Raw genomic sequence first — 69991 nt, forward strand, 5'->3', positions numbered from 1 at the left:
AGTGGAGAACAGCGGCGCCCTGCACTGGAGAGCCATGAAAGCGCTGCAAGGACCGGCCGTGGAGGAGTTTGTGAGGAAACACACGCTGCTGCAGAGTGGCCGCCCATGACGTGATCGGCCAACCAGCCGCGCCAGCCTCATCAGCCCATGACGTGACCGGCCAGCCGCATCAGCCAGTGACGTGACCGGTCAGCTGCACCAGCCCGTGACGTGATCGGCCAACCAGCCGCGCCAGCCTGTGACGTGATCGGTCAGCTGCACCAGCCCGTGACGTGATCGGCCAACCAGCCGCGCCAGCCTGTGACGTGACCGGTCAGCTGCATCAGCCCGACGTGATCGGTCAGCTGCACCAGCCCGTGACGTGACCGGCCAGCTGCACCAGCCCGTGACGTGACCGGCCAGCTGCATCAGCCCGTGACGTGACCGGTCAGCTGCACCAGCCCGTGACGTGATCGGCCAACCAGCCCGTGACGTGACCGGTCAGCTGCATCAGCCCGTGACGTGACCGGTCAGCTGCACCAGCCCGTGACGTGATCGGCCAACCAGCCGCACCAGCCTGGAACGTGACCGGTCAGCTGCACCAGCCCGTGACGTGATCGGCCAACCAGCCGCACCAGCCCGTGACGTGACCGGTCAGCTGCACCAGCCCGTGACGTGACCGGCCAGCTGCATCAGCCCGTGACGTGACCGGCCAGCTGCATCAGCCCGTGACGTGACCGGCCAGCTGCATCAGCCCGTGACGTGACCGGCCAGCAGCATCAGCCCGTGACGTGACCGGCCAGCTGCATCAGCCCGTGACGTGACCAGCCAACCAGCCCGCCACCCACCCATGACCAGCCGCTTAACCGCCACCATCAGTGAGCGGTGGTCAACAGCCTGTCTCCACCGCAGACTGAGGGTGAATCCTCTGCTAGAGCAGCCGGTGGGACGGGCTGAGAGCCGCTGCTTGCTGTCAGTGAACAGAGCGTTCACATATTGCTATAAGACATTTTAATGGACTTCAAAAAATAAAGATCCTGCATAGACTCTGCCGCTTATGTACAGATTTATAGTATTGCAGTAACTGTAGAAAATGTTGGCCCCCGCGCCCCCCACAAGCCTGATCCTCAGTGTGTCCATACAGTGATTAGAAGTATCGGTGGATCACTCAAAAATCCATTGCTAACCAAGTGTGTCCAGAGGTGTGAGGTTGGGCGGTGGGATCAGATCAGTGAGGATCCGTGGAATCACATACATTCCTGGACACGTAGAAACCCCTCCAATGTGTGTGTGGGGGGTTAGTGAGGATGGCGGCCGGACCACCATGTGAAGAAACCTCATGGACACTTGACAATCTGAGTGTCAGGAGGAGGCTGCTCCGCCACGGTCCACACAATATACCGGTATCTTGGCTGTGCATATGTGGCAGGGCGTGCCGATACCCAGAATGGCGGTATATACAGTCAGGTCCAGAAATCTTTGTTCAGTGATGAATCGTTGTGATTTCAGCTCTGCAGGCCACTAATTTGCGTTTGAAGTGGAGACGTTCAGGGTTGAACAGAAATCTGTGAAACGTTTAGGAATTACAGACATTTTTGTACAAATCCTCATTTCAGGGGCTTGGAGTGAACTAGACAAATTCACTTTCTCAAATAAAATGTCTGTTTGATAATCCTTTCTAGAGAATCCTTTTCATTAATGACGACCTGATGTCTGGAGGCCATGTATGTCACCATCACTGGTCTCCTCCGGTGTGAGGCTTTACAGCAATGATGGCCTGATGTCTGGAGGCCATGGACGTCACCATCGCTGGTCTCCGGTGTGAGGCTTTGCAGCAATGACGGCCTGATGTCTGGAGGCCATGGATGTCGCCATCGCTGGTCTCCTCCGTTGTGAGGCTTTGTATAATGACGACCTGATGTTTGGAGGCCATGGACGTCACCATCACTGGTCTCCTCCGGTGTGAGGCTTTGTATAATGACGACCTGATGTCTGGAGGCCGTGGACGTCACCATCGCTGGTCTCCTCCGGTGTGAGGCTTTGTATAATGACGGCCTGATGTCTGGAGGCCATGGACGTCACCATCACTGGTCTCCTCCGGTGTGAGGCTTTGTATAATGACGGCCTGATGTCTGGAGGCCATGGACGTCACCATCGCTGGTCTCCTCCGGTGTGAGGCTTTGTATAATGACGACCTGATGTCTGGAGGCCGTGGACGTCACCATCGCTGGTCTCCTCCGGTGTGAGGCTTTGTATAATGACGGCCTGATGTCTGGAGGCCGTGGACGTCACCATCGCTGGTCTCCTCCGGTGTGAGGCTTTGTATAATGACGGCCTGATGTCTGGAGGCCATGGACGTCACCATCACTGGTCTCCTCCGGTGTGATGCTTTGTATAATGACGACCTGATGTCTGGAGGCCGTGGATGTCGCCATCGCTGGTCTCCTCCGTTGTGAGGCTTTCTATAATGACGACCTGATGTCTGGAGGCTATGGACGTCACCATCACTGGTCTCCTCCGGTGTGAGGCTTTCTATAATGACGACCTGATGTCTGGAGGCTATGGACGTCACCATCACTGGTCTCCTCCGGTGTGAGGCTTTGTATAATGACGACCTGATGTCTGGAGGCCATGGATGTCGCCATCGCTGGTCTCCTCCGGTGTGATGCTTTGTATAATGACGACCTGATGTCTGGAGGCCGTGGACGTCACCATCGCTGGTCTCCTCCGGTGTGAGGCTTTGTATAATGACGACCTGATGTTTGGAGGCCATGGACGTCACCATCGCTGGTCTCCTCCGGTGTGAGGCTTTGTATAATGACGACCTGATGTCTGGAGGCCGTGGACGTCACCATCGCTGGTCTCCTCCGGTGTGAGGCTTTGTATAATGACGGCCTGATGTCTGGAGGCCATGGACGTCACCATCACTGGTCTCCTCCGGTGTGATGCTTTGTATAATGACAGCCTGATGTCTGGAGGCCGTGGACGTCACCATCGCTGGTCTCCTCCGGTGTGAGGCTTTGTATAATGACGACCTGATGTCTGGAGGCCGTGGACGTCACCATCACTGGTCTCCTCCGGTGTGAGGCTTTGTATAATGACGACCTGATGTCTGGAGGCCGTGGACGTCACCATCGCTGGTCTCCTCCGGTGTGAGGCTTTGTATAATGACGACCTGATGTCTGGAGGCCGTGGACGTCACCATCACTGGTCTCCTCCGGTGTGAGGCTTTGTATAATGACGACCTGATGTCTGGAGGCCGTGGACGTCACCATCGCTGGTCTCCTCCGGTGTGAGGCTTTGTATAATGACGGCCTGATGTCTGGAGGCCATGGACGTCACCATCACTGGTCTCCTCCGGTGTGAGGCTTTGCAGCAATGATAGCTGAAGTCTGGAGACCATGGACGTCACCATCCACCAGTGAGAATCTGGAATTGCTTGCCTGAGGAGGTGGTGATGGCGAACTCAGTCGAGGGGCTCAAGAGAGGCCTGGATGTCTTCCTGGAGCAGAACAATATTGTATCATACAATTATTAGGTTCTGTAGAAGGACGTAGATCTGGGGATTTATTATGATGGAATATAGGCTGAACTGGATGGACAAATGTCTTTTTTCGGCCTTACTAACTATGTTACTATGTTACCATCGCTGGTCTCCTCCGGTGTGAGGCTTTGTATAATGACAGCCTGATGTCTGGAGGCCATGGCCGTCACCATCGCTGGTCTCCTCCGTTGTGAGGCTTTGCAGCAATGATAGCTGAAGTCTGGAGACCATGGACGTCATCATCGCTGGTCTCCTCCGGTGTTAGGCTTTGTATAATGACAGCCTGATGTCTGGAGGCCATGGACGTCACCATCGCTGGTCTCCAGTGTGAGGCTTTGCAGCAATGATGGCCTGATGTCTGGAGGCCATGGACGGCACCATCGCTGGTCTCCGGTGTAAGGCTTTGCAGCAATAATGGCCTGATGTCTGCAGGCCATGGATGGCACCATCGCTGGGGTCCGGTGTAAGGCTTTGCAGCAATGATGGCTGGAGGCCATGGATGGCACCATCGCTGGTCTCCTCCGGTGTGAGGCTTTGCAGCAATGATGGCCTGATGTCTGCAGGCCATGGATGGCACCATCGCTGGGGTCCGGTGTGAGGCTTTGCAGCAATGATGGCTGGAGGCCATGGATGGCACCATCGCTGGTCTCCTCCGGTGTGAGGCTTTGCAGCAATGATGGCCTGAAGTCTTGAGGCAGTGGATGGCACCATCGCTGGGGTCCGGTGTGAGGCTTTGCAGCAATGACAGCCTGATGTCTGGAGGCCGTGGACGTCACCATCGCTGGTCTCCTCCGGTGTGAGGCTTTGTATAATGACAGCCTGATGTCTGGAGGCCATGGATGGCACAATCGCTGATCTCCGGTGTGCGGTTTTGCTGCCTTTCCTGCAGTTACTTCAGTTCCATCTTGTTTGCGGCTCTTTCTGCCTTCAGCCGGTGAAATGGGGCTCGATAAGATCTGGTGATGACTCGGCCACTGCAGAATATTCCACTTCTTTGCTTTCGCAGGATGTTTTGGGTCAATGTCTCTGTCCTGTGAAGCGTCATCCAATCATCTTTGCTGCATTTGGTGGATCTGAGCAGAAAGTCTCGCCCTGTACCAGGATTAATCCGTCCGCTTCTGTTCAGTCACATCAGCAATAACCACTAGTAGTAGTGACCCATTGCCATTGGCCACCATGCATGCTCACACCATCCCATCGCCTCCACCATGTGTTATGCAGGATGTGACGCGGATTCAGTGCTGCTCCGAGCCTTCTGCAGACGGTCTTCTTCCCATCATTCTGGTATGGGTTGATCTTAGTTTTGCTTTTCCAGATCCGGGTGGCTTCTTTAGATGTTTTTTTGGCAAAGTCTAATCTGGCCAGTTTTCTGGCTGATTAATGTTTGCACCTTGTGGTGACCCCTCTGTATCTGCTCTCATGAAGTCTTTGCTTTCTTGTAGACTTCGGGAATGTGCCCACGCAACATTTTGGACACAGTGTATTTTCACTGCATTCTACATTACAAACAGTGGATGGATTTGTAGAAATCCTGCGCCCACGAGCTTCTCTTTCCCACAGTGTGGAATTATGAGCTGCGGTACCTCAATTTCTGTAGTGATGACGCTAGTCTATGCTGGGCAGGAAGTCATTAAATGCGGTGACTGTACCTAAACAAGTGCAGCAAAAATACACTGCATCCAGAATGCTATTATTCGTGATCGGGAGCCTATGGGCTTGGATACTGAGATCCGGGTTTTCTGGAGAGTGGTCTTTACTTGGGGGGGGGGAGGGATTCTGAATTTATTCACCATTGATGTCTTCTAGGCCATTCTAAGCACCAATGTGTGTCAAACAGAAATCAGTCCCAGGAGCGCTGAAGGAAACTCAGACAACATATGTCGTTTGCCACAACGCGTTTCAACGGTAAACACCGTCTTCTTCAGGAGAAACTCCCACCTGAAGAAGACTGTGTTTACCGTTGAAACGCGTTGTGGCAAACGACATATGTTGTCTGAGTTTCCTTCAGCGCTCCTGGGACTGATTTCTGTTTGACACACATTCTTATCCTCCTTTGGAGGTATTCAGCTGGAGCTGCGGTGGTGCTCGACAACTCCCTTTCATCTCCCCTTCCCTGGGTCAATTCCTCTGCGCTCCCCTCTGACTGCTTTCACTTATCTTGATTCTAAGTACCAAAGCTCACTAGGGAGCTTTTTTTTATTTTTTTGCAAAATGTACAAACTGTTGCATTGGTTGCTCTTAATATTTTTGCTCTATAATGGATTTCTTCAGCCTAATGATGTTTTGTTTCTCCACCATTGAGAGCTCCTTTGTCCGCATGTTGTAGGTTCACAGCAACAGCTTCCAAATGCCGCTCTGGAATCTGCTGCAGTGTAGATGCCTGCTTAATTGATGATGGAATAATGAGCTTCTGAGAATTGTGCAATTACTTTTGGTCCCTTGCAAAAGTGACAGCTCCATATTACAGAGCTATAATTTCTAAACCCATTCTCCAGTCAGGATGTGAAACCCCTCAGATTAAGTCCATGGTCACAATGTCAGTATTTGCAGCCACAACCAGGAATGGAACAATCAGCGAAAAAGTAGAATAGAAACACGTCAACATTTCTGGTTTTGGCTGCAAAAACTGATAGTGTGGCCTAAAGCTGCTCACAGTACTGGATCTGGAATATGTCACCGTCCACAGATTTCTGGGCCTAACTGTATAAGCCAGGGGCATCCAATACCACACATGGCGTATACACATGTGCACCTATATGCTGATATTAAACATTACATGATCAGTACAGGTGACCGTTTTTCAAATATTGGGGAGCTTATCCTCTGTATATATGGAGTTAGACCCCCTCACACAGTCACCGGACACAGCTGTGCTACACAAACGTTTAATAGATGGATATGCATGATGTTCACCGGCGCTGGTTCGGTCTCGTCAGGTTTTTTAACTGGAAAAAGAGAAAAAAATATTCAGTGATCTGCCTGTTATAGGATGGAAGCAAAAAATACTTATCACCTCTCTCTAGAGCACCGCCCTCCCCACCCCCAAATCCATCATCCTCCTCTTCTGACCAGTAAAACGTAGCCACAACCATGGCTTCTGAGTGGACCTGGTTCTGGATACTCACAGTGACTGCGGCGCCCATCAGCCCCTGTATCACAGCCTCTCCAGTGCTGGTCACCTACAACAGAAAATAACATGTGTGAGCTTGGCGCAGCAGAAGACGATGGGCGAGCGAGAGCTAATCCCGGCAGAGGACAAAGTGAGAGCGAGAGCTAATCCCGGCAGAGGACAAAGTGAGAGCGAGAGCTAATCCCGGCAGAGGACAAAGTGAGAGCGAGAGCTAATCCCGGCAGAGGACAAAGTGAGAGCGAGAGCTAATCCCGGCAGAGGACAAAGTGAGAGCGAGAGCTAATCCCGGCAGAGGACAAAGTGAGAGCGAGAGCTAATCCCGGCAGAGGACAAAGTGAGAGCGAGAGCTAATCCCGGCAGAGGACAAAGTGAGAGCGAGAGCTAATCCCGGCAGAGGACAAAGTGAGAGCGAGAGCTAATCCCGGCAGAGGACAAAGTGAGAGCGAGAGCTAATCCCGGCAGAGGACAAAGTGAGAGCGAGAGCTAATCCCGGCAGAGGACAAAGTGAGAGCGAGAGCTAATCCCGGCAGAGGACAAAGTGAGAGCGAGAGCTAATCCCGGCAGAGGACAAAGTGAGAGCGAGAGCTAATCCCGGCAGAGGACAAAGTGAGAGCGAGAGCTAATCCCGGCAGAGGACAAAGCGAGAGCGAGAGCTAATCCCGGCAGAGGACAAAGCGAGAGCGAGAGCTAATCCCGGCAGAGGACAAAGCGAGAGCGAGAGCTAATCCCGGCAGAGGACAAAGCGAGAGCGAGAGCTAATCCCGGCAGAGGACAAAGCGAGAGCGAGAGCTAATCCCGGCAGAGGACAAAGCGAGAGCGAGAGCTAATCCCGGCAGAGGACAAAGCGAGAGCGAGAGCTAATCCCGGCAGAGGACAAAGCGAGAGCGAGAGCTAATCCCGGCAGAGGACAAAGTGAGAGCGAGAGCTAATCCCGGCAGAGGACAAAGTGAGAGCGAGAGCTAATCCCGGCAGAGGACAAAGTGAGAGCGAGAGCTAATCCCGGCAGAGGACAAAGTGAGAGCGAGAGCTAATCCCGGCAGAGGACAAAGTGAGAGCGAGAGCTAATCCCGGCAGAGGACAAAGTGAGAGCGAGAGCTAATCCCGGCAGAGGACAAAGTGAGAGCGAGAGCTAATCCCGGCAGAGGACAAAGTGAGAGCGAGAGCTAATCCCGGCAGAGGACAAAGTGAGAGCGAGAGCTAATCCCGGCAGAGGACAAAGTGAGAGCGAGAGCTAATCCCGGCAGAGGACAAAGTGAGAGCGAGAGCTAATCCCGGCAGAGGACAAAGTGAGAGCGAGAGCTAATCCCGGCAGAGGACAAAGTGAGAGCGAGAGCTAATCCCGGCAGAGGACAAAGTGAGAGCGAGAGCTAATCCCGGCAGAGGACAAAGTGAGAGCGAGAGCTAATCCCGGCAGAGGACAAAGTGAGAGCGAGAGCTAATCCCGGCAGAGGACAAAGTGAGAGCGAGAGCTAATCCCGGCAGAGGACAAAGTGAGAGCGAGAGCTAATCCCGGCAGAGGACAAAGCGAGAGCGAGAGCTAATCCCGGCAGAGGACAAAGCGAGAGCGAGAGCTAATCCCGGCAGAGGACAAAGCGAGAGCGAGAGCTAATCCCGGCAGAGGACAAAGCGAGAGCGAGAGCTAATCCCGGCAGAGGACAAAGCGAGAGCGAGAGCTAATCCCGGCAGAGGACAAAGCGAGAGCGAGAGCTAATCCCGGCAGAGGACAAAGTGAGAGCGAGAGCTAATCCCGGCAGAGGACAAAGTGAGAGCGAGAGCTAATCCCGGCAGAGGACGCAGCAGAGGACGATGTGAAAGCGCGCCTCTGGCTCAGGAGGCACAGCAGAAAATGATGTGAGAGCTGAAGTTCACTGCAGCAGAGGACAATGTTACAGCATGGCACCGACTCGGGAAGCAGCAGAGGACGATGCGCGCCGTTGGGTCAATGGACACAGCAGAGGAAGATGAGAAGGCAGGAGTTCTGCCCTGGCTCAGGATGCAACAGAGAAAGATGTGAGAGCGGGAGTGCAGCACTGGCTCAGCGGTTGCAGCAGAGGACGGTGTGAGCGCACTGCTTGCTCAGGGGACACAGCACAGGATGATGTGAGAGCTTGCCTACAATTTGGGGGACACAGCAGAGGATGATGTGCAAGCCGGAAATTGCCAAAGGCTCAGGGGAACATGAGAGTGTTGGAGTTCACCACAGGCTCAGCAGCCGCAGTGGTCGGGTCAGTACCTGGGTGACCGAATCTGCCATGGTCATGGCCTCAGAGATCCGGTTTTGCAGAAAGTTCCAGGTGTCCTCATAGTCCAGCGACTTGTCCTGCATCATGACCAGCTCCGTGGTGTTATAAATCCCGGCCAGAACCGCCCGCCGCGTGTACCAGCTCACCTGTGGGAACAATGAGCATGACGTGGGAGAAGGACCAACCAGAGGCAGCCCTCAACCCCATATCCAAACAGGACCACCGAGACAAAGCCCTCGCCCCATTCCTGTGAACACCCTAATGCCTCATCCCCACCCCCATACAGGACCACTCAGCGGCAGCCATGGTCATCACTGTACTCGCAGGACCACTCAAAACGCCTCATCCCCAACATGAGACCAACTAGATTCAGCCCTCGCCCCACCCACATATATGACCACCCAGACACAGCCATCACCCCAATCCCTATACTCGCAGGACTGAGAGGCAGCCCCCACCCCCTTACAGGACCACCCAGATACAGCTCTCACCTCCATCCCCATACTAACAAGACCACGCACATAGCAAAGGGCACTCACGTCTGTAGACTGGTCACTAGCATAGTGCCAAATGTCGTCTACCATCGTCGTCAGGAGTGTCAGACCAGAGGGAAGATTGTGCGGTAAAAGGAGAATCCCCATCGCCTAAAAAAGAGACACTCATCAGTAGGGGGCGCTACACTTGCTGCTAGGTATTCATACACAGCAGTGATATGACCACTCTCCAGATACCAGTTATATTATACAGCAGTGATATCACTGTTCACAAGGAGGATACCTTTATCATCCCCACCACTCACTCCAATTTGTCATGAACTGGGGTTGTTTGGTTGCCCCTGGTTCTTTCTGAAGGGGGATTTATCTATACCGCATTTCTGGTTTGAAACTTGTAGCTCTCTGGCGCCCCCCTTACCCTCAGGTCAGACTAGGTACTGCACCAAGGGTAACTAGTTGCCAGAAAGGCTGCCTTACTATGTACTGGCTAATGGGCACACTGCAGCTAGGGCGATATAAGTACTCCCACTCAGGCGGGAACAATAATTATCAACGCCGCCGGTCGCTACGAAAACCTCCCAAATGCACGCACACAACAAATCTGCTGCCACCAGCTCCGATTTCTTAATTATAAATAGGTCCGGAGCCAACCCAGATTAGTAGCGTAATTCACTTCAGAGAACATGACAGTTCGTTATAGAGCAAGGAGAGACAAGTTAGTAATTTTATATATTTTACTCCAAAACGGTAGGCAGTGTTTACAGAAGTATGAAAAGATATTATAAAAAAAGTATCGTATGTACAGTACAATTACAAATAAAATGGGATTAAAGTTGTAAAACACTTGCATAGCATTCAGATCATTTCATCTCATGGCTGTCCATGTGCTCAGGGGACACACAAAGATGCATTACACCCCTGTCTCGCAGCTAGACCCTCGACAAAGACACTCAAGACTGCTGTCTCACTTATCTCCCAGCCTAAAACTTTTCACTTTTTGCATTCACCCATGGGTGCGGCTGTTCTTCCTATTGTTACTTTGGACCAAGTCCTGTTCAGCATGCCCCAACCCACCCTGCTGAGTGCGCACCTTCTCCATTCCCTGCACTGTACAGTGGTTGTGATGCCTGTCATGGATCCCTTCTCCGTGGTGTCACTAATTCGTCACGTGCCCGCTCTCACACGTGACTTGGGGTTGTGCCTGCAAGGGTTAATCTCCCCACTCAGAGTCCAGCATTCAACCTCTGTCATATGCTGTAATGGGAGCATAAATCACACACTGACCCAGGCCACACACCCGCTCATACACGCTGCCACCACTCACCGAATACACGGGCGATGAGTCCCGGAAATATTACTACTACTGTCTGCCAATCATAAGGCTCACACACTTTAGGATATGGATTATTTAAAACATATGAGGTTCAACTGTTAAAGTTTTAGGCTGCCGTCACACTATCAGTATTTGGTCAGTATTTTACATCAGTATTTCTCAGCCAAAACCAGGAGTGGGTGATAAATGCAGCAGTGGTGCATATGTTTCTATTATACTTTTCCTCTATTTGTTCCACTCCTTTTTTTGGCTACAAATACTGATGTAAAATACTGACCAAATACTGATCGTGTGACGGCAGCCTTATGCTTTAATACAAAAAGGTTTAGTGCTTACAGTAAAGAAAAAGGTATAAAAATATGGTAATAAAGACATACAATTTATGCAAAACACTATAAAATAAACAGGAGAAAACTTACACAAATAGCTAAGGCTACTTTTACACTAGCGTCGTACTCAGCCCGTCGCAGTGCGTTGGGCCGACGTACCGACGCATACTGTGGAAGTGCCGCACAACGGGGCAGCGGATGCATTTTTCCAACGCATCCGCTGCCCCATTCTGAGCTGTGGGGAGGAGGGGGCGGAGTTCCGGCAGCGCATGCGCAGTCGGAAATGGCAGACACAACACACCAAAAAACATTACATGCAACGTTTTTTGGTGTCGACGGTCGGCCACAACACGACGGTTGCGACGTGTGGCAAAGCGTCGCCAATGTTAGTCTATGGGGAAAAAACACATCCTGCAAGCAATTTTGCAGGATGCGTTTTTTCTCCAAAACGACGCACTGCCTTACTTGTAGTCTGCTTCTGGTCCCTGAGGGTAGGATGAATATAGACTGGATCACATCAGCTTCCCAGGCTGCCCCCGCATGTGAACAATTTTGAATGTATACAAGCCAAATTTATAGTCACCCTGGAGGTCAGATTTCTAGACCAGCCCATCAAGTTGATATTCTAATTGCTTGTTATTGATTAGACCACGGCCGCGCCCCCTATGAATATATAATTTTTTTCTCTGAGATTCTTTGTGTAAAGCTTCCCACAGATAGTGTCAGGCTGTAATTGACATCTCTCTTCAAAGAGCTAGGAGGTGTCAAATGTTCCCTTTTTTCTTGGTTCCCAGCACAACCCCCCTGGTGAGATTGGAGACAGAAGTCTGCTGTCTCAGGAAAATATATTAACACCTGGGTGAGACCTGCAGCTTTCAGGACAGATGTTCAATTATTACTAGTCACACAATAAACCTATACATGGTTCACTGCACACATTTTTATACATATTTCACTACAATGCCGCTCTGCACTGTACAGGGGTTGTTATGCCGTCGCTCTGCACTGTACAGGGGTTGTTATGCCGTCGCTCTGCACTGTACAGGGGTTGTTATGCCACCGCTCTGTGCTGTACAGGGGTTGTGATGCCGCAGCTCTGCACTGTACAGGGGTTGTGATGCCGACGCTCTGCGCTGTACAGGGGTTGTGATGCTGCCGCTCTGCGCTGTACAGGGGTTGTAATGCTGATGCCGCTCCGCGCTGTACAGGGGTTGTGATGCCGCCGCTCTGCGCTGTACAGGGGTTGTGATGCCGCCACTCTGCACTGTACAGGGGTTGTCATGCCGACACTGCTCCGCACTGTACCGGGGATGTGATGCCGCGCTCCGCACTGTACCGGGGATGTGATGTCGCGCTCCGCACTGTACAGGGGTTGTGATGCCGCGCTCCGCACTGTACAGGGGTTGTGATGCCGACACTGCTCCGCACTGTACATGGGTTGTGATGCCGCCGTTCTGCACTGTACAGGGGTTGTGATGCTGCCGCTCTGCGCTGTACAGGGGTTGTGATGCCGATGCCGCTCCGCGCTGTACAGGGGTTGTGATGCCGCCGCTCTGCACTGTACAGGGGTTGTCATGCCGACACTGCTCCGCACTGTACCGGGGATGTGATGCCGCGCTCCGCACTGTACCGGGGATGTGATGCCGCGCTCCGCACTGTACAGGGGTTGTGATGCCGACGCTCCGCACTGTACAGGGGTTGTGATTCCGCGCTCCGCACTGTACAGGGGTTGTGATGCCGATGCTGCTCCGCACTGTACCGGGGATGTGATGCCGCACTCCGCACTGTACCGGGGATGTGATGCCGACGCTGCTCCGCACTGTACCGGGGATGTGATGCCGCGCTCCGCACTGTACAGGGGTTGTGATGCCGACGCTCCGCACTGTACAGGGGTTGTGATTCCGCGCTCCGCACTGTACAGGGGTTGTGATGCCGATGCTGCTCCGCACTGTACCGGGGATGTGATGCCGCGCTCCGCACTGTGGGGGATGTGATGCCGACGCTGCTCCGCACTGTACCGGGGATGTGATGCCGCGCTCCGCACTGTACCGGGGATGTGATGCCGACGCTGCTCCGCATTGTACCGGGGATGTGATGCCGACGCTCCGCACTGTACAGGGGTTGTGATTCCGCGCTCCGCACTGTACAGGGGTTGTGATGCCAATGCCGCTCCATGCTGTACAGGGGTTGTGATGCTGCCGCTCCACGCTGTACAGGGGTTGTGATGCTGCCGCTTCGCACTGTACAGGGGTTGTAATGCCGCGCTCCGCACTGTACAGGGGTTGTGATTCCGCGCTCCGCACTGTACAGGGGTTGTGATGCCGACGCTGCTCTGCACTGTAATGGGGATGTGATGCCGCGCTCCACGCTGTACAGGGGTTGTGATGCCGACTCTGCACTGTAATGGGGATGTGATGCCGCGCTCCACGCTGTACAGGGGTTGTGATGCCAACGCTGCTCTGCACTGTAATGGGGATGTGATGCCGCGCTCCGCACTGTACAGGGGTTGTGATTCCGCGCTCCGCACTGTACAGGGGTTGTGATTCCGCGCTCCGCACTGTACAGGGGTTGTGATGCCGCGCTCCGCACTGTACAGGGGTTGTGATTCCGCGCTCCGCACTGTACAGGGGTTGTGATGCCAATGCCGCTCCACGCTGTACAGGGGTTGTGATGCCACCGCTTCGCACTGTACAGGGGTTGTAATGCCGCGCTCCGCACTGTACAGGGGTTGTGATGTTGCTGTTACCTGTGGCCAGCGCTCGATGTAGGGGATGACCATCCTCAGCCGAGTCTCCACTGCGTCTCTCAGGAACTGCTCTGTTGGCTTCTTCCTGAAACACAGGCGGTAACACCATACAATGTGAACCATGTGCTGAGTTTCTCCCCTCACTCCTCGTGCCCCATACTCACTCCGTGCTGCCCAGTTGGACCAGTTTGTGCTCCTGCTCCAGCAGCTCAGTCAGGTTCTTATTACACACAGATATGAAGTGCAAGACGAGCTCGGCGCCGCCGCCATTGGGGAAGATTCCTGCTGCAGCAGCAGACAGATCCAGGGACTGTGGAGAAAGGGGAGAGGTGACATGTCGCTGGCCCTGTGGGCCCTAGGACTGACCGCACTGCTTACCTTTGCCCCCTCAGCGATGGCCTCCGCGCTCCAGCCGTACTCGGGTACAAAGGTGAGAGCGGCGGAGAGGATGCGCTGCTGCAGCTGCTCCTCACTCTCGTAGTCCTCTGACTCTTCTCCTCCCTGGTCAGTAAACCTGCAGCCACAGCTGTGATCAGAGTGGGCCCTCAGGACCACAGGCACCGTGAGGGGCCCCATCATACCTGGGCGGTGTAGTGTTTGGTTCCCCGGCCACCTCTGATGGGAAAGAAAATGGTGGAGAGGATTTCTCTTCTCTGGACCTCAGGGCCGAAGTCGCCCACAGGGCCCGGGCACAGCGCCCCACCGGGCGAGTCAGGCCTGGAAGATAGAAAGAGCCCACAGTGGGAGAAGGGTCAGGACAAGGGCAGCCATCACCTCCAGGGGTCACATCTCCCAGCCGATGACAGGGGCAAGGGATGAATAATAACTCCACAGCCCCCGAAACTGGGGACAGCCAATCAGGCCGCAACTAGGAGCGGCCACTCACCTCACAACCCCCGCAACTAGGGACGGCCAATCACCTCACAACCCCCGCAACTAGGGACGGCCAATCACCTCACAACCCCCGCAACTAGGGACGGACAATCACCTCACAGCCCCCGCAACTAGGGACGGCCAATCACCCCACAGCCCCCGCAACTAGGGACGGCCAATCACGTCACAACCCCCGCAACTAGGGACGGCCAATCACCTCACAGCCCCAGCAACTAGGGACGGCCAATCACCTCACAACCCCCGCAACTAGGGACGGCCAATCACCTCACAGCCCCCGCAACTAGGGACGGACAATCACCTCACAGCCCCCGCAACTAGGGACGGACAATCACCTCACAGCCCCCGCAACTAGGGACGGACAATCACCTCACAGCCCCCGCAACTAGGGACGGACAATCACCTCACAACCCCAGCAACTAGGGACGGACAATCACCTCACAGCCCCCACAAGTAGGGACGGACAATCACCTCACAACCCCAGCAACTAGGGACGGCCAATCACCTCACAGCCCCCGCAACTAGGGACGGCCAATCACCTCACAGCCCCAGCAACTAGGGACGGCCAATCACCTCACAGCCCCCGCAACTAGGGACGGACAATCACCTCACAGCCCCCGCAACTAGGGACGGACAATCACCTCACAGCCCCCGCAACTAGGGACGGCCAATCACCTCACAACCCCCGCAACTAGGGACGGCCAATCACCTCACAGCCCCCACAACTAGGGACGGCCAATCACCTCACAGCCCCAGCAACTAGGGACGGCCAATCACCTCACAGCCCCAGCAACTAGGGACGGCCAATCACCTCACAGCACCCGCAACTAGGGACGGCCAATCACCTCACAGCCCCCGCAACTAGGGACGGCCAATCACCTCACAGCCCCAGCAACTAGGGACGGCCAATCACCTCACAGCCCCAGCAACTAGGGACGGACAATCACCCCACAGCCCCAGCAACTAGGGACGGACAATCACCTCACAGCCCCCGCAACTAGGGACGGCCAATCACCTCACAACCCCCGCAACTAGGGACGGCCAATCACCTCACAGCCCCAGCAACTAGGGACGGACAATCACCTCACAACCCCCGCAACTAGGGACGGCCAATCACCTCACAGCCCCCACAACTAGGGACGGCCAATCACCTCACAGCCCCAGCAACTAGGGACGGCCAATCACCTCACAGCCCCAGCAACTAGGGACGGACAATCACCTCACAGCCCCCACAACTAGGGACGGCCAATCACCCCACAGCACCCGCAACTAGGGACGGCCAATCACCTCACAACCCCCGCAACTAGGGACGGCCAATCACCTCACAGCCCCAGCAACTAGGGACGGACAATCACCTCACAACCCCCGCAACTAGGGACGGCCAATCACCTCACAGCCCCCACAACTAGGGACGGCCAATCACCTCACAGCCCCAGCAACTAGGGACGGCCAATCACCTCACAGCCCCAGCAACTAGGGACGGACAATCACCTCACAGCCCCCACAACTAGGGACGGCCAATCACCCCACAGCACCCGCAACTAGGGACGGCCAATCACCTCACAGCCCCCACAACTAGGGACGGCCAATCACCTCACAACCCCCGCAACTAGGGACGGCCAATCACCCCACAGCCCCCGCAACTAGGGACGGCCAATCACCTCACAACCCCCGCAACTAGGGACGGCCAATCACCCCACAGCCCCAGCAACTAGGGACGGACAATCACCTCACAGCCCCCACAACTAGGGACGGCCAATCACCCCACAGCCCCCGCAACTAGGGACGGCCAATCACCTCACAACCCCCGCAACTAGGGACGGCCAATCACCCCACAGCCCCAGCAACTAGGGACGGACAATCACCTCACAGCCCCCACAACTAGGGACGGCCAATCACCTCACAGCCCCCACAACTAGGGACGGACAATCACCTCACAGCCCCCGCAACTAGGGACGGCCAATCACCTCACAGCCCCCGCAACTAGGGACGGCCAATCACCTCACAACCCCCGCAACTAGGGACGGCCAATCACCTCACAGCCCCCACAACTAGGGACGGACAATCACCTCACAGCCCCCGCAACTAGGGACGGCCAATCACCTCACAGCCCCCACAACTAGGGACGGACAATCACCTCACAGCCCCCGCAACTAGGGACGGCCAATCACCTCACAACCCCCGCAACTAGGGACGGCCAATCACCTCACAGCCCCCACAACTAGGGAAGGACAATCACCTCACAGCCCCCGCAACTAGGGACGGCCAATCACCTCACAGCCCCCACAACTAGGGACGGACAATCACCTCACAGCCCCCGCAACTAGGGACGGCCAATCACCTCACAGCCCCCGCAACTAGGGACGGCCAATCACCTCACAACCCCCGCAACTAGGGACGGCCAATCACCTCACAACCCCCGCAACTAGGGACGGCCAATCACCTCACAACCCCCGCAACTAGGGACGGCCAATCACCTCACAACCCCCGCAACTAGGGACGGACAATCACCTCACAGCCCCCGCAACTAGGGACGGACAATCACCTCACAACCCCCGCAACTAGGGACGGCCAATCACCTCACAGCCCCCGCAACTAGGGACGGCCAATCACCTCACAACCCCCGCAACTAGGGACGGCCAATCACCTCACAGCCCCCGCAACTAGGGACGGACAATCACCTCACAGCCCCCGCAACTAGGGACGGACAATCACCTCACAGCCCCCGCAACTAGGGACGGCCAATCACCCCAAACCCCCGCAACTAGGGACGGACAATCACCTCACAGCCCCCGCAACTAGGGACGGACAATCACCTCACAGCCCCCGCAACTAGGGACGGACAATCACCTCACAGCCCCCGCAACTAGGGACGGACAATCACCTCACAACCCCCGCAACTAGGGACGGCCAATCACCCCACAGCCCCCGCAACTAGGGACGGACAATCACCTCACAACCCCAGCAACTAGGGACGGACAATCACCTCACAGCCCCCGCAACTAGGGACGGCCAATCACCTCACAACCCCCGCAACTAGGGACGGACAATCACCTCACAGCCCCCGCAACTAGGGACGGACAATCACCTCACAGCCCCCGCAACTAGGGACGGACAATCACCTCACAGCCCCCGCAACTAGGGACGGCCAATCACCTCACAGCCCCCGCAACTAGGGACGGCCAATCACCTCACAGCCCCCGCAACTAGGGAAGGACAATCACCTCACAGCCCCCGCAACTAGGGACGGCCAATCACCTCACAGCCCCCGCAACTAGGGACGGACAATCACCTCACAGCCCCCGCAACTAGGGACGGCCAATCACCTCACAGCCCCAGCAACTAGGGACGGACAATCACCCCACAGCCCCAGCAACTAGGGACGGACAATCACCTCACAGCCCCCACAACTAGGGACGGCCAATCACCTCACAGCCCCCACAACTAGGGACGGCCAATCACCTCACAGCCCCCCCAACTAGGGACGGCCAATCACCTCACAGCCCCCCCAACTAGGGACGGCCAATCACCTCACAGCCCCCGCAACTAGGGACGGCCAATCACCTCACAGCCCCCGCAACTAGGGACGGCCAATCACCTCACAACCCCCGCAACTAGGGACGGCCAATCACCTCACAGCCCCCGCAACTAGGGACGGACAATCACCTCACAGCCCCCGCAACTAGGGACGGCCAATCACCTCACAGCCCCCGCAACTAGGGACGGACAATCACCTCACAGCCCCCGCAACTAGGGATGGACAATCACCTCACAGCCCCCGCAACTAGGGACGGCCAATCACCCCAAACCCCCGCAACTAGGGACGGACAATCACCTCACAGCCCCCGCAACTAGGGACGGACAATCACCTCACAGCCCCCGCAACTAGGGACGGACAATCACCTCACAGCCCCCGCAACTAGGGACGGACAATCACCTCACAGCCCCCGCAACTAGGGACGGACAATCACCTCACAGCCCCCGCAACTAGGGACGGACAATCACCTCACAGCCCCCGCAACTAGGGACGGACAATCACCTCACAGCCCCCGCAACTAGGGACGGCCAATCACCTCACAGCCCCCGCAACTAGGGACGGACAATCACCTCACAACCCCCGCAACTAGGGACGGACAATCACCTCACAGCCCCCGCAACTAGGGACGGACAATCACCTCACAGCCCCGCAACTAGGGACGGACAATCACCTCACAGCCCCCGCAACTAGGGACGGCCAATCACCTCACAGCCCCCGCAACTAGGGACGGACAATCACCGCACAGCCCCCCCAACTAGGGACGGACAATCACCTCACAGCCCCCGCAACTAGGGACGGCCAATCACCTCACAGCCCCCGCAACTAGGGACGGCCAATCACCTCACAGCCCCCACAACTAGGGACGGACAATCACCGCACAGCCCCCCCAACTAGGGACGGACAATCACCTCACAGCCCCCGCAACTAGGGACGGACAATCACCGCACAGCCCCCCCAACTAGGGACGGCCAATCACCTCACAGCCCCCGCAACTAGGGACGGACAATCACCGCACAGCCCCCGCAACTAGGGACGGCCAATCACCTCACAGCCCCCGCAACTAGGGACGGACAATCACCTCACAACCCCCGCAACTAGGGACGGACAATCACCTCACAACCCCCGCAACTAGGGACGGACAATCACCTCACAGCCCCCACAACTAGGGACGGACAATCACCTCACAGCCCCCACAACTAGGGACGGCCAATCACCTCACAGCCCCCACAACTAGGGACGGCCAATCACCTCACAGCCCCCACAACTAGGGACGGACAATCACCGCACAGCCCCCCCAACTAGGGACGGACAATCACCTCACAGCCCCCGCAACTAGGGATGGACAATCACCGCACAGCCCCCCCAACTAGGGACGGCCAATCACCTCACAGCCCCCCCAACTAGGGACGGACAATCACCGCACAGCCCCCGCAACTAGGGACGGCCAATCACCTCACAGCCCCCGCAACTAGGGACGGACAATCACCTCACAACCCCCGCAACTAGGGACGGACAATCACCTCACAACCCCCGCAACTAGGGACGGACAATCACCTCACAGCCCCCACAACTAGGGACGGACAATCACCTCACAGCCCCCACAACTAGGGACGGCCAATCACCTCACAGCCCCCACAACTAGGGACGGCCAATCACCTCACAGCCCCTAGACCAGGTGAAATGTAAGATTCTCCGCACTGTCTCTAATAACAGAGTTTACTGTGAATGTATTGTACACAATGTGGGAGCGGAGCAGAATCTACAACTTGTGTGACCCTTGTACAACGTTCCGGCTCATTCCAGTATAAATAGTGATAGTAGGAGGGGATTGTGCTAGTGGTGGTGGTGGGGTGTAAATGTCCACAGGAGGACGGTCCGGATCCGCAATGTGCTGAGCGGTGAGATACGCCGGTGACAGCAGGGTGCGGACAATCCCTCCTACTATCACTATTTATACTGCAATGAGCCGGAACGTTGTACAAGGGTCACACAAGTTGTAGATTCTGTACAGTACATTCACAGTAAACTCTGTTATTAGAGACAGTGTGGAGAATCTTATATTTCCCCTGGTCTGAGAGCTCTGCTCTGTTACCCCGGCACCGGCTCTACAAGGCTCAGTGCACACAGCATCTAACCTATCCTACACCGACAAGAATGACACGCCACAGGGCGGAGCCGGACGGATCAGGGGCGGGGCCGGGCGGATCAGGGGCGGGGCCACATGGGGTCACCGGCTGTTCCGCCCTCGGGGTGGCTGTGACCTCTGGCAGTGACCTGCCCGTCCTCCTGCCGCCATTTCCGCCCTCCGCTCCCCTCCTCTCACCACACAGCCCACGCCGCCCACACAGGAGAACGAGTCCTCCGCTGCCACCAGCCGCCAGACACCGCACCGCGACGGCCGCCATGACTGCAGCTGTAGGAAGAGGGCGGGGACTAATCTGCCCGGGGACCTCATATCCGGTCACGAGACCGGAAGTGGTGAATAGGCGCCTCACCTGAACCAGCGGCGGGAGAGGGAGGTGCGGAACATACCCCCGTGTATCGCGATAGACTGTCATACCCCCCCCCCCGTGTATCGCTGTGGACGGTGACCTCTCCTCCCCCCGTGTATCGCTGTGGACGGTGACCTCCCCCCCCCCCCCGTGTATCGCTGTGGACGGTGACCTCCCCCCCCCCCCGTGTATCGCTGTGGACGGTGACCTCTCCTCCCCCCCCGTGTATCGCTGTGGACGGTGACCTCTCCTCCCCCCGTGTATCGCTGTGGACGGTGACCTCTCCTCCCCCCCCGTGTATCGCTGTGGACGGTGACCTCTCCTCCCCCCGTGTATCGCTGTGGACGGTGACCTCCCCCCCCCCCCCCGTGTATCGCTGTGGACGGTGACCTCCCCCCCCCCCCGTGTATCGCTGTGGACGGTGACCTCTCCTCCCCCCGTGTATCGCTGTGGACGGTGACCTCCCCCCCCCCCCCGTGTATCGCTGTGGACGGTGACCTCTCCTCCCCCCCCGTGTATCGCTGTGGACGGTGACCTCTCCTCCCCCCGTGTATCGCTGTGGACGGTGACCTCTCCTCCCCCCCCGTGTATCGCTGTGGACGGTGACCTCTCCTCCCCCCGTGTATCGCTGTGGACGGTGACCTCCCCCCCCCCCCCCGTGTATCGCTGTGGACGGTGACCTCCCCCCCCCCCCGTGTATCGCTGTGGACGGTGACCTCTCCTCCCCCCGTGTATCGCTGTGGACGGTGACCTCCCCCCCCCCCCCGTGTATCGCTGTGGACGGTGACCTCCCCCCCCCCCCCCGTGTATCGCTGTGGACGGTGACCTCTCCCCCCCCCCCCCCGTGTATCGCTGTGGACGGTGACCTCCCCCCCCCCCCCCGTGTATCGCTGTGGACGGTGACCTCCTCACCCCCGTGTATCGCTGTGGACGGTGACCTCCTCCCCCCCCCCCCGTGTGTATCGCTGTGGACGGTGACCTCCTCCCCCCCGTGTATCGCTGTGGACGGTGACCTCCTCCCCCCGTGTATCGCTGTGGACGGTGACCTCCTCCCTCCGTGTATCGCTGTGGACGGTGACCTCCTCCCCCCGTGTATCGCTGTGGACGGTGACCTCTCCCTCCCCCCGTGTATCGCTGTGGACGGTGACCTCTCCCCCCCCGTGTATCGCTGTGGACGGTGGCCTCCTCCCCCCGTGTATCGCTGTGGACGGTGACCTCCTCCCCCCGTGTATCCCTGTGGACGGTGACCTCCTCCCCCCGTGTATCGCGGTGGACGGTGACCTCCTCCCCCCGTGTATCGCTGTGGACGGTGACCTCCTCCCCCCGTGTATCGCTGTGGACGGTGACCTCCTCCCCCCCGTGTATCGCTGTGGACGGTGACCTCCTCCCCCCGTGTATCGCTGTGGACGGTGACCTCCTCCCCCCGTGTATCGCTGTGGACGGTGACCTCCTCCCCCCGTGTATCGCTGTGGACGGTGACCTCCTCCCCCCGTGTATCGCTGTGGACGGTGACCTCCTCCCCCCCGTGTATCGCTGTGGACGGTGACCTCCTCCCTCCGTGTATCGCTGTGGACGGTGACCTCCTCCCCCCGTGTATCGCTGTGGACGGTGACCTCTCCTCCCCCCTTGTGTATCGCTGTGGACGGTGACCTCTCCTCCCCCCCGTGTGTATCGCTGTGGACGGTGACCTCCTCCCCCCCCCCCCCCCCCCGTGTGTATCGCTGTGGACGGTGACCTCCTCCCCCCGTGTATCGCTGTGGACGATGACCTCCTCCCCCCGTGTATCGCTGTGGACGGTGACCTCCTCCCCCCGTGTATCGCTGTGGACGGTGACCTCCTCCCCCCGTGTATCGCTGTGGACGGTGACCTCTCCTCCCCCCGTGTGTATCGCTGTGGACGGTGACCTCTCCTCCCCCCCCCCCCCCCCCCCGTGTGTATCGCTGTGGACGGTGACCTCTCCCCCCCCCCCCCCCCCCGTGTATCGCTGTGGACGGTGACCTCCTCCCCCCGTGTATCGCTGTGGACGGTGACCTCCTCCCCCCGTGTATCGCTGTGGACGGTGACCTCCTCCCCCCCGTGTATCGCTGTGGACGGTGACCTCCTCCCCCCGTGTATCGCTGTGGACGGTGACCTCTCCTCCCCCCGTGTATCGCTGTGGACGGTGACCTCCTCCCCCCGTGTATCGCTGTGGACGGTGACCTCCTCCCCCCGTGTATCGCTGTGGACGGTGACCTCTCCCCCCCCCCCCCCCGTGTGTCGCTGTGGACGGTGACCTCCTCCCCCCCGTGTATCGCTGTGGACGGTGACCTCCTCCCCCCGTGTATCGCTGTGGACGGTGACCTCCTCCCCCCCGTGTATCGCTGTGGACGGTGACCTCCTCCCCCCGTGTATCGCTGTGGACGGTGACCTCCTCCCTCCGTGTATCGCTGTGGACGGTGACCTCCTCCCTCCGTGTATCGCTGTGGACGGTGACCTCCTCCCCCCGTGTATCGCTGTGGACGGTGACCTCTCCTCCCCCCGTGTGTATCGCTGTGGACGGTGACCTCTCCTCCCCCCCGTGTGTATCGCTGTGGACGGTGACCTCCTCCCCCCCCCCCCATGTGTATCGCTGTGGACGGTGACCTCCTCCCCCCGTGTATCGCTGTGGACGGTGACCTCCTCCCCCCGTGTATCGCTGTGGACGGTGACCTCCTCCCCCCCGTGTATCGCTGTGGACGGCGACCTCCTCCCCCCGTGTATCGCTGTGGACGGTGACCTCTCCTCCCCCCGTGTGTATCGCTGTGGACGGTGACCTCTCCTCCTCCCCCCCCCCCCCCCCCGTGTGTATCGCTGTGGACGGTGACCTCTCCCCCCCTCCCCCCCCCGTGTATCGCTGTGGACGGTGACCTCCTCCCCCCGTGTATCGCTGTGGACGGTGACCTCCTCCCCCCCGTGTATCGCTGTGGACGGTGACCTCCCCCCCCCGTGTATCGCTGTGGACGGTGACCTCCTCCCCCCGTGTATCGCTGTGGACGGTGACCTCCTCCCCCCGTGTATCGCTGTGGACGGTGACCTCCTCCCCCCGTGTATCGCTGTGGACGGTGACCTCCTCCCCCCGTGTATCGCTGTGGACGGTGACCTCCTCCCCCCGTGTATCGCTGTGGACGGTGACCTCCTCCCCCCGTGTATCGCTGTGGACGGTGACCTCTCCCCCCCCCCCCCCCCCCGTGTGTCGCTGTGGACGGTGACCTCCTCCCCCCCGTGTATCGCTGTGGACGGTGACCTCCTCCCCCCGTGTATCGCTGTGGACGGTGACCTCCTCACCCCCCCCCCCCCCCGTGTGTATCGCTGTGGACGGTGACCTCCTCACCCCGTGTATCGCTGTGGACGGTGACCTCCTCACCCCGTGTATCGCTGTGGACGGTGACCTCCTCCCCCCCCCCGTGTGTATCGCTGTGGACGGTGACCTCTCCTCCCCCCGTGTATCGCTGTGGACGGTGACCTCTCCTCTCCCCCCGTGTGTATCGCTGTGGACGGTGACCTCCTCCCCTCCCCCCCCGTGTGTATCGCTGTGGACGGTGACCTCCTCACCCCGTGTATCGCTGTGGACGGTGACCTCCTCCCCCCCCCCCCGTGTGTATCGCTGTGGACGGTGACCTCTCCTCCCCCCGTGTATCGCTGTGGACGGTGACCTCCTCTCCCCCCGTGTGTATCGCTGTGGACGGTGACCTCCTCCCCCCGTGTATCGCTGTGGACGGTGACCTCTCCTCCCCCCGTGTATCGCTGTGGACGGTGACCTCTCCCCCCCCCCCCGTGTGTATCGCTGTGGAAGGTGACCTCCTCCCCCCGTGTATCGCTGTGGACGATGACCTCCTCCCCCCCCCCCCCCGTGTGTATCGCTGTGGACGGTGACCTCTCCCCACCCCCCATAGTGTGTATCGCTGTGGACGGTGACCTCTCCCCCCCCCCCCGTGTGTGTCGCTGTGGACGGTGACCTCCTCCCCCCGTGTATCGCTGTGGACGATGACCTCCTCCCCCCCCCCCCCCCCCGTGTGTATCGCTGTGGACGGTGACCAAACCCCCCCCACCCCCCCCCCCCCCCCGTGTGTATCGCTGTGGACGGTGACCTCTCCCCCCCCCCCCCCCCCCCGTGTGTATCGCTGTGGACGGTGACCTCTCCTCTCCCCCCGTGTGTATCGCTGTGGACGGCGACCTCCTCCCCCCGTGTATCGCTGTGGACGGTGACCTCCTCCCCCCGTGTATCGCTGTGGACGGTGACCTCCTCCCCCCGTGTATCGCTGTGGACGGTGACCTCTCCTCCCCCCGTGTGTATCGCTGTGGACGGTGACCTCTCCTCCCCCCCGTGTGTATCGCTGTGGACGGTGACCTCCTCCCCCCCCCCCCGTGTGTATCGCTGTGGACGGTGACCTCCTCACCCCGTGTATCGCTGTGGACGGTGACCTCCTCACCCCGTGTATCGCTGTGGACGGTGACCTCCTCCCCCCCCCCCCCCGTGTGTATCGCTGTGGACGGTGACCTCTCCTCCCCCCGTGTATCGCTGTGGACGGTGACCTCCTCCCCCCCCGTGTGTATCGCTGTGGACGGCGACCTCCTCCCCCCGTGTATCGCTGTGGACGGTGACCTCCTCCCCCCGTGTATCGCTGTGGACGGTGACCTCCTCCCCCCGTGTATCGCTGTGGACGGTGACCTCTCCTCCCCCCGTGTGTATCGCTGTGGACGGTGACCTCTCCTCCCCCCCGTGTGTATCGCTGTGGACGGTGACCTCCTCCCCCCCCCCCGTGTGTATCGCTGTGGACGGTGACCTCCTCACCCCGTGTATCGCTGTGGACGGTGACCTCCTCACCCCGTGTATCGCTGTGGACGGTGACCTCCTCCCCCCCCCCCCGTGTGTATCGCTGTGGACGGTGACCTCTCCTCCCCCCGTGTATCGCTGTGGACGGTGACCTCCTCTCCCCCCGTGTGTATCGCTGTGGACGGTGACCTCCTCCCCCCGTGTATCGCTGTGGACGGTGACCTCTCCTCCCCCCGTGTATCGCTGTGGACGGTGACCTCTCCCCCCCCCCCCCCCCGTGTGTATCGCTGTGGACGGTGACCTCCTCCCCCCGTGTATCGCTGTGGACGATGACCTCTTCCCAACCCCCCCCCCCCGTGTGTATCGCTGTGGACGGTGACCTCTCTCCCCCCCCCCCCCACCCCCGTGTGTATCGCTGTGGACGGTGACCTCTCCCCCCCCCGTGTGTGTCGCTGTGGACGGTGACCTCCTCCCCCCGTGTATCGCTGTGGACGGTGACCTCTTCCCCCCCCCCCCCCCCCCCGTGTGTATCGCTGTGGACTGTGACCTCTCCCCCCCCCCCCCCCGTGTGTATCGCTGTGGACGGTGACCTCTCCTCTCCCCCCGTGTGTATCGCTGTGGATGGTGACCTCCTCTCCCCGTGTATCGCTGTGGACGGTGACCTCCTCCCCCCGTGTATCGCTGTGGACGGTGACCTCTCCCCCCCCCCCCCGTGTGTATCGCTGTGGATGGTGACCTCCCCCCCCCCCCCCCCCGTGTGTATCGCTGTGGACGGTGACCTCTCCTCCCCCCCCCGTGTGTATCGCTGTGGACGGTGACCTCTCCCCCCCCCCCCCCGTGTATCGCTGTGGACGGTGACCTCCTCCCCCCGTGTATCGCTGTGGACGGTGACCTCCTCCCCCCCGTGTATCGCTGTGGACGGTGACCTCCTCCCCCCGTGTATCGCTGTGGACGGTGACCTCTCCTCCCCCCGTGTATCGCTGTGGACGGTGACCTCCTCCCCCCGTGTATCGCTGTGGACGGTGACCTCCTCCCCCCGTGTATCGCTGTGGACGGTGACCTCTCCCCCCCCCCCCCCGTGTGTCGCTGTGGACGGTGACCTCCTCCCCCCCGTGTATCGCTGTGGACGGTGACCTCCTCCCCCCGTGTATCGCTGTGGACGGTGACCTCCTCCCCCCCGTGTATCGCTGTGGACGGTGACCTCCTCCCCCCGTGTATCGCTGTGGACGGTGACCTCCTCCCTCCGTGTATCGCTGTGGACGGTGACCTCCTCCCTCCGTGTATCGCTGTGGACGGTGACCTCCTCCCCCCGTGTATCGCTGTGGACGGTGACCTCTCCTCCCCCCGTGTGTATCGCTGTGGACGGTGACCTCTCCTCCCCCCCGTGTGTATCGCTGTGGACGGTGACCTCCTCCCCCCCCCCCCGTGTGTATCGCTGTGGACGGTGACCTCCTCCCCCCGTGTATCGCTGTGGACGGTGACCTCCTCCCCCCGTGTATCGCTGTGGACGGTGACCTCCTCCCCCCCGTGTATCGCTGTGGACGGTGACCTCCTCCCCCCGTGTATCGCTGTGGACGGTGACCTCTCCTCCCCCCGTGTGTATCGCTGTGGACGGTGACCTCTCCTCCTCCCCCCCCCCCCCCCGTGTGTATCGCTGTGGACGGTGACCTCTCCCCCCCTCCCCCCCCCGTGTATCGCTGTGGACGGTGACCTCCTCCCCCCGTGTATCGCTGTGGACGGTGACCTCCTCCCCCCGTGTATCGCTGTGGACGGTGACCTCCTCCCCCCCGTGTATCGCTGTGGACGGTGACCTCCTCCCCCCGTGTATCGCTGTGGACGGTGACCTCCTCCCCCCGTGTATCGCTGTGGACGGTGACCTCCTCCCCCCCGTGTATCGCTGTGGACGGTGACCTCCTCCCCCCGTGTATCGCTGTGGACGGTGACCTCCTCCCCCCGTGTATCGCTGTGGACGGTGACCTCTCCCCCGTGTGTGTCGCTGTGGACGGTGACCTCTCCCCCCCGTGTGTGTCGCTGTGGACGGTGACCTCTCCCCCGTGTGTGTCGCTGTGGACGGTGACCTCTCCTCCCCCCGTGTGTCGCTGTGGACGGTGACCTCTCCCCCCGTGTGTGTTGCTGTGGACAGTGACCTCTCCCCCCCGTGTATGTCGCTGTGGACGGTGACCTCTCCCCCCCGTGTATGTCGCTGTGGACGGTGACCTCTCCCCCCCGTGTGTGTCGCTGTGGACGGTGACCTCTCCTCCCCCCGTGTGTCGCTGTGGACGGTGACCTCTCCCCCCGTGTGTGTTGCTGTGGACGGTGACCTCTCCCCCCCGTGTATGTCGCTGTGGACGGTGACCTCTCCCCCCGTGTGTGTCGCTGTGGACGGTGACCTCTCCTCCCCCCGTGTGTATCGCTGTGGACGGTGACCTCTCCTCCCCCCGTGTGTCGCTGTGGACGGTGACCTCTCCCCCCCCCCCCCGTGTGTCGCTGTGGACGGTGACCTCCTCCCCCCGTGTGTCGCTGTGGACGGTGACCTCCTCTCCCCGTGTATCGCTGTGGACGGTGACCTCTCCTCCCCCCGTGTGTCGCTGTGGACGGTGACCTCTCCTCTCCCCGTGTGTCGCTGTGGACGGTGACCTCTCCTCTCCCCGTGTGTCGCTGTGGACGGTGACCTCTCCTCTCCCCGTGTGTCGCTGTGGACGGTGACCTCTCCTCTCCCCGTGTGTCGCTGTGGACGGTGACCTCTCCTCTCCCCGTGTGTCGCTGTGGACGGTGACCTCTCCTCTCCCCGTGTGTCGCTGTGGACGGTGACCTCTCCTCTCCCCGTGTGTCGCTGTGGACGGTGACCTCTCCTCTCCCCGTGTGTCGCTGTGGACGGTGACCTCTCCTCTCCCCGTGTGTCGCTGTGGACGGTGACCTCTCCTCTCCCCGTGTGTCGCTGTGGACGGTGACCTCTCCTCTCCCCGTGTGTCGCTGTGGACGGTGACCTCTCCTCTCCCCGTGTGTCGCTGTGGACGGTGACCTCTCCCCCCCCCGTGTGTCGCTGTGGACGGTGACCTCTCCCCCCCCCCCCCCGTGTGTCGCTGTGGACGGTGACCTCTCCCCCCCCCCCCGTGTGTCGCTGTGGACGGTGACCTCTCCTCTCCCCCCGTGTCGCTGTGGACGGTGACCTCCCCTCGTGTGTCGCTGTGGACGGTGACCTCGAACCAACCCCCCCCCCCTTGTGTCGCTGTGGACGGTGACCTCTCCCCCCTTGTGTCGCTGTGGACGGTGACCTCTCCCCCCTTGTGTCGCTGTGGACGGTGACCTCTCCCCCCCCCCCCGTGTGTCGCTGTGGACGGTGACCTCTCCCCCCCCCCCGTGTGTCGCTGTGGACGGTGACCTCCCCTCGTGTGTCGCTGTGGACGGTGACCTCTCCCCCTTGTGTCGCTGTGGACGGTGACCTCTCCCCCCTTGTGTCGCTGTGGACGGTGACCTCTCCCCCCTTGTGTCGCTGTGGACGGTGACCTCTCCCCCCCTTGTGTCGCTGTGGAATGTGACCTCCCCCCCGTGTGCGTCAGTGTGGACGATGACCCCCCGTACATATGGCGGCGTGTCTGACGTGTGCCACCTCTTCTTGCAGCATGGCTGCTCTGAGGGAACGTGTGTCTTCCTGTCGTCTTGCGCTGGTCACCTGGGATGGCGGCTGTGCTCCGGGCGATCTGCAGACGTTTGTGTCTCGGGTGCAGGCGGCGGTGGCTCCGGGGGGCAGGGTGAGCGTAGAGAACGTGGAGCGCCTGGTGACGTGTAAGTAGCCGCCATTGAGCTCAGGCTCCCGTGGATGCCGCTCTCACCATCACGCTCCTTTCTTCCAGCCTCTCACACAGACTCCAGCTTTGACCTCGTCCTTCTTGGTCTGGTCCCCGGGTGCTCCGCCATTCACAGCTCAGCTTTGCTGGCAGAAGTCGCTCGAATCTTGAAGCCTGGTGGCACTGTGCTGCTTCGGGGGCCCGTGGACCCTCAGGAGGGTGAGAAGGTCACAAAAAACACAGCCAATGATACCGGCCCATGGCCACTGACACCACCCTCCATCCTCACTATTCAGGTCCCGCCCACTGACACCACCCTCACTATACAGGTCCCACCCACTGACACCGCCCTCCATCCTCACTATAAGGCCCAGCCCACTGACAGCCCTCCACCCTCACTATGCAGGCCCCGCCCACTTATCACCCTCCACCCTCACTATGAAGGCCCGCCCACTTATCGCCCTCCACCCTCACTATGAAGGCCCCGCCCACTGACACCGCCCTTTATCCTCACTATACATGCCCTGCCCACTGACCGCCCTCCATCCTCACTATAAAGGTCCCGCCTACTGACACCGCCCTCCATCCTCTCTATTCAGGCCCCGCCCACTGGCCGCCCTCCATCCTTACTATACGGGCAACGCCCACTGACACCACCTTCCATCCGCACTATGAAGGCCCCGCGCACTGACACCGCCTTTTATCCTCACTATACAGGCCCTGCCCACTGACCATCCTCCACCCGCACTATGCTGGCCTCGCCCACTGTCCGCCCTCCATCCCCACTATACAGGCCCTGCCCACTGATACCACCCTCTGTGGTGAAATATGTATATATTTATATCTATATGTGTGTAGGGACATATGTCTAGGGTTATATGTGTGACCAGTGATAATGTAACACCTGTCCTGAAGACAAGTCGCACCTAGGTGTTAATAGATACTTCCTTGGGACTAGTAGAAATTCTTTCTCCATATCCCATCAGGAGGTCTCGCTAAGGCCAAGAACAAAGGAACACTTGACACCTCTGAGGTCTTTGAGGGGAGATGCTAAATTGTGGCCTGAGGTGATGGATTCCTGGGAACCTGGTCACAAGAGAAAATAATATATTCATTAGTAGAGCGGCCGTGGCCCAATCAAACAGAAAGGAAATTATGATATTAACCTGGGAGGCCGGTCTAGAAACCTGACCTCAGACCAAAGTTATAAATTTAGACTGCAGACAGAGAATTGTGTTCACATGTGAGGGCAGCCTGAGATGCTGATGTGTTCCAACTCCATTCACCCTCCCCCTCAGGGAGCAGAAAGCAAACTACCAGTTAGATGATTTCTGTAAGTTTTCTCCTGTTTATTTTGACATTGTTTGCATAAGTTGTATGTCTTTTTATCATATTTTTATACCTTTTTCTTATTGTAAGCATTGAACTTTTTGCTATTAAAGTATAAAACTTTAACAAGTAGAACCTTGAAGGTTCTAAAAGAATCTGTGGTGAAATGTGTATATATATTATATATCTATATGTGTGTGACATCTGTCTAGGGTTATATGTGTGACTAGTGATAATGTAGCATCTGTCCTGAAGGCCAGTGGCACCTAGGTGTTAATATGTACTTCCTTGGGAAGAGTAAGGGTACCGTTACACTATACGATTTACCAACGATCACGACCAGCGATACGACCTGGCCGTGATCGTTGGTAAGTCGTTGTGTGGTCGCTGGGGAGCTGTCACACAGACAGCTCTCCAGCGACCAACAATGCCGAGGTCCCCGGGTAACCAGGGTTAACATCGGGTTACTAAGCGCAGGGCCGCGCTTAGTAACCCGATGTTTACCCTCGTTACCAGCGTAAAAAAAAACAAACACTACAAACTTTCATTCCGGTGTCTGTCCCTTGCACGGTGCTTCCCGCACTGACTGACTGCCAGCCGTAAAGTGAAAGCACAGCACAGCGCGCTGTGCTCTGCTTTCACTTTACGGCCGGAAGTCAGTCAGTGCGGGAAGCAGACGGCAAGGGACCTGACGGACACCGGAATTTAAGTATGTAGTGTTTGTTTGTTTTTTTTACATTTACGATGGTAACCAGGATAAACATCGGGTTACTAAGCGCGGCCCTACGCTTAGTAACCCGATGTTTACCCTGGTTACAAGCGAACGCATCGCTGGATCGGTGTCACACACACCGATCCAGCGATGACCGCGGGAGATCCAGCGACGAAAGAAAGTTCCAAACGATCTGCTACGACGTACGATTCTCAGCAGGGTCCCTGATCGCTGCTGCATGTCAGACACAGCGATATCGTATGGATATCGCTGGAACGTCACGGATCGTACCGTCATAGCGACAAAAGTGCCACTGTGAGACCGTACCCTAAGGCCATGTTCACACAGTGCGTTTTTTACTGCGGAACCGCCGCGATTTTGCCGCTGCGGCTCTGCAGCTGTTTTCCATGCAGGGTACCCTATGGAAAACAGGAACCACTGTGCAGATGATGCGGGAATCGGGGAAAAAAAGCCGCGCTGAATAGCTGCGGTAAAAAAGAAGTACCATGTCACTTCTTTTTGCAAAACTGCAGCGGTTCTGCACCCATTGACCTCCATTGTGAGGTCAAACCCGCAGTAAAACCCGCAGATGAAAAATATATCTGCGGGTTTTACTGCGCTTTGTGGTGCAAAACCGCTGCAGTGTGGCTGCCCCCCGTGCTCCGATAGGGTTATATCTCAGTGATCAAAATAAAAAAAATAGTAAATGACCCCCCCCCCCCCCCCCCCTTTGTCACCTCCATAGGTAGGGACAATAAAAAATTTTTTTTTTTTTTCCACTAAGGTTAGAATAGGGGTAGGGTTAGGGTATTTTCAGCCATTTTAACCCTAAAAAACTCCCTAGAAAACACACAGACTCTGTATAGAAAACTGCATAAAAAAAGCACCAAAAAAAGGACCTGCGTTTTCTGCCAAGAGCTGCGGTTTTTAGTGCAGAAAAAAATGGATGGAAATCAGTAACGTGTGAACATGGCCTAAGAATTCTGTCTCCAGATCTCACCAGGGGGTCTGGCTAAGGCCAAAGAACAAAAGGAACACTTGACACCTCTGAGGTCTTGGAAGGGAGATGCTAAATTGTGGCCTGAGGGAAGGTATCCCTGGGAACCATTTCACACGTGTCCCAGAGGAAAAGAATATATATTCATTGGTAGAGCAGCCGTGCCCAATCAAACAGACCGCAATTATGATATTAACCTGGGAGGCTGGTCTAGAAACCTGACCTCAGACCAAAGTTATAAATTTAGGCTGCAGACAGAGAATTGTGTTCACATGTGAGGGCAGCCTGAGAAGCTGATGTGTTCCACAATTCTATTCAACCCCCCTTAGGGAGCAGAAAGCAGACTGCAAGTTAGATGATTTCTGTAAGTTTTCTCCTGTTTACTTTGACACTGTTTTGCATAAGTTGTTTGCCTTATCACATTTTTATACCTTTTTCTTATTGTAAGCATTGAACCTTTTCCTATTAAAGCATAAAACGTTAATAAGTTGAACCTTGAATGTTCTAAAGAATCCATAGCCTAAGGTGTGTGAGCCTTATGAGTGATAACATATTTTTATTATTTATTTCTGGGACTCATCGCAGCGTGTATGAGCGGGTGTGTGGCCTGGGTCCGTGTCTGATTTATGCTCCCATTACAGCATAGGACAGAGGTTGAATGCTGGACTGAGAGTGGGGAGATAGATTAACCCTTGCAGGCACAACCCAAAGTCACGTGTGAGAGCAGGCACGTGACGATTAAGTGACATCACGGAGAAGGGATCCGTGACACCCTCCATCCTCACAATACAAGCCCCGCCCACTGACACCGCCCTCCATCCTCACTATATAGGCCCCTCCATCCTCACTATACAAGCCCCGCCCTCTGACACCGCCCACCATCCTCACTATACAAGCCCCGCCCTCTGACACCGCCCACCATCCTCACTATACAAGCCCCGCCCTCCATCCTCACTATACAAGCCCCGCCCTCTGATAGTATGGGCCTGTACTGACAGTATGTTGTCTCTCTGCAGCTAGCACTGCAGCTCTTCGGTGTCCGTCTCAGCTCTACTCCTCTCTCACACTGTCTGGATTAACGGAAGTGACACAGGTTAGTATGTGCCTAAATGTGCTGGAGTGTGAAAAGACCCCAGCATCAGAAATTGTGCCTGCCTCGGAGTCTGAGCTCCCCGGTACGTGTGCCTCCTCCGGTGTCTGACCTCCCCGGTATGTGTGCCTGCTCCGGTGTCTGAGCTCCCCGGTATGTGTGCCTGCTCCGGTGTCTGACCTCCCCGGTATGTGTGCCTCCTCCGGTGTCTGACCTCCCCGGTATGTGTGCCTCCTCCGGTGTCTGACCTCCCCGGTATGTGTGCCTGCTCCGGTGTCTGAGCTCCCCGGTATGTGTGCCTGCTCCGGTGTCTGAGCTCCCCGGTATGTGTGCCTGCTCCGGTGTCTGAGCTCCCCGGTACGTGTGCCTGCTCCGGTGTCTGAGCTCCCCGGTACGTGTGCCTGCTCCGGTGTCTGACCTCCCCGGTACGTGTGCCTCCTCCGGTGTCTGAGCTCCCCGGTACGTGTGCCTGCTCCGGTGTCTGAGCTCCCCGGTACGTGTGCCTGCTCCGGTGTCTGAGCTCCCCGGTATGTGTGCCTGCTCCGGCGTCTGAGCTCCCCGGTATGTGTGCCTGCTCCGGTGTCTGACCTCCCCGGTATGTGTGCCTGCTCCGGTGTCTGAGCTCCCCGGTATGTGTGCCTGCTCCGGTGTCTGAGCTCCCCGGTATGTGTGCCTGCTCCGGTGTCTGAGCTCCCCGGTATGTGTGCCTGCTCCGGTGTCTGAGCTCCCCGGTACGTGTGCCTCCTCCGGTGTCTGAGCTCCCCGGTATGTGTGCCTGCTCCGGTGTCTGAGCTCCCCGGTATGTGTGCCTGCTCCGGTGTCTGAGCTCCCCGGTATGTGTGCCTGCTCCGGTGTCTGAGCTCCCCGGTACGTGTGCCTGCTCCGGTGTCTGAGCTCCCCGGTACGTGTGCCTGCTCCGGTGTCTGACCTCCCCGGTACGTGTGCCTGCTCCGGTGTCTGACCTCCCCGGTATGTGTGCCTGCTCCGGTGTCTGAGCTCCCCGGTATGTGTGCCTGCTCCGGTGTCTGAGCTCCCCGGTATGTGTGCCTGCTCCGGTGTCTGAGCTCCCCGGTACGTGTGCCTGCTCCGGTGTCTGAGCTCCCCGGTACGTGTGCCTGCTCCGGTGTCTGACCTCCCCGGTACGTGTGCCTGCTCCGGTGTCTGACCTCCCCGGTATGTGTGCCTGCTCCGGTGTCTGACCTCCCCGGTATGTGTGCCTGCTCCGGTGTCTGACCTCCCCGGTACGTGTGCCTGCTCCGGTTTCTGACCTCCCCGGTATGTGTGCCTGCTCCGGTGTCTGAGCTCCCCGGTATGTGTGCCTCCTCCGGTGTCTGAGCTCCCCGGTATGTGTGCCTGCTCCGGTGTCTGAGCTCCCCGGTATGTGTGCCTGCTCCGGTGTCTGAGCTCCCCGGTATGTGTGCCTGCTCCGGTGTCTGAGCTCCCCGGTATGTGTGCCTGCTCCGGTGTCTGACCTCCCCGGTATGTGTGCCTGCTCCGGTGTCTGACCTCCCCGGTATGTGTGCCTGCTCCGGTGTCTGAGCTCCCCGGTATGTGTGCCTGCTCCGGTGTCTGAGCTCCCCGGTATGTGTGCCTGCTCCGGTGTCTGAGCTCCCCGGTATGTGTGCCTGCTCCGGTGTCTGAGCTCCCCGGTATGTGTGCCTGCTCCGGTGTCTGACCTCCCCGGTATGTGTGCCTGCTCCGGTGTCTGAGCTCCCCGGTATGTGTGCCTGCTCCGGTGTCTGAGCTCCCCGGTATGTGTGCCTGCTCCGGTGTCTGAGCTCCCCGGTATGTGTGCCTGCTCCGGTGTCTGACCTCCCCGGTACGTGTGCCTGCTCCGGTGTCTGAGCTCCCCGGTACGTGTGCCTCCTCCGGTGTCTGAGCTCCCCGGTACGTGTGCCTCCTCCGGTGTCTGAGCTCCCCGGTATGTGTGCCTGCTCCGGTGTCTGAGCTCCCCGGTACGTGTGCCTGCTCCGGTGTCTGAGCTCCCCGGTACGTGTGCCTGCTCCGGTGTCTGACCTCCCCGGTACGTGTGCCTGCTCCGGTGTCTGACCTCCCCGGTATGTGTGCCTCCTCCGGTGTCTGAGCTCCCCGGTATGTGTGCCTGCTCCGGTGTCTGAGCTCCCCGGTATGTGTGCCTGCTCCGGTGTCTGAGCTCCCCGGTACGTGTGCCTGCTCCGGTGTCTGAGCTCCCCGGTACGTGTGCCTGCTCCGGTGTCTGACCTCCCCGGTACGTGTGCCTGCTCCGGTGTCTGAGCTCCCCGGTATGTGTGCCTGCTCCGGTGTCTGACCTCCCCGGTATGTGTGCCTGCTCCGGTGTCTGAGCTCCCCGGTATGTGTGCCTCCTCCGGTGTCTGAGCTCCCCGGTATGTGTGCCTGCTCCGGTGTCTGAGCTCCCCGGTACGTGTGCCTGCTCCGGTGTCTGACCTCCCCGGTACGTGTGCCTGCTCCGGTGTCTGAGCTCCCCGGTATGTGTGCCTGCTCCGGTGTCTGACCTCCCCGGTATGTGTGCCTGCTCCGGTGTCTGACCTCCCCGGTATGTGTGCCTGCTCCGGTGTCTGACCTCCCCGGTATGTGTGCCTCCTCCGGTGTCTGAGCTCCCCGGTATGTGTGCCTGCTCCGGTGTCTGAGCTCCCCGGTATGTGTGCCTGCTCCGGTGTCTGACTTCCCCGGTACGTGTGCCTGCTCCGGTTTCTGACCTCCCCGGTATGTGTGCCTGCTCCGGTGTCTGACCTCCCCGGTATGTGTGCCTGCTCCGGTGTCTGACCTCCCCGGTATGTGTGCCTGCTCCGGTGTCTGACCTCCCCGGTATGTGTGCCTGCTCCGGTGTCTGACCTCCCCGGTACGTGTGCCTGCTCCGGTGTCTGAGCTCCCCGGTACGTGTGCCTGCTCCGGTGTCTGACCTCCCCGGTACGTGTGCCTGCTCCGGTGTCTGAGCTCCCCGGTATGTGTGCCTCCTCCGGTGTCTGAGCTCCCCGGTATGTGTGCCTGCTCCGGTGTCTGAGCTCCCCGGTACGTGTGCCTGCTCCGGTGTCTGACCTCCCCGGTATGTGTGCCTGCTCCGGTGTCTGACCTCCCCGGTATGTGTGCCTGCTCCGGTGTCTGACCTCCCCGGTACGTGTGCCTCCTCCGGTGTCTGAGCTCCCCGGTATGTGTGCCTGCTCCGGTGTCTGAGCTCCCCGGTATGTGTGCCTGCTCCGGTGTCTGACCTCCCCGGTACGTGTGCCTGCTCCGGTTTCTGACCTCCCCGGTATGTGTGCCTGCTCCGGTGTCTGAGCTCCCCGGTATGTGTGCCTCCTCCGGTGTCTGAGCTCCCCGGTATGTGTGCCTCCTCCGGTGTCTGAGCTCCCCGGTATGTGTGCCTCCTCCGGCGTCTGAGCCCCCCGGTACGTGTGCCTCCTCCGGTGTCTGAGCTCCCCGGTATCTGTGCCTGCTCCGGTGTCTGAGCTCCCCGGTATCTGTGCCTGCTCCGGTGTCTGAGCCCCCCGGTATGTGTGCCTGCTCCGGTGTCTGACCTCCCCGGTATGTGTGCCTGCTCCGGTGTCTGAGCTCCCCGGTATGTGTGCCTGCTCCGGTGTCTGACCTCCCCGGTATGTGTGCCTGCTCCGGTGTCTGAGCTCCCCGGTATGTGTGCCTGCTCCGGTGTCTGAGCCCCCCGGTATGTGTGCCTGCTCCGGTGTCTGAGCTCCCCGGTACGTGTGCCTGCTCCGGTGTCTGACCTCCCCGGTACGTGTGCCTGCTCCGGTGTCTGAGCTCCCCGGTATGTGTGCCTGCTCCGGTGTCTGAGCTCCCCGGTATCTGTGCCTGCTCCGGTGTCTGAGCTCCCCGGTATGTGTGCCTCCTCCGGTGTCTGAGCTCCCCGGTATGTGTGCCTGCTCCGGTGTCTGACCTCCCCGGTACGTGTGCCTGCTCCGGTGTCTGAGCTCCCCGGTACGTGTGCCTCCTCCGGTGTCTGAGCTCCCCGGTACGTGTGCCTCCTCCGGTGTCTGAGCTCCCCGGTATGTGTGCCTGCTCCGGTGTCTGAGCTCCCCGGTACGTGTGCCTGCTCCGGTGTCTGAGCTCCCCGGTACGTGTGCCTGCTCCGGTGTCTGACCTCCCCGGTACGTGTGCCTGCTCCGGTGTCTGACCTCCCCGGTATGTGTGCCTCCTCCGGTGTCTGAGCTCCCCGGTATGTGTGCCTGCTCCGGTGTCTGAGCTCCCCGGTATGTGTGCCTGCTCCGGTGTCTGAGCTCCCCGGTACGTGTGCCTGCTCCGGTGTCTGAGCTCCCCGGTACGTGTGCCTGCTCCGGTGTCTGACCTCCCCGGTACGTGTGCCTGCTCCGGTGTCTGAGCTCCCCGGTATGTGTGCCTGCTCCGGTGTCTGACCTCCCCGGTATGTGTGCCTGCTCCGGTGTCTGAGCTCCCCGGTATGTGTGCCTCCTCCGGTGTCTGAGCTCCCCGGTATGTGTGCCTGCTCCGGTGTCTGAGCTCCCCGGTACGTGTGCCTGCTCCGGTGTCTGACCTCCCCGGTACGTGTGCCTGCTCCGGTGTCTGAGCTCCCCGGTACGTGTGCCTGCTCCGGTGTCTGACCTCCCCGGTACGTGTGCCTGCTCCGGTGTCTGAGCTCCCCGGTATGTGTGCCTCCTCCGGTGTCTGAGCTCCCCGGTATGTGTGCCTGCTCCGGTGTCTGAGCTCCCCGGTACGTGTGCCTGCTCCGGTGTCTGAGCTCCCCGGTACGTGTGCCTGCTCCGGTGTCTGACCTCCCCGGTATGTGTGCCTGCTCCGGTGTCTGACCTCCCCGGTACGTGTGCCTCCTCCGGTGTCTGAGCTCCCCGGTATGTGTGCCTCCTCCGGTGTCTGAGCTCCCCGGTATGTGTGCCTGCTCCGGTGTCTGACCTCCCCGGTACGTGTGCCTCCTCCGGTGTCTGAGCTCCCCGGTATGTGTGCCTCCTCCGGTGTCTGAGCTCCCCGGTATGTGTGCCTCCTCCGGTGTCTGAGCTCCCCGGTATGTGTGCCTCCTCCGGCGTCTGAGCCCCCCGGTACGTGTGCCTCCTCCGGTGTCTGAGCTCCCCGGTATCTGTGCCTGCTCCGGTGTCTGAGCTCCCCGGTATCTGTGCCTGCTCCGGTGTCTGAGCCCCCCGGTATGTGTGCCTGCTCCGGTGTCTGACCTCCCCGGTATGTGTGCCTGCTCCGGTGTCTGAGCTCCCCGGTATGTATGCCTGCTCCGGTGTCTGACCTCCCCGGTATGTGTGCCTGCTCCGGTGTCTGAGCTCCCCGGTATGTGTGCCTGCTCCGGTGTCTGAGCTCCCCGGTATGTGTGCCTGCTCCGGTGTCTGAGCTCCCCGGTATGTGTGCCTGCTCCGGTGTCTGAGCTCCCCGGTACGTGTGCCTGCTCCGGTGTCTGAGCTCCCCGGTATGTGTGCCTGCTCCGGTGTCTGAGCTCCCCGGTATGTGTGCCTGCTCCGGTGTCTGAGCTCCCCGGTACGTGTGCCTGCTCCGGTGTCTGACCTCCCCGGTACGTGTGCCTGCTCCGGTGTCTGAGCTCCCCGGTATGTGTGCCTGCTCCGGTGTCTGAGCTCCCCGGTATCTGTGCCTGCTCCGGTGTCTGAGCTCCCCGGTATGTGTGCCTCCTCCGGTGTCTGAGCTCCCCGGTATGTGTGCCTGCTCCGGTGTCTGACCTCCCCGGTATGTGTGCCTGCTCCGGTGTCTGACCTCCCCGGTACGTGTGCCTGCTCCGGTGTCTGAGCTCCCCGGTACGTGTGCCTCCTCCGGTGTCTGAGCTCCCCGGTACGTGTGCCTCCTCCGGTGTCTGAGCTCCCCGGTATGTGTGCCTGCTCCGGTGTCTGAGCTCCCCGGTACGTGTGCCTGCTCCGGTGTCTGAGCTCCCCGGTACGTGTGCCTGCTCCGGTGTCTGACCTCCCCGGTACGTGTGCCTGCTCCGGTGTCTGAGCTCCCCGGTATGTGTGCCTCCTCCGGTGTCTGAGCTCCCCGGTATGTGTGCCTCCTCCGGTGTCTGAGCTCCCCGGTATGTGTGCCTGCTCCGGTGTCTGACCTCCCCGGTATGTGTGCCTCCTCCGGTGTCTGAGCTCCCCGGTATGTGTGCCTGCTCCGGTGTCTGAGCTCCCCGGTATGTGTGCCTGCTCCGGTGTCTGAGCTCCCCGGTACGTGTGCCTGCTCCGGTGTCTGAGCTCCCCGGTACGTGTGCCTGCTCCGGTGTCTGACCTCCCCGGTACGTGTGCCTGCTCCGGTGTCTGAGCTCCCCGGTATGTGTGCCTGCTCCGGTGTCTGACCTCCCCGGTATGTGTGCCTGCTCCGGTGTCTGAGCTCCCCGGTATGTGTGCCTCCTCCGGTGTCTGAGCTCCCCGGTATGTGTGCCTGCTCCGGTGTCTGAGCTCCCCGGTACGTGTGCCTGCTCCGGTGTCTGACCTCCCCGGTACGTGTGCCTGCTCCGGTGTCTGACCTCCCCGGTATGTGTGCCTGCTCCGGTGTCTGACCTCCCCGGTATGTGTGCCTGCTCCGGTGTCTGAGCTCCCCGGTACGTGTGCCTGCTCCGGTGTCTGACCTCCCCGGTACGTGTGCCTGCTCCGGTGTCTGAGCTCCCCGGTATGTGTGCCTCCTCCGGTGTCTGAGCTCCCCGGTATGTGTGCCTGCTCCGGTGTCTGAGCTCCCCGGTACGTGTGCCTGCTCCGGTGTCTGACCTCCCCGGTACGTGTGCCTGCTCCGGTGTCTGAGCTCCCCGGTATGTGTGCCTGCTCCGGTGTCTGACCTCCCCGGTACGTGTGCCTCCTCCGGTGTCTGAGCTCCCCGGTATGTGTGCCTGCTCCGGTGTCTGAGCTCCCCGGTATGTGTGCCTGCTCCGGTGTCTGACTTCCCCGGTACGTGTGCCTGCTCCGGTTTCTGACCTCCCCGGTATGTGTGCCTGCTCCGGTGTCTGACCTCCCCGGTATGTGTGCCTGCTCCGGTGTCTGACCTCCCCGGTATGTGTGCCTGCTCCGGTGTCTGAGCTCCCCGGTATGTGTGCCTGCTCCGGTGTCTGACCTCCCCGGTACGTGTGCCTGCTCCGGTGTCTGACCTCCCCGGTACGTGTGCCTGCTCCGGTGTCTGACCTCCCCGGTACGTGTGCCTGCTCCGGTGTCTGAGCTCCCCGGTATGTGTGCCTCCTCCGGTGTCTGAGCTCCCCGGTATGTGTGCCTGCTCCGGTGTCTGAGCTCCCCGGTACGTGTGCCTGCTCCGGTGTCTGACCTCCCCGGTATGTGTGCCTGCTCCGGTGTCTGACCTCCCCGGTATGTGTGCCTGCTCCGGTGTCTGACCTCCCCGGTACGTGTGCCTCCTCCGGTGTCTGAGCTCCCCGGTATGTGTGCCTGCTCCGGTGTCTGAGCTCCCCGGTATGTGTGCCTGCTCCGGTGTCTGACCTCCCCGGTACGTGTGCCTGCTCCGGTTTCTGACCTCCCCGGTATGTGTGCCTGCTCCGGTGTCTGAGCTCCCCGGTATGTGTGCCTCCTCCGGTGTCTGAGCTCCCCGGTATGTGTGCCTCCTCCGGTGTCTGAGCTCCCCGGTATGTGTGCCTCCTCCGGCGTCTGAGCCCCCCGGTACGTGTGCCTCCTCCGGTGTCTGAGCTCCCCGGTATCTGTGCCTGCTCCGGTGTCTGAGCTCCCCGGTATCTGTGCCTGCTCCGGTGTCTGAGCCCCCCGGTATGTGTGCCTGCTCCGGTGTCTGACCTCCCCGGTATGTGTGCCTGCTCCGGTGTCTGAGCTCCCCGGTATGTGTGCCTGCTCCGGTGTCTGACCTCCCCGGTATGTGTGCCTGCTCCGGTGTCTGAGCTCCCCGGTATGTGTGCCTGCTCCGGTGTCTGAGCCCCCCGGTATGTGTGCCTCCTCCGGTGTCTGAGCTCCCCGGTACGTGTGCCTGCTCCGGTGTCTGACCTCCCCGGTACGTGTGCCTGCTCCGGTGTCTGAGCTCCCCGGTATGTGTGCCTGCTCCGGTGTCTGACCTCCCCGGTACGTGTGCCTGCTCCGGTGTCTGACCTCCCCGGTATGTGTGCCTGCTCCGGTGTCTGACCTCCCCGGTACGTGTGCCTGCTCCGGTGTCTGACCTCCCCGGTATGTGTGCCTGCTCCGGTGTCTGACCTCCCCGGTATGTGTGCCTGCTCCGGTGTCTGACCTCCCCGGTACGTGTGCCTCCTCCGGTGTCTGAGCTCCCCGGTATGTGTGCCTCCTCCGGTGTCTGAGCTCCCCGGTATGTGTGCCTGCTCCGGTGTCTGACCTCCCCGGTATGTGTGCCTGCTCCGGTGTCTGACCTCCCCGGTATGTGTGCCTGCTCCGGTGTCTGAGCTCCCCGGTATGTGTGCCTGCTCCGGTGTCTGAGCTCCCCGGTATGTGTGCCTCCTCCGGTGTCTGAGCTCCCCGGTATGTGTGCCTCCTCCGGTGTCTGACCTCCCCGGTATGTGTGCCTGCTCCGGTGTCTGAGCCCCCCGGTATGTGTGCCTCCTCCGGTGTCTGAGCTCCCCGGTACGTGTGCCTGCTCCGGTGTCTGACCTCCCCGGTATGTGTGCCTCCTCCGGTGTCTGACCTCCCCGGTATGTGTGCCTGCTCCGGTGTCTGAGCCCCCCGGTATGTGTGCCTCCTCCGGTGTCTGAGCTCCCCGGTACGTGTGCCTGCTCCGGTGTCTGAGCTCCCCGGTATGTGTGCCTGCTCCGGTGTCTGACCTCCCCGGTACGTGTGCCTGCTCCGGTGTCTGAGCTCCCCGGTATGTGTGCCTGCTCCGGTGTCTGACCTCCCCGGTATGTGTGCCTGCTCCGGTGTCTGACCTCCCCGGTACGTGTGCCTGCTCCGGTGTCTGACCTCCCCGGTATGTGTGCCTGCTCCGGTGTCTGACCTCCCCGGTATGTGTGCCTGCTCCGGTGTCTGACCTCCCCGGTACGTGTGCCTCCTCCGGTGTCTGAGCTCCCCGGTATGTGTGCCTCCTCCGGTGTCTGAGCTCCCCGGTATGTGTGCCTGCTCCGGTGTCTGACCTCCCCGGTATGTGTGCCTGCTCCGGTGTCTGACCTCCCCGGTATGTGTGCCTCCTCCGGTGTCTGAGCTCCCCGGTATGTGTGCCTGCTCCGGTGTCTGAGCTCCCCGGTATCTGTGCCTGCTCCGGTGTCTGAGCCCCCCGGTATGTGTGCCTGCTCCGGTGTCTGACCTCCCCGGTACGTGTGCCTCCTCCGGTGTCTGAGCTCCCCGGTATGTGTGCCTCCTCCGGTGTCTGAGCTCCCCGGTATGTGTGCCTGCTCCGGTGTCTGACCTCCCCGGTATGTGTGCCTGCTCCGGTGTCTGAGCTCCCCGGTATGTGTGCCTCCTCCGGTGTCTGACCTCCCCGGTATGTGTGCCTGCTCCGGTGTCTGAGCTCCCCGGTATGTGTGCCTCCTCCGGTGTCTGAGCTCCCCGGTATGTGTGCCTGCTCCGGTGTCTGAGCTCCCCGGTATCTGTGCCTGCTCCGGTGTCTGAGCTCCCCGGTACGTGTGCCTCCTCCGGTGTCTGACCTCCCCGGTACGTGTGCCTGCTCCGGTGTCTGAGCTCCCCGGTATGTGTGCCTGCTCCGGCGTCTGAGCTCCCCGGTATGTGTGCCTCCTCCGGTGTCTGAGCTCCCCGGTATGTGTGCCTGCTCCGGTGTCTGACCTCCCCGGTACGTGTGCCTGCTCCGGCGTCTGAGCTCCCCGGTATGTGTGCCTCCTCCGGTGTCTGACCTCCCCGGTATGTGTGCCTGCTCCGGTGTCTGACCTCCCCGGTACGTGTGCCTGCTCCGGTGTCTGAGCTCCCCGGTATGTGTGCCTGCTCCGGCGTCTGAGCTCCCCGGTATGTGTGCCTCCTCCGGTGTCTGAGCTCCCCGGTATGTGTGCCTGCTCCGGTGTCTGAGCTCCCCGGTATGTGTGCCTGCTCCGGTGTCTGAGCTCCCCGTTACGTGTGCCTCCTCCGGTGTCTGACCTCCCCGGTACGTGTGCCTGCTCCGGTGTCTGAGCTCCCCGGTATGTGTGCCTGCTCCGGTGTCTGAGCCCCCCGGTATGTGTGCCTGCTCCGGTGTCTGAGCTCCCCGGTATGTGTGCCTCCTCCGGTGTCTGAGCTCCCCGGTATGTGTGCCTGCTCCGGTGTCTGACCTCCCCGGTATGTGTGCCTCCTCCGGTGTCTGACCTCCCCGGTACGTGTGCCTGCTCCGGTGTCTGACCTCCCCGGTACGTGTGCCTGCTCCGGTGTCTGACCTCCCCGGTATGTGTGCCTGCTCCGGTGTCTGAGCCCCCCGGTATGTGTGCCTGCTCCGGTGTCTGACCTCCCCGGTACGTGTGCCTCCTCCGGTGTCTGACCTCCCCGGTATGTGTGCCTGCTCCGGTGTCTGACCTCCCCGGTATGTGTGCCTCCTCCGGTGTCTGACCTCCCCGGTACGTGTGCCTCCTCCGGTGTCTGAGCTCCCCGGTATGTGTGCCTGCTCCGGTGTCTGAGCTCCCCGGTATGTGTGCCTCCTCCGGTGTCTGACCTCCCCGGTACGTGTGCCTGCTCCGGTGTCTGACCTCCCCGGTACGTGTGCCTGCTCCGGTGTCTGACCTCCCCGGTATGTGTGCCTGCTCCGGTGTCTGAGCTCCCCGGTATCTGTGCCTGCTCCGGTGTCTGAGCTCCCCGGTATGTGTGCCTGCTCCGGTGTCTGACCTCCCCGGTATGTGTGCCTGCTCCGGTGTCTGAGCTCCCCGGTATGTGTGCCTCCTCCGGTGTCTGAGCTCCCCGGTACGTGTGCCTCCTCCGGTGTCTGAGCTCCCCGGTATGTGTGCCTCCTCCGGTGTCTGAGCTCCCCGGTATGTGTGCCTGCTCCGGTGTCTGACCTCCCCGGTATGTGTGCCTCCTCCGGTGTCTGAGCTCCCCGGTATGTGTGCCTGCTCCGGTGTCTGAGCTCCCCGGTATGTGTGCCTGCTCCGGTTTCTGACCTCCCCGGTATGTGTGCCTGCTCCGGTGTCTGAGCTCCCCGGTACGTGTGCCTCCTCCGGTGTCTGACCTCCCCGGTACGTGTGCCTCCTCCGGTGTCTGACCTCCCCGGTACGTGTGCCTGCTCCGGTGTCTGAGCTCCCCGGTACGTGTGCCTCCTCCGGTGTCTGACCTCCCCGGTACGTGTGCCTCCTCCGGTGTCTGACCTCCCCGGTACGTGTGCCTCCTCCGGTGTCTGACCTCCCCGGTACGTGTGCCTCCTCCGGTGTCTGAGCTCCCCGGTACGTGTGCCTGCTCCGGTTTCTGACCTCCCCGGTATGTGTGCCTGCTCCGGTGTCTGAGCTCCCCGGTATGTGTGCCTGCTCCGGTGTCTGAGCTCCCCGGTATGTGTGCCTGCTCCGGTGTCTGAGCTCCCCGGTATCTGTGCCTGCTCCGGTGTGTGAGCTCCCCGGTATGTGTGCCTGCTCCGGTGTCTGAGCTCCCCGGTACGTGTGCCTGCTCCGGTGTCTGACCTCCCCGGTATCTGTGCCTGCTCCGGTGTCTGACCTCCCCGGTATGTGTGCCTGCTCCGGTGTCTGAGCTCCCCGGTATGTGTGCCTCCTCCGGTGTCTGAGCTCCCCGGTATGTGTGCCTGCTCCGGTGTCTGAGCTCCCCGGTATCTGTGCCTGCTCCGGTGTCTGAGCTCCCCGGTACGTGTGCCTGCTCCGGTTTCTGACCTCCCCGGTACGTGTGCCTGCTCCGGTGTCTGAGCTCCCCGGTATCTGTGCCTGCTCCGGTGTGTGAGCTCCCCGGTATGTGTGCCTGCTCCGGTGTCTGAGCTCCCCGGTACGTGTGCCTCCTCCGGTGTCTGAGCTCCCCGGTACGTGTGCCTCCTCCGGTGTCTGACCTCCCCGGTACGTGTGCCTCCTCCGGTGTCTGACCTCCCCGGTACGTGTGCCTGCTCCGGTGTCTGAGGGTGCTGGGGGGTGTGCCGGCGTCTGAGCTCCTCTTTGCTCGGGGGCTCGTATCTGGTACGCTGCCCTGACATCTCACTGTTCTGTTTTCTTTGTAGGTTCCTCCAGAGCAGAGGTTGGATCAGACCGGGGGGCTTCTGGGACCCTCCAGCTTGGATGATGACACTGTTACATTAGCAGCTGAAAAACCAAACTATGAAGTGGGGTCCTCGCGACAACTGACGCTCACCAGACGCCTGGGGCCCGGTACTGACTGAGAGCTGTGAGCACATTGTGGGGGGTGTCTGTGCTGGGGGGCAGGGCTTTAAATAATCAGGTGTTTGTGCCCCAGGGAAGGTGTCTGCTGATCTGGACGCCGTGAAGCTCTGGACGCTGTCTGCCCATGACATGAACGACGAGGATGTGGTCAGTGCTCTCTCCTTTACATGTGGGGGTGTATATGTCCAGATGCGGGTGGCGAGGTACGTGGGGGGGTGTACAAGTCCAGATGCTGGTGGCGAGGTACGTGGGGGGTGTACAAGTCCAGATGCTGGTGGCGAGGTACGTGGGGGGTGTACAAGTCCAGATGCTGGTGGCGAGGTACGTGGGGGGTGTACAAGTCCAGATGCGGGTGGCGAGGTACGTGGGGGGTGTACAAGTCCAGATGCTGGTGGCGAGGTACGTGGGGGGTGTACAAGTCCAGATGCTGGTGGCGAGGTACGTGGGGGGTGTACAAGTCCAGATGCTGGTGGCGAGGTACGTGGGGGGTGTACAAGTCCAGATGCTGGTGGCGAGGTACGTGGGGGGTGTACAAGTCCAGATGCTGGTGGCGAGGTACGTGGGGGGTGTACAAGTCCAGATGCTGGTGGCGAGGTACGTGGGGGGTGTACAAGTCCAGATGCGGGTGGCGAGGTACGTGGGGGGTGTACAAGTCCAGATGCTGGTGGCGAGGTACGTGGGGGGTGTACAAGTCCAGATGCTGGTGGCGAGGTACGTGGGGGGTGTACAAGTCCAGATGCTGGTGGCGAGGTACGTGGGGGGTGTACAAGTCCAGATGCTGGTGGCGAGGTACGTGGGGGGTGTACAAGTCCAGATGCGGGTGGCGAGGTACGTGGGGGGGTGTACAAGTCCAGATGCTGGTGGCGAGGTACGTGGGGGGGTGTACAAGTCCAGATGCTGGTGGCGAGGTACGTGGGGGGTGTACAAGTCCAGATGCTGGTGGCGAGGTACGTGGGGGGTGTACAAGTCCAGATGCTGGTGGCGAGGTACGTGGGGGGTGTACAAGTCCAGATGCTGGTGGCGAGGTACGTGGGGGGTGTACAAGTCCAGATGCTGGTGGCGAGGTACGTGGGGGGTGTACAAGTCCAGATGCGGGTGGCGAGGTACGTGGGGGGGTGTACAAGTCCAGATGCTGGTGGCGAGGTACGTGGGGGGGTGTACAAGTCCAGATGCTGGTGGCGAGGTACGTGGGGGGGTGTACAAGTCCAGATGCTGGTGGCGAGGTACGTGGGGGGGTGTACAAGTCCAGATGCTGGTGGCGAGGTACGTGGGGGGTGTACAAGTCCAGATGCTGGTGGCGAGGTACGTGGGGGGTGTACAAGTCCAGATGCTGGTGGCGAGTTACGTGGGGGGTGTACAAGTCCAGATGCGGGTGGCGAGGTACGTGGGGGGTGTACAAGTCCAGATGCTGGTGGCGAGGTACGTGGGGGGTGTACAAGTCCAAATGCTGGTGGCGAGGTACGTGGGGGGTGTACAAGTCCAGATGCTGGTGGCGAGGTACGTGGGGGGTGTACAAGTCCAGATGCTGGTGGCGAGGTACGTGGGGGGGTGTACAAGTCCAGATGCGGGTGGCGAGGTACGTGGGGGGTGTACAAGTCCAGATGCTGGTGGCGAGGTACGTGGGGGGTGTACAAGTCCAGATGCTGGTGGCGAGGTACGTGGGGGGTGTACAAGTCCAGATGCTGGTGGCGAGGTACGTGGGGGGGTGTACAAGTCCAGATGCTGGTGGCGAGGTACGTGGGGGGGTGTACAAGTCCAGATGCGGGTGGCGAGGTACGTGGGGGGTGTACAAGTCCAGATGCTGGTGGCGAGGTACGTGGGGGGTGTACAAGTCCAGATGCTGGTGGCGAGGTACGTGGGGGGTGTACAAGTCCAGATGCTGGTGGCGAGGTACGTGGGGGGGGTGTACAAGTCCAGATGCGGGTGGCGAGGTACGTGGGGGGTGTACAAGTCCAGATGCTGGTGGCGAGGTACGTGGGGGGGTGTACAAGTCCAGATGCTGGTGGCGAGGTACGTGGGGGGTGTACAAGTCCAGATGCTGGTGGCGAGGTACGTGGGGGGTGTACAAGTCCAGATGCTGGTGGCGAGGTACGTGGGGGGGTGTACAAGTCCAGATGCTGGTGGCGAGGTACGTGGGGGGGTGTACAAGTCCAGATGCGGGTGGCGAGGTACGTGGGGGGGTGTACAAGTCCAGATGCTGGTGGCGAGGTACGTGGGGGGGTGTACAAGTCCAGATGCTGGTGGCGAGGTACGTGGGGGGTGTACAAGTCCAGATGCTGGTGGCGAGGTACGTGGGGGGTGTACAAGTCCAGATGCTGGTGGCGAGGTACGTGGGGGGGTGTACAAGTCCAGATGCTGGTGGCGAGGTACGTGGGGGGGTGTACAAGTCCAGATGCTGGTGGCGAGGTACGTGGGGGGGTGTACAAGTCCAGATGCTGGTGGCGAGGTACGTGGGGGGGTGTACAAGTCCAGATGCTGGTGGCGAGGTACGTGGGGGGGTGTACAAGTCCAGATGCGGGTGGCACGTGGAAGGCGGCTGGCCCAGGGAGGAGGCCTGAAGTCAGGGGTGATGTGGAGAGGTCGGAGGGGGGACAGATGGTGGCCGTTGTGACGTGCGGGGATGGCTGAGGTAATGGCTGACATATAGACAGGGCAGTGCGGTTCGGGGGGACTCGTACACAGGGGAGCCATTTTCTCCATGGCTGCTCAGTCATTTAATTTCTGTTTCAGGATCTCTTGGACTCCGATGATCTCCTAGACCAAGACGACCTGAAGAAGCCGCTGCCATCGTCTCTGCGGCTCCAGGGCTGTGGGGAGGGGAGTGAGAAGAAACGTAAAGCCTGCAAGAACTGGTAAGAGCCGTCTGTGTTGCAGTCGTGGAGATCTCCCACCGGTCAGGCCGCAAACCCAATGGGCTCTCTTCTCTCCACAGCACTTGTGGACTCGCAGAGGAACTGGAGAACAGCAGGAGTGCAGCCGCTAAGCCCGCCACCTCGGCTTGTGGCAATGTGAGTATGGCATCCCGAGTCTGCGGGATCCTCTCCTGTCAGGGGCAGGTGGGGTCCATGTGACGTCCCTGCTTTGTCTTGCAGTGTTACTTGGGGGATGCCTTTCGCTGTGCCAGCTGTCCGTATCTAGGAATGCCAGCGTTCAAACCAGGAGAGAAAGTTCTGCTGAATCCCGCCCGTCTGCAGGACTCCTAGAGAGGCCCCTTGTGTGGAGTGTTCAATAAAATGTATGTGCTGCTGCTCTGTGGAGTGGAGATGTCTTAATTTAGCCAAAAACCCATTGGAGCCTCCTGGGGTGAGATTCACCCATCTGTCAACCACTGGTGCGTTCTGGATGTGGGGATCCGCCCGTGTGTCCCATCCACTGGAGTTTCCTGGGGGGTGGGGATCCGCCCGTGTGTCCCATCCACTGGAGTTTCCTGGGGGATGGGGATCCGCCCGTGTGTCCCATCCACTGGAGTTTCCTGGGGGATGGGGATCCGCCCGTGTGTCCCATCCACTGGAGTCTCCTGGGGGGTGGGGATCCGCCCGTGTGTCCCATCCACTGGAGTTTCCTGGAGGGTGGGGATCCGCCCGTGTGTCCCATCCACTGGAGTTTCCTGGGGGGTGGGGATCCGCCCGTGTGTCCCATCCACTGGAGTTTCCTGGGGGATGGGGATCCGCCCGTGTGTCCCATCCACTGGAGTCTCCTGGGGGGTGGGGATCCGCCCGTGTGTCCCATCCACTGGAGTTTCCTGGAGGGTGGGGATCCGCCCGTGTGTCCCATCCACTGGAGTTTCCTGGGGGGTGGGGATCCGCCCGTGTGTCCCATCCACTGGAGTTTCCTGGGGGATGGGGATCCGCCCGTGTGTCCCATCCACTGGAGTCTCCTGGGGGGTGGGGATCCGCCCGTGTGTCCCATCCTCTGGAGTTTCCTGGGGGGTGGGGATCCGCCCGTGTGTCCCATCCACTGGAGTTTCCTGGGGGGTGGGGATCCGCCCGTGTGTCCCATCCACTGGAGTTTCCTGGGGGGTGGGGATCCGTCCGTGTGTCCCATCCTCTGGAGTTTCCTGGGGGGTGGGGATCCGCCCGTGTGTCCCATCCTCTGGAGTTTCCTGGGGGGTGGGGATCCGCCCGTGTGTCCCATCCTCTGGAGTTTCCTGGGGGGTGGGGATCCGCCCGTGTGTCCCATCCACTGGAGTTTCCTGGGGGGTGGTGATCCGCCCGTGTGTCCCATCCACTGGAGTTTCCTGGGGGGTGGTGATCCGCCCGTGTGTCCCATCCTCTGGAGTTTCCTGGGGGGTGGGGATCCGTCCGTGTGTCCCATCCTCTGGAGTTTCCTGGGGGGTGGGGATCCGCCCGTGTGTCCCATCCACTGGAGTCTCCTGGGGGGTGGGGATCCGCCCGTGTGTCCCATCCACTGGAGTTTCCTGGAGGGTGGGGATCCGCCCGTGTGTCCCATCCACTGGAGTTTCCTGGGGGGTGGGGATCCGCCCGTGTGTCCCATCCACTGGAGTTTCCTGGGGGATGGGGATCCGCCCGTGTGTCCCATCCACTGGAGTCTCCTGGGGGGTGGGGATCCGCCCGTGTGTCCCATCCTCTGGAGTTTCCTGGGGGGTGGGGATCCGCCCGTGTGTCCCATCCACTGGAGTTTCCTGGGGGGTGGGGATCCGCCCGTGTGTCCCATCCACTGGAGTTTCCTGGGGGGTGGGGATCCGTCCGTGTGTCCCATCCTCTGGAGTTTCCTGGGGGGTGGGGATCCGCCCGTGTGTCCCATCCTCTGGAGTTTCCTGGGGGGTGGGGATCCGCCCGTGTGTCCCATCCTCTGGAGTTTCCTGGGGGGTGGGGATCCGCCCGTGTGTCCCATCCACTGGAGTTTCCTGGGGGGTGGTGATCCGCCCGTGTGTCCCATCCACTGGAGTTTCCTGGGGGGTGGTGATCCGCCCGTGTGTCCCATCCTCTGGAGTTTCCTGGGGGGTGGGGATCCGCCCGTGTGTCCCATCCACTGGAGTTTCCTGGGGGGTGGGGATCCGCCCGTGTGTCCCATCCACTGGAGTTTCCTGGGGGGTGGGGATCAGCCCGTGTGTCCCATCCACTGGAGTTTCCTGGGGGGTGGGGATCCGCCCGTGTGTCCCATCCACTGGAGTTTCCTGGGGGGTGGGGATCCGCCCGTGTGTCCCATCCACTGGAGTTTCCTGGGGGGTGGGGATCCGCCCGTGTGTCCCATCCACTGGAGTTTCCTGGGGGGTGGGGATCCGCCCGTGTGTCCCATCCACTGGAGTTTCCTGGGGGGTGGGGATCCGCCCGTGTGTCCCATCCTCTGGAGTTTCCTGGGGGGTGGGGATCCGCCCGTGTGTCCCATCCACTGGAGTTTCCTGGGGGGTGGGGATCCGCCCGTGTGTCCCATCCTCTGGAGTTTCCTGGGGGGTGGGGATCCGCCCGTGTGTCCCATCCTCTGGAGTTTCCTGGGGGGTGGGGATCCGCCCGTGTGTCCCATCCACTGGAGTTTCCTGGGGGGTGGGGATCCGCCCGTGTGTCCCATCCACTGGAGTTTCCTGGGGGGTGGTGATCCGCCCGTGTGTCCCATCCACTGGAGTTTCCTGGGGGGTGGGGATCCGCCCGTGTGTCCCATCCACTGGAGTTTCCTGGGGGGTGGGGATCCGCCCGTGTGTCCCATCCTCTGGAGTTTCCTGGGGGGTGGGGATCCGCCCGTGTGTCCCATCCTCTGGAGTTTCCTGGGGGGTGGGGATCCGCCCGTGTGTCCCATCCTCTGGAGTTTCCTGGGGGGTGGGGATCCGCCCGTGTGTCCCATCCACTGGAGTTTCCTGGGGGGTGGGGATCCGCCCGTGTGTCCCATCCTCTGGAGTTTCCTGGGGGGTGGGGATCCGCCCGTGTGTCCCATCCACTGGAGTTTCCTGGGGGGTGGGGATCCGCCCGTGTGTCCCATCCTCTGGAGTTTCCTGGGGGGTGGGGATCCGCCCGTGTGTCCCATCCTCTGGAGTTTCCTGGGGGGTGGGGATCCGCCCGTGTGTCCCATCCACTGGAGTTTCCTGGGGGGTGGGGATCCGCCCGTGTGTCCCATCCACTGGAGTTTCCTGGGGGGTGGGGATCCGCCCGTGTGTCCCATCCACTGGAGTTTCCTGGGGGGTGGGGATCCGCCCGTGTGTCCCATCCTCTGGAGTTTCCTGGGGGGTGGGGATCCGCCCGTGTGTCCCATCCTCTGGAGTTGCCTGGGGGGTGGGGATCCGCCCGTGTGTCCCATCCACTGGAGTTTCCTGGGGGGTGGGGATCCGCCCGTGTGTCCCATCCACTGGAGTTTCCTGGGGGGTGGGGATCCGCTCGTTTGTCCCATCCACTGGAGTTTCCTGGGGGGGGGGTCCGCTCGTTTGTCTAGTGAACCAATGATTTTTAATTCTTTTGAGGTTTTGATATTTGGTAACAGTGTGTCAGAGAATGCAAAATGTGAAGAAAAAGAATTCTAGATATATATATATTTTTTATTGATTTTCCAAGTTCGGACAAATTGTGAATTTCGGTGTTGCCTGCCTTTACATTTCTCCTCATAACTCGGGCTAGAAAAAAGCTACAGAAACCAAATAAGCACCAATCTGCTCAGAACTGTACAGGCTTTCACCTGATATGGCACAATAGTATCTCTGATAATATTTTACCCATGTGAACGCAAAATGTTAAAACGCATTTCCGAAAAAAAACGTTTAATTTAAAAATTTCAAAAACTGCACATGTGCCTGCTATGCTCCTAGCCACATGTGTACCAAAATACAAGCTGGGGTCGGGATGAGATCAGATTAAAAAAAATAAAACTATTACAGCGTCAATTCGACAGTCTCGAATTGAGCTGTGCTCAGCCTGTGGGGTGACAGTGTGGGGTCCGTATGTCCCAAATAATCCCTGATTGTTGGATATTACAGCTTAGAAGCTTTGTCGGGGGTGGCCGGTGACTGCAGAGAGGACCCCTGTTCAGTATCTGCCCCCTGAGCTTTCATGTCCTGGTCACTCTGGCATCAGTCGTGTGCTCCGATATCGGCCAGTGTGAGTACATCTATATTAGTAGCTTCAGGCTCTAATATTCTGAGTGACCAGCGTTCAGAAAAACGCTTCTTGATCGCTGCAATAAAGGCAGCATTTATCACTATATAACAAAGCTCTGCAGACAGAAGAAGCTGTGCGCGCGCTAGCCCTAATACAGAGCTCCAGTGCACCGTACATTTGTATTCTTATTACTCATCTTCCTTAATATTTCCCCAAACCCTGCGCGCTAGCCCTAATACTCAGTTAGAGCTCCAGTGCACCGTACATCTGTATTCTTATTACTCATCTTCCTTAATATTTCCCCAAACCCTGCGCGCTAGCCCTAATACTCAGTTAGAGCTCCAGTGCACCGTACATCTGTATTCTTATTACCCATCTTCCTTAATATTTCCCCAAACCCTGCGCACTAGCCCTAATACTCACTGTTAGAGCTCCAGTGCACCGTACATCTGTATTCTTATTACTCATCTTCCTTAATATTGCCCCAAACCCTGCGCACTAGCCCTAATACTCACTGTTAGAGCTCCAGTGCACCGTACATCTGTATTCTTATTACCCATCTTCCTTAATATTGCCCCAAACCCTGCGCACTAGCCCTAATACTCACTGTTAGAGCTCCAGTGCACCGTACATCTGTATTCTTATTACTCATCTTCCTTAATATTTCCCCAAACCCTGCGTGCTAGCCCTAATACTCACTGTTAGAGCTCCAGTGCACCGTACATCTGTATTCTTATTACTCATCTTCCTTAATATTGCCCAAACCCTGCGTGCTAGCCCTAATACTCACTGTTAGAGCTCCAGTGCACCGTACATCTGTATTCTTATTACCCATCTTCCTTAATATTGCCCCAAACCCTGCGCGCTAGCCCTAATACTCACTGTTAGAGCTCCAGTGCACCGTACATCTGTATTCTTATTACCCATCTTCCTTAATATTTCCCCAAACCCTGCGTGCTAGCCCTATTACTCACTGTTAGAGCTCTAGTGCACCGTACATCTGTATTCTTATTACCCATCTTCCTTAATATTTCCCCAAACCCTGCGTGCTAGCCCTAATACTCACTGTTAGAGCTCCAGTGCACCATACATCTGTATTCTTATTACTCATCTTCCTTAATATTTCCCCAAACCCTGCGTGCTAGCCCTAATACTCACTGTTAGAGCTCCAGTGCACCATACATCTGTATTCTTATTACCCATCTTCCTTAATATTGCCCCAAACCCTGCGTGCTAGCCCTAATACTCACTGTTAGAGCTCCAGTGCACCGTACATCTGTATTCTTATTACTCATCTTCCTTAATATTTCCCCAAACCCTGCGTGCTAGCCCTAATACTCACTGTTAGAGCTCCAGTGCACCGTACATCTGTATTCTTATTACTCATCTTCCTTAATATTGCCCAAACCCTGCGTGCTAGCCCTAATACTCACTGTTAGAGCTCCAGTGCACCGTACATCTGTATTCTTATTACCCATCTTCCTTAATATTTCCCCAAACCCTGCGTGCTAGCCCTAATACTCACTGTTAGAGCTCCAGTGCACCGTACATCTGTATTCTTATTACCCATCTTCCTTAATATTTCCCCAAACCCTGCGCGCTAGCCCTAATACTCACTGTTAGAGCTCCAGTGCACCGTACATCTGTATTCTTATTACCCATCTTCCTTAATATTTCCCCAAACCCTGCGCGCTAGCCCTAATACTCACTGTTAGAGCTCCAGTGCACCATACATCTGTATTCTTATTACCCATCTTCCTTAATATTTCCCCAAACCCTGCGCGCTAGCCCTAATACTCACTGTTAGAGCTCCAGTGCACCGTACATCTGTATTCTTATTACTCATCTTCCTTAATATTGCCCCAAACCCTGCGCGCTAGCCCTAATACTCACTGTTAGAGCTCCAGTGCACCGTACATCTGTATTCTTATTACTCATCTTCCTTAATATTTCCCAAACCCTGCGCGCTAGCCCTAATACTCCCTGTTAGAGCTCCAGTGCACCGTACATCTGTATTCTTATTACCCATCTTCCTTAATATTGCCCCAAACCCTGCGCGCTAGCCCTAATACTCACTGTTAGAGCTCCAGTGCACCGTACATCTGTATTCTTATTACTCATCTTCCTTAATATTGCCCCAAACCCTGCGCGCTAGCCCTAATACTCACTGTTAGAGCTCTAGTGCACCGTACATCTGTATTCTTATTACCCATCTAACCTTAATATTTCCCCAATCCTTGCGCGCTAGCCCTAATACTGACTGTTAGAGCTCCAGTGCACCGTACATCTGTATTCTTATTACTCCTCTTCCTTAATATTTCCCCAATCCTTGCGCGCTAGCCCTAATACTGACTGTTAGAGCTCCAGTGCACCATACATCTGTATTCTTATTACCCATCTTCCTTAATATTTCCCCCAAACCCTGCGTGCTAGCCCTAATACTCACTGTTAGAGCTCCAGTGCACCATACATCTGTATTCTTATTACTCATCTTCCTTAATATTGCCCCAAACCCTGCGCGCTAGCCCTAATACTCACTGTTAGAGCTCCAGTGCACCGTACATCTGTATTCTTATTACCCATCTTCCTTAATATTGCCCCAAACCCTGCACGCTAGCCCTAATATTCACTGTTGGAGCTCCAGTGCACCGTACATCTGTATTCTTATTAACCATCTTCCTTAATATTGCCCCAAACCCTGCGCGCTAGCCCTAATACTCACTGTTAGAGCTCCAGTGCACCGTACATCTGTATTCTTATTACCCATCTAACTTAATATTGCCCCAAACCCTGCGCGCTAGCCCTAATACTCACTGTTAGAGCTCCAGTGCACCGTACATCTGTATTATTACACATCTTCCTTAATATTTCCCCAAACCCTGCGCGCTAGCCCTAATACTCACTGTTAGAGCTCCAGTGGACCGTACATCTGTATTCTTATTACTCATCCTCCTTAATATTGCCCCAAACCCTGCGTGCTAGACCTAATACTCACTGTTAGAGCTCCAGTGCACCGTACATCTGTATTCTTATTACCCATCTTCCTTAATATTGCCCCAAACCCTGCGCGCTAGCCCTAATACTCACTGTTAGAGCTCCAGTGCACCGTACATCTGTATTCTTATTACTCATCCTCCTTAATATTGCCCCAAACCCTGCGCGCTAGCCCTAATACTCACTGTTAGAGCTCCAGTGCACCGTACATCTGTATTCTTATTACCCATCTTCCTTAATATTTCCCCAAACCCTGCGCGCTAGCCCTAATACTCACTGTTAGAGCTGCAGTGCACCATACATCTGTATTCTTATTACCCATCTTCCTTAATATTGCCCCAAAACCTGCGCGCTAGCCCTAATACTCACTTTTAGAGCTCCAGTGCACCATACATCTGTATTCTTATTACCCATCTTCCTTAATATTTCCCCAAACCCTGCGCGCTAGCCCTAATACTCAGAGCTCCAGTGCACCGTACATCTGTATTCTTATTACCCATCTTCCTTAATATTGCCCCAAACCCTGCGCGCTAGCCCTAATACTCAGAGCTCCAGTGCACCGTACATCTGTATTCTTATTACACATCTTCCTTAATATTGCCCCAAACCTTGCGTGCTAGCCCTAATACTCACTGTTAGAGCTCCAGTGCACCGTACATCTGTATTCTTATTACTCATCTTCCTTAATATTTCCCCAAACCCTGCGCGCTAGCCCTAATACTCACTGTTAGAGCTCCAGTGCACCGTACATCTGTATTCTTATTACTCATCTTCCTTAATATTGCCCCAAACCCTGCGCGCTAGCCCTAATACTCACTGTTAGAGCTCCAGTGCACCGTACATCTGTATTCTTATTACTCATCTTCCTTAATATTGCCCCAAACCCTGCGCGCTAGCCCTAATACTCAGAGCTCCAGTGCACCGTACATCTGTATTCTTATTACCCATCTTCCTTAATATTGCCCCAAACCCTGCGCGCTAGCCCTAATACTCACTGTTAGAGCTCCAGTGCACCATACATCTGTATTCTTATTACCCATCTTCCTTAATATTGCCCCAAACCCTGCGCGCTAGCCCTAATACTCACTGTTAGAGCTCCAGTGCACCGTACATTTGTATTCTTATTACACATCTTCCTTAATATTTCCCCAAACCCTGCGCGCTAGTCCTAATACTCACTGTTAGAGCTCCAGTGGACTGTACATCTGTATTCTAATTACCCATCTTCCTTAATATTTCCCCAAACCCTGCGCGCTAGTCCTAATACTCACTGTTAGAGCTCCAGTGCACCGTACATCTGTATTCTTATTACCCATCTTCCTTAATATTGCCCCAAACCCTGCGCGCTAGTCCTAATACTCACTGTTAGAGCTCCAGTGGACTGTACATGAAGAGGTAAGCTATAGACTGGACCACGGTGAGTCATTGGACGTGGTATATCTCGATTTTTCCAAAGCGTTTGATACCGTGCCGCACAAGAGGTTGGTACACAAAATGAGAATGCTTGGTCTGGGGGAAAATGTGTGTAAATGGGTTAGTAACTGGCTTAGTGATAGAAAGCAGAGGGTGGTTATAAATGGTATAGTCTCTAACTGGGTCGCTGTGACCAGTGGGGTACCGCAGGGGTCAGTATTGGGACCTGTTCTCTTCAACATATTCATTAATGATCTGGTAGAAGGTTTACACAGTAAAATATCGATATTTGCAGATGATACAAAACTATGTAAAGCAGTTAATACAAGAGAAGATAGTATTCTGCTACAGATGGATCTGGATAAGTTGGAAACTTGGGCTGAAAGGTGGCAGATGAGGTTTAACAATGATAAATGTAAGGTTATACACATGGGAAGAGGGAATCAATATCACCATTACACACTGAACGGGAAACCACTGGGTAAATCTGACAGGGAGAAGGACTTTGGGATCCTAGTTAATGATAAACTTACCTGGAGCAGCCAGTGCCAGGCAGCAGCTGCCAAGGCAAACAGGATCATGGGGTGCATTAAAAGAGGTCTGGATACACATGATGAGAGCATTATACTGCCTCTGTACAAATCCCTAGTTAGACCGCACATGGAGTACTGTGTCCAGTTTTGGGCACCGGTGCTCAGGAAGGATATAATGGAACTAGAGAGAGTACAAAGGAGGGCAACAAAATTAATAAAGGGGATGGGAGAACTACAATACCCAGATAGATTAGCGAAATTAGGATTATTTAGTCTAGAAAAAAGACGACTGAGGGGCGATCTAATAACCATGTATAAGTATATAAGGGGACAATACAAATATCTCGCTGAGGATCTGTTTATACCAAGGAAGGTGACGGGCACAAGGGGGCATTCTTTGCGTCTGGAGGAGAGAAGGTTTTTCCACCAACATAGAAGAGGATTCTTTACTGTTAGGGCAGTGAGAATCTGGAATTGCTTGCCTGAGGAGGTGGTGATGGCGAACTCAGTCGAAGGGTTCAAGAGAGGCCTGGATGTCTTCCTGGAGCAGAACAATATTGTATCATACAATTATTAGGTTCTGTAGAAGGACGTAGATCTGGGTATTTATTATGATGGAATATAGGCTGAACTGGATGGACAAATGTCTTTTTTCAGCCTTACTAACTATGTTACTATGTTACATCTGTATTCTAATTACCCATCTTCCTTAATATTGCCCAAACCCTGCGCGCTAGCCCTAATACTCACTGTTAGAGCTCCAGTGCACCGTACATCTGTATTCTTATTACACATCTTCCTTAATATTGCCCCAAACTCTGCGTGCTAGCCCTAATACTCACTGTTAGAGCTCCAGTGCTCCGTACATCTGTATTCTTATTACCCATCTTCCTTAATATTTCCCCAAACCCTGCGTGCTAGCCCTAATACTCACTGTTAGAGCTCCAGTGCACCGTACATCTGTATTCTTATTACCCATCTTCCTTAATATTGCCCCAAACCCTGCACGCTAGCCCTAATACTCAGAGCTCCAGTGCACTGTACATCTGTATTCTTATTACCCATCTTCCTTAATATTGCCCCAAACCCTGCACGCTAGCCCTAATACTCAGAGCTCCAGTGCACTGTACATCTGTATTCTTATTACCCATCTTCCTTAATATTGCCCCAAACCCTGCACGCTAGCCCTAATACTCAGAGCTCCAGTGCACTGTACATCTGTATTCTTATTACCCATCTTCCTTAATATTTCCCCAAACCCTGCGCGCTAGCCCTAATACTCACTGTTAGAGCTCCAGTGCACCGTACATCTGTATTCTTATTACACATCTTCCTTAATATTTCCCCAAACCCTGCGCGCTAGCCCTAATACTCACTGTTAGAGCTCCAGTGCACCATACATCTGTATTCTTATTACACATCTTCCTTAATATGTCCCCAAACCCTGCACGCTAGTCCTAATACTCACTGTTAGAGCTCCAGTGCACCGTACATCTGTATTCTTATTACCCATCTTCCTTAATATTGCCCCAAACCCTGCGCGCTAGCCCTAATACTTACTGTTAGAGCTGCAGTGCACCATACACCTGTATTCTTATTACCCATCTTCCTTAATATTTCCCCAAACCCTGCACGCTAGCACTAATACTCACTGTTAGAGCTCCAGTGCACCGTACATCTGTATTCTTATTACCCATCTAACTTAATATTTCCCCAAAACCTGCGTGCTAGCCCTAATACTCACTGTTAGAGCTCCAGTGCACCGTACATCTGTATTCTTATTACCCATCTTCCTTAATATTGCCCCAAACCCTGCGCGCTAGCCCTAATACTTACTGTTAGAGCTGCAGTGCACCATACACCTGTATTCTTATTACCCATCTTCCTTAATATTTCCCCAAACCCTGCACGCTAGCACTAATACTCACTGTTAGAGCTCCAGTGCACCGTACATCTGTATTCTTATTACCCATCTAACTTAATATTTCCCCAAAACCTGCGTGCTAGCCCTAATACTCACTGTTAGAGCTCCAGTGCACCGTACATCTGTATTCTTATTACTCATCTTCCTTAATATTTCCCCAAACCCTGCGTGCTAGCCCTAATACTCACTGTTAGAGCTCCAGTGCACCGTACATCTGTATTCTTATTACCCATCTAACTTAATATTTCCCCAAACCCTGCGCGCTAGCCCTAATACTCACTGTTAGAGCTCCAGTGCACCGTACATCTGTATTCTTATTACTCATCTTCCTTAATATTTCCCCAAACCCTGCGCGCTAGCCCTAATACTCACTGTTAGAGCTCCAGTGCACCGTACATCTGTATTCTTATTACCCATCTTCCTTAATATTACCCTAAACCCTGCGCGCTAGCCCTAATACTTACTGTTAGAGCTGCAGTGCACCATACATCTGTATTCTTATTACCCATCTTCCTTAATATGTCCCCAAACCCTGCGCACTAGCCCTAATACTCACTGTTAGAGCTCCAGTGCACCGTACATCTGTATTCTTATTACCCATCTTCCTTAATATTGCCCCAAACCCTGCACGCTAGCCCTAATACTCAGAGCTCCAGTGCACTGTACATCTGTATTCTTATTACCCATCTTCCTTAATATTGCCCCAAACCCTGCGCGCTAGCCCTAATACTCAGTTAGAGCTCCAGTGCACCATACATCTGTATTCTTATTACCCATCTTCCTTAATATTTCCCCAAACCCTGCACGCTAGCCCTAATACTCACTGTTAGAGCTCCAGTGCACCGTACATCTGTATTCTTATTACCCATCCTCCTTAATATTTCCCCAAACCCTGCGCGCTAGCCCTAATACTCACTGTTAGAGCTCCAGTGCACCGTACATCTGTATTCTTATTACCCATCTTCCTTAATATTTCCCCAAACCCTGCGCGCTAGCCCTAATACTCACTGTTAGAGCTCCAGTGCACCATACATCTGTATTCTTATTACCCATCTAACTTAATATTGCCCCAAACCCTGCGTGCTAGCCCTAATACTCACTGTTAGAGCTCCAGTGCACCGTACATCTGTATTCTTATTACCCATCTTCCTTAATATTGCCCCAAACCCTGCGTGCTAGCCCTAATACTCAGTTAGAGCTCCAGTGCACCGTACATCTGTATTCTTATTACACATCTTCCTTAATATTGCCCCAAACCCTGCACGCTAGCCCTAATACTCAGAGCTCCAGTGCACTGTACATCTGTATTCTTATTACCCATCTTCCTTAATATTGCCCCAAACCCTGCGCGCTAGCCCTAATACTCACTGTTAGAGCTCCAGTGCACCGTACATCTGTATTCTTATTACTCATCTTCCTTAATATTGCCCCAAACCCTGCGTGCTAGCCCTAATACTCACTGTTAGAGCTCCAGTGCACCATACATCTGTATTCTTATTACCCATCTTCCTTAATATTTCCCCAAACCCTGCACGCTAGCCCTAATACTCACTGTTAGAGCTCCAGTGGACCGTACATCTGTATTCTTATTACCCATCTTCCTTAATATTGCCCCAAACCCTGCGCGCTAGCCCTAATACTTACTGTTAGAGCTGCAGTGCACCATACATCTGTATTCTTATTACCCATCTTCCTTAATATTTCCCCAAACCCTGCACGCTAGCCCTAATACTCACTGTTAGAGCTCCAGTGCACCGTACATCTGTATTCTTATTACCCATCTAACTTAATATTGCCCCAAACTCTGCGTGCTAGCCCTAATACTCACTGTTAGAGCTCCAGTGCTCCGTACATCTGTATTCTTATTACCCATCTTCCTTAATATTTCCCCAAACCCTGCGTGCTAGCCCTAATACTCACTGTTAGAGCTCCAGTGCACCGTACATCTGTATTCTTATTACCCATCTTCCTTAATATTGCCCCAAACCCTGCGCGCTAGCCCTAATACTCACTGTTAGAGCTCCAGTGCACCGTACATCTGTATTCTTATTACCCATCTTCCTTAATATTTCCCCAAACCCTGCTCGCTAGCCCTAATACAGAGCTCCAGTGCACTGTACATCTGTATTCTTATTACCCATCTTCCTTAATATTGCCCCAAACCCTGCACGCTAGCCCTAATACTCAGAGCTCCAGTGCACTGTACATCTGTATTCTTATTACCCATCTTCCTTAATATTGCCCCAAACCCTGCGCGCTAGCCCTAATACTCACTGTTAGAGCTCCAGTGCACCATACATCTGTATTCTTATTACCCATCTTCCTTAATATTTCCCCAAACCCTGCGTGCTAGCCCTAATACTCACTGTTAGAGCTCCAGTGCACCGTACATCTGTATTCTTATTACCCATCTTCCTTAATATTGCCCCAAACCCTGCGCGCTAGCCCTAATACTCACTGTTAGAGCTCCAGTGCACCGTACATCTGTATTCTTATTACCCATCTTCCTTAATATTTCCCCAAACCCTGCGCGCTAGTCCTAATACTCACTGTTAGAGCTCCAGTGGACCGTACATCTGTATTCTTATTACCCATCTTCCTTAATATTTCCCCAAACCCTGCGCGCTAGCCCTAATACTCACTGTTAGAGCTCCAGTGGACCATACATCTGTATTCTTATTACCCATCTTCCTTAATATTTCCCCAAACCCTGCACGCTAGCCCTAATACTCACTGTTAGAGCTCCAGTGCACCGTACATTTGTATTCTTATTACCCATCTTCCTTAATATTGCCCCAAACCCTGCGCGCTAGCCCTAATACTCACTGTTAGAGCTCCAGTGCACCGTACATCTGTATTCTTATTACCCATCTTCCTTAATATTGCCCCAAACCCTGCGCGCTAGCCCTAATACTCACTGTTAGAGCTCCAGTGCACCGTACATCTGTATTCTTATTACTCATCCTCCTTAATATTTCCCCAAACCCTGCGCGCTAGCCCTAATACTTACTGTTAGAGCTCCAGTGGACCGTACATCTGTATTCTTATTACCCATCTTCCTTAATATTGCCCCAAACCCTGCGCGCTAGCCCTATTACTCACTGTTAGAGCTCCAGTGCACCGTACATCTGTATTCTTATTACCCATCTTCCTTAATATTTCCCCAAACCCTGCACGCTAGTCCTAATACTCACTGTTAGAGCTCCAGTGCACCGTACATCTGTATTCTTATTACCCATCTTCCTTAATATTTCCCCAAACCCTGCGCGCTAGTCCTAATACTCACTGTTAGAGCTCCAGTGCACCGTACATCTGTATTCTTATTACCCCTTGTCATGATATTGTATGAAATATCATATAAGTTTAGTTTCTCTTGTTAGCCCAGGCTGTGGGCCAAACCCCTCCTTCCCTTTCACTCAGGCAAGAGCTTGCCTTGTCAATGCATGTGGGGGAGTTTTATTGAAGAAAGGTATTTACGACTGGCATAGCTGCAGTGGAAAGTTGTGCCAGCCAAAACCAGTCTGATTCCCTTCTGTAAATGCAAGAAGTCTTTTTGTTCCATTATTGTAAGATATTGGGCCAACAATTTATGCTAGAAAAAGGAAAAATACGTATTGCTAACATTCCTCGGCTGTTCTGTCAGCCACTCTAAACATGAGCTTCTAACTCCATCAGTTAAAAAGTAGGGATTTCTCTGTAATTATGCATCACAAATAGGACCTATTTGATATCATTAGAATGCCAATGTTAATACAAGATGAATGCTGGGTTTGTTATGACTGACATGCTCTGTAGCGGAGTTACAGGCAGTAGACAAATTTAGGTTAAATTTAGTTAAACTGAAGAGAGAGGAGGGTCTGGATAAGCCAGCCCTGTTGGTGATGTCACAGGCTGTGGTTTATAAGTTTTAGCAGACCCCAACAGTGGGTCTGTGTGCTGGAGCCTATGTGAGTCTGACTTGAAGAGCTGTTCCTAACCAGAGTCCTAATGCATTGGGACATATGGAACTAGCCTGGTTGCCTGCAATGCTCTGAACACATGTAAGTGTTATTTCTCTTTTAACCCCTGTTATTTTTATAATTACCTTGTACCTATTTTCAGTTGTCTCATATTGTAACATCTTTATATAACTGTTTATAAACACTGCCTGAAACCTTTGATGGAGTATAATATTTATTACTAGATTCGTTCTTCCTGTTCTAAAACGTACCCTAAGTCTTCTGAAGGGAATTACGCTACTGTTTTGGGTTAGCTTCGGACCCGTTTAATCGAAGCTGGTGGCAGCATACGTTTGTACTGGGTAGTTGGGAGTTGTTGTAGTGACAGCGGCATTGATAATTATTGTTCCTGCCTGAGTGGGAGTAGTTTATCGCATCGCTGCAGTGTGCCCTATAGCCAGTACATACCGGGCAGCCTTTCTGGCAACTAATTACCCCAGGTGCAGTACCTAAGCTGACCTGAGAGTAAGGGGGGCGCCAGAGAGCTGCAAGTTTCAAGTGGGAACTGTACAGCGGGATATACATAAATCCCTGCAGTTCGTGGTATATTGAAGAGCAGTGGGATACCTAGAATAAGCCCCTGCTGTAAACTAAGAGGTCAATAGCCTTGTGTGTGTTTTTTCATCATATTGTGGAGTGGAGGGATAATTAAGATAAGCCACCCCCCCCCCCCCCCCTGCACATGTGATCGCCGTCTGTTGGCCTAAAGTCACCCCGAACTGTGACGGGATGACGGTCACGGTGTGAATCGTGACAAATTGGTGGAAAGGCGGTGGGATATCTTGGAGCATTAGTTATTTGGTTTGAGTGATCATTCCCCTCACTAAAAACTTGCAAAGTTCTTGCGAGGACTCTGCGCAAATAAGTTTGGAGAACGAACTCAGTGTTTTATTAGTCTTGAGACAATTGCGTACTGGTAATTATCCCCTCCCTTTCTCTTCGTTTTTCTGTCCTATCTTTTTTTTGGCAACCATGGTTGTGCTGGGAGAAAACTTTTATGAGCAGCAGACCAGAGACACCCTTATTGCCTTATGCAGTTCACAGGACATTGACTTTGCAGGCAAAAACAAAGCCCAACTGGTCGCAGATCTGGTGCAATGGGAAGCCGCTCTAGACCACTCACAGAAGCCAGCAGGAGCAGAGGTGGTGCTGCAGCAGAGGTTCAACCACTGAATGCCGGCCCTACTTGCAACCAGGGGACACAGACCTCCGCCTGCAGCTGGCTCTCCAACAATGCTCCGCAGATGACCTAGAGAGATGTCTGCAGCTGGTCCTGCAATTCGAAGAGGTTGAGAGAGCCAAGCGGGAGGCTGAGAGATCCGAGCGGGAGGCTGAGAGAGCCGAGCGAGAGGCCCAACGAGCCGAGCGCCAAGCCCAGCGAGAACATGAACTGGAGATGCTCCGGCAGGGGGGGATGCCCTCCACCGCCCAGAGCCGTGAGCCCCGCAGCGCTCAGATACCTAAGCCCCGGCCCGATCACTTTCCTGTTATGGAGAAGGACGGGGACTTGGACACGTTTCTGCGGGCCTTTGAGAAATCCTGCAGACAGTACCAGCTGCTTACAGATGAATAGGCCCGATACCTGACACCAGGGCTGAGAGGCAAAGCTCTGGAGGCGTTTGCTGCCCTCCCTCAAGAACAAGATGGTGATTATGAGGCCATCAAGCAGGCCCTGGTAACAAACTACCAGCTTACACCCGAGGTTTACCGTAGAAAGTTCCGGAACCTCCAACGTGGCCCACAGGACGGTTACAGTGATGTGTCACATGGACTGGGGACCCACTTTGACCAGTGGACCCAAGGACTGTCAGTGAGCACCTTTGCACAGCTGTGAGACCTGATGATCAAAGACCAGTTCTTACATCTTTGCCTAGCTGAGGTGCGACAATTCGTGATGGACAGAGAACCCAAAGACGTGACGAAAGCAGCGCAGATTGCCGATGCCTATGAGGCCAACCGTAGATCGGAAGTGCGGAAGCCAGTCACCACCAGCTGGAGAGGGGGTAAGCCTGCAACCAACGCCAGTACCCCTGCCAGCCAACACACCAGAGGTCCTGGCCCCGTGGCCAACAGCACCAGACCTACCACCGAACCTCGCAAGTGTTACACCTGCCATCAGACTGGCCATATCAGTCCCTACTGTCCAGACAAGCAGAAGAACCCCCCCCCACCCCCCCAGCCAAGGCCCCAGGGCCTAATGCAGCAGTTCTTTTGGTGGGTGGTGTGGTTGGGAGGGTGTGTGACAACGTACAGCACGTCACGGTGGGAGGCCATGTTGCTACAGGCCTCAAGGATACGGGGGCTGAACGAGCCCTCATCCGACCCGAACTGGCGGCCCCTGAAGAAATCATTCCGGGGAAAACCCTAACTGTCACTGGGATTGGGGGCATCAGCTGTCCCTTACCAATGGCCCGGGTTTATAGTGATTGGGGTGCCGGGAGCGGGGTGAAGGAAGTGGGGCTGTCTGATAATTTGCCCACTGATGTTTTGTTGGGGACTGATTTGGGGAGGATGGTTGCATACTACGTTCCTGACACCCCTCCCCAATCTACTAATAAGGGTAACGTTTACCATGATGATGATGATGGGAAATCGCATGTGTTACCTGACCATGCTTTATCTTGTACTGGTGCATCTAATAACCATTTTTTCCCTAGGATTGATGGTGAAAATGTTGTACCTGTGCCAACTGAACCTGATAATGATTTTTCTGTGAAGGTTAATGTGTCCATAGGTACAGGCGTGCCCAGCCACGTCGCTCTGCAGAGTGAGACGGCTGAGGAACCCCTAGAAGGGGCAACTGTCGGTGCTACAGGAAATGGGGAGATGCATGGGAACCGTGAGAAAGGTGATGCCATGAAGGTGACCAGTGCCACCGAGGAAGATAACTGGCCCATAAGTAGCAATGCTCCAGAGGTAATGGGGGTGGATGGGGAGGTAGAGCCCATAGCAGCGCCGGCTGATGGGTCTGTAGAAACCTCTGGGGAGACAGCCTACGTAGCTGCTGTCACCCGCAGTCAGAGTGCCCGGAACGCAGATAACTGTCAGCCTTCCGGACCCTCCTCAGTCATCACTGTGACTGAACCAGAGGTGGACCCAGAGCAGGTCCAAGAGGGTTCCCGTGGGGAAGGGACCCTGACATCGCTTCTGGCTTCCCCTAGCCAGGAGTTTCAGGCTGCTCTGCACACAGATGCAAGCCTAGAGAGTTAGAGGCAACTCGCCGAGACGCCCACCTCCGAGACTGATAAGGAGAAGGTGTTCTGGGAACAAGGAAGGTTATACCGGGAGACAGTACCCGGAGAATCACAAAAGGAGTGGTTGAGGGAAAGACAGCTGGTCGTCCCGCAGCAATTCCGGGGTGAGTTGTTGCGGATTGCCCATGAGATCCCGCTAGCTGGACACTTGGGGATCAGCAAAACTAAGGCCTGGCTGTCTCAACACTTCTATTGGCCTAAGATGGGGACAGATGTGTCAAACTACTGCCGCTCCTGTATCACTTGTCAAAGAGTGGGGAAGGCGGGGCCTGCTATTAAGGCTCCCCTGATCCCTTTGCCAGTGATAGAGGAGCCTTTCCAGAGGATCGCAGTGGACATTGTGGGCCCGCTGGCCGTCCCCAGCAGCTCTGGAAAGCAATACATTCTTACTGTGGTAGACTACGCTACCCGGTACCCAGAGGCAGTAGCTCTGTCGTCAACTAGGGCAGATAAGGTGGCAGATGCCCTGTTGGCCATCTTTTCACGTGTAGGGTTTCCCAGGGAAATGTTTACTGATCAAGGGACCCAATTTATGTCTCGCCTAATGGAGGCTCTCTGTAAGAGAATGCAGGTGAAGCACCTGGTATCGAGTGCGTATCACCCACAGACCAATGGCTTGTGTGAACGCTTCAATGGTACCCTCAAACAGATGCTACACATGCTGGTTGAGACCCAAGGGCGCGAATGGGAGCGGTACCTCCCACACCTGCTATTCTCTTACCGAGAGGTTCCGCAGGCCTCGACTGAGTTCTCCCCCTTCGAGCTCCTGTACGGCAGGTGAGTCCAAAGACCCCTTGGGTTGGTAAGAGAATCCTGGGAAGAGGAGCTGAACCCTTCTGAAGTGTCCATAGTGGAATATGTCATGCGCTTCCGTGACAAGATGCAGACCTTGACGCAGTTGGTGCATGACATCATGACGCAGGGTCAGGGTGACCAGAACGCCCAGGAGTGGACCTACCACGTGGTTCAAAAGGTGTGGGTGCTGGTCCCCGTACCAAAGGTTAAACTTCAGGCAGCCTGGGAGGGCCCGTACGTCGTCCACCAACAGCTCAACCCGGTCACCTACGTGGTCACGCTTGACCACGCTCGGGGTAGGCGAAAGGCCTTTTACGTCAACATGATGAAGGCTCATCATGAACGTGAACCTTTCGTCCTACCAGTCTGCAGCTTACCCGAAGATAGGGAGGAAGACGCCCTCCTGGACATGCTGGCCCAAGCCAAGGCCGGTGGGTTCATCGAGGACGTGGAGGTAAGCACTTCGTTAACTGAACCCCAGCGGTTGCAAACCACACTGGAACCCTTCCGGGTCATGTTCTCCAACCGACCTGGGAGGACTGAGTTAGCAGTCCACGAGGTGGACACTGGGAATCACGCCCCACTACGGTGAACACCCTATTGAATATTGCCCCAAACCCTGCGCGCTAGCCCTAATACTCACTGTTAGAGCTCCAGTGCACCATACATATGTATTCTTATTACCCATCTTCCTTAATATTTCCCCAAACCCTGCGCGCTAGCCCTAATACTCACTGTTAGAGCTCCAGTGCACCATACATATGTATTCTTATTACTCATCTTCCTTAATATTTCCCCAAACCCTGCGCGCTAGCCCTAATACTCACTGTTAGAGCTCCAGTGCACCATACATCTGTATTCTTATTACCCATCTTCCTTAACCCCTTTACCCCCGGAGCTTTTTCCGCTTTTTCATTTTTGTTTTTCGCTCCCCTCATTCCCAGAGCCATAACTTTTTTGTTTTTCCGTCAATATGGCCATGTGAGGGCTTATTTTTTGCGGGACGAGATGTACTTTTGAACGATACCATTGGTTTTACCATGCCATGTAACAGAAAACGTGTGATGAAATTGCAAAAAAAGTGCAATCTCACACTTGTTTTTTGTTTGGCTTTTTTGCTAGGTTCACTAAATGCTAAAACTGAGCTGCCATTATGATTCTCCAGGTCATTACGAGTTCATAGACACCTAACATGTCTGGGTTCTCTTTTATCTAAGTGGTGAAAAAAAATTCCAAACTTCGCTAAAAAAAAAAAAAAGAATTGCGCCATTTTCTGATACCCGTAGCGTCTCCAATTTTCGTGATCTGGGGTCGGTTGAGGGCTTATTTTTTACGTACCAAGCTCACGTTTTTAGTGATACCATATTGATGCAGATACGTTCTTTTGATTGCCCGTTATTTTAATGCCATGTCGCGGCAACCAAAAAAAACAATTTTGGCGTTTTTTAATTTTTTTCTTGCTACACCATTTAGCGATCAGGTTAATCTTTTTTTATTGATAAATCGGGCGATTCTGAATGCGGCGATACCAAATACGTGTAGGTTTGTTTGGTTTTTTTTATTGTTTTATTTTGAATGGGGCAAAAGGGGGTGATTTAAACTTATGTTTTATTTTTTTTCATTTTTTTTAAAACATTTTTTTTTTTTTTTAACATTTACCATGTTTCAATAGCCTCCATGGGAGGCTAGAAGCTGGCACCACTCGATCGACTCTGCTACATAGGAGCGATCAGCGCTCCTATGTAGCAGAATTACAGGCTTGCTATGACCGCTGATCACAGGGTGGTGTTGACCACAGGGTGGCGCTCACAGCAGACCGCATAAGCAACCATAGCGGACTCGAGACCTCTGGATGTCATACTGACGGGGTCGGCGATGCATGCATTTCTGGCCCAATGGCTGGAAGCGGTACTTAAATGCTGTTGTCAGCGGCATTTAACAGGTTAATATCAGCGGGCGGATCGCGATTCCACCCGCCGCTATTGCGCGCACATGTCAGCTGTACAAAACAGCTGACATGTCCCGGCTTTGATGCAGGCTCACCGCCGGAGACACGACATGCGCAGTACTAGTACGGCGCATGTCATGAAGGGGTTAAAGATAAATGTAAATCCACCCATAGCAGAAGTGAGCAGTTCATGACACCGACTCCACTGCCGAAGAGCTGGAATAGAAAATGAATTTACCGTTAGCAATAGAACGGCTGGAAAAGCCAAATCTCTAGTAGAACCAAAAGGGTCCATGTCTTGTCCGGACCCTAAACCCGGCAGAACCTTCGCTGCAGCTACACGGGGTAATGTGGGAGATTACAGCCGAATGATGCCGGCAACAAAGCGCGAGTCTATGAAAGTGAGCCTAGGAACACTCCGGTCCGGAAGAGGCTGCTTCTTACCAATCTGATAGAAAACCCATCAGCTCTTTAACCCCTTTCTGCCACTGGACGTACTATTCCGTCCATGTGGTGTGGGCCCTACTTCCCA

The 69991-nt window shown here is 56.8% G+C and overlaps 3 protein-coding genes across 4 annotated transcripts in view; 2 read left to right on the forward strand and 1 right to left on the reverse strand.

Moving 5' to 3' along the window:
* The window catches only part of UTP6 (UTP6 small subunit processome component), a 17801-nt gene extending 16775 nt beyond the window's left edge, over positions 1-1026 (forward strand). Inside the window, exon 19 of the mRNA XM_069739625.1 lies at positions 1-1026. This exon is cut by the window's left edge and continues 49 nt beyond it. Coding sequence (XP_069595726.1) covers positions 1-109 — 109 coding nt within the window. The 3' untranslated portion in view covers positions 110-1026.
* A 5368-nt stretch (positions 1027-6394) lies between these two features.
* On the reverse strand, positions 6395-20656 carry COQ9 (coenzyme Q9). Its single transcript, XM_069739628.1, has 9 exons — positions 20551-20656; positions 14380-14515; positions 14177-14312; positions 13963-14108; positions 13799-13883; positions 9436-9540; positions 8887-9042; positions 6649-6702; positions 6395-6468 (listed from the first exon to the last, which is right to left on the reverse strand). Exons 1-9 carry the CDS (start codon positions 20630-20632, stop codon positions 6433-6435), a joined length of 936 nt encoding a protein of 311 aa, XP_069595729.1. The 5' UTR covers positions 20633-20656; the 3' UTR covers positions 6395-6432.
* On the forward strand, positions 20568-48811 carry CIAPIN1 (cytokine induced apoptosis inhibitor 1). Of its 2 annotated transcripts, none has more exons than XM_069739627.1 (9): positions 20568-20705; positions 29134-29297; positions 29366-29518; positions 33354-33430; positions 45401-45548; positions 45634-45707; positions 48291-48412; positions 48493-48568; positions 48653-48811. In XM_069739627.1, the coding sequence occupies exons 2-9, from the start codon at positions 29135-29137 to the stop codon at positions 48761-48763; spliced, it is 924 nt and encodes a 307-aa protein (XP_069595728.1). In that variant the 5' UTR covers positions 20568-20705; position 29134; the 3' UTR covers positions 48764-48811. The 2 variants fall into 2 exon arrangements, with proteins under 2 accessions (XP_069595728.1, XP_069595727.1); XM_069739626.1 differs by having other exon boundaries at positions 20611-20746.
* Positions 48812-69991: the final 21180 nt, after the last annotated feature.

The sequence above is a fragment of the Ranitomeya imitator genome, chromosome 9 (genome assembly GCF_032444005.1).
Source record: "Ranitomeya imitator isolate aRanImi1 chromosome 9, aRanImi1.pri, whole genome shotgun sequence".
NCBI classification, from domain to species: Eukaryota; Metazoa; Chordata; class Amphibia; order Anura; family Dendrobatidae; genus Ranitomeya; species Ranitomeya imitator.

Excerpts from the sequence above, each read along its gene's own strand:
- COQ9 (XM_069739628.1), bottom strand. The coding sequence starts at position 20,632 with ATGGCGGCCGTCGCGGTGCGGTGTCTGGCGGCTGGTGGCAGCGGAGGA. Across the intron at positions 14,516-20,550 it reads TGGGCGGCGTGGGCTGTGTG|GCCTGACTCGCCCGGTGGGG; the intron begins GTGAGAGGAGGG and ends TCTATCTTCCAG. Across the intron at positions 6,469-6,648 it reads TGATGGGCGCCGCAGTCACT|TTAAAAAACCTGACGAGACC; the intron begins GTGAGTATCCAG and ends CTCTTTTTCCAG.
- CIAPIN1 (XM_069739627.1), top strand. The coding sequence starts at position 29,135 with ATGGCTGCTCTGAGGGAACGTGTGTCTTCCTGTCGTCTTGCGCTGGTC. Across the intron at positions 33,431-45,400 it reads GATTAACGGAAGTGACACAG|GTTCCTCCAGAGCAGAGGTT; the intron begins GTTAGTATGTGC and ends TTTTCTTTGTAG. Across the intron at positions 48,569-48,652 it reads CCACCTCGGCTTGTGGCAAT|TGTTACTTGGGGGATGCCTT; the intron begins GTGAGTATGGCA and ends TTTGTCTTGCAG.